At 39.5% G+C, this 72,089-nt stretch overlaps 1 protein-coding gene across 4 annotated transcripts; it reads left to right on the top strand.

Moving 5' to 3' along the window:
- Positions 1-14,507: 14,507 nt before the first annotated feature.
- On the top strand, positions 14,508-63,351 carry LOC111871281 (GTP-binding protein Di-Ras2). Of its 4 annotated transcripts, none has more exons than XM_023864273.2 (4): positions 14,508-14,762; positions 54,221-54,390; positions 58,058-58,312; positions 63,013-63,351. In XM_023864273.2, the coding sequence occupies exons 1-4, from the start codon at positions 14,753-14,755 to the stop codon at positions 63,226-63,228; spliced, it is 651 nt and encodes a 216-aa protein (XP_023720041.1). In that variant the 5' UTR covers positions 14,508-14,752; the 3' UTR covers positions 63,229-63,351. The 4 variants fall into 4 exon arrangements, with proteins under 4 accessions (XP_023720041.1, XP_023720060.1, XP_023720050.1 ...); XM_023864292.2 differs by lacking the exon at positions 14,508-14,762 and adding an exon at positions 14,788-15,438; XM_023864282.2 differs by lacking the exon at positions 14,508-14,762 and adding an exon at positions 30,728-31,639.
- The last annotated feature ends 8,738 nt before the right edge of the window (positions 63,352-72,089 follow it).

Below are 72,089 nucleotides of genomic sequence, written 5' to 3'. Positions count from 1 at the left end.
TATGTTGATCCCCCCAATAAGCTACCAACTTTTCGCAGGGCAAGTCCAGTGGTGTGGGCGCCACCTAAAGCCTCTGAACAGACTGTTTGGTCCCACTTTAGTCTGTTCCCTCCCTTCGACCTTCTATGCTTGGTTAGACCTGCCAGGAGTTTCAGCCCACGCATGCATCGCGCTCAGGATCACAGAGAAGCAGGTCCTCCCACAACATCGACGTAGATGATTAACTACGAGCTTGGCCATGTGCCGCGAACTGAACTGTTGTCAACCGCTACTCGCTTTTGTTTTACCGACACTGCATGAACTGAGCATACAGTGGAATCACATCATAAGCGCAGTTAACCTATGCGAATTCAACCATAAGCGTTCTCCAAGAAATTAATAAATAGACGTTTCAGTAGCGTGGGCGTTTCTTCTACGACTCGCTCTCCGTCACCGAAACCTCTCCACGCGTGTCCTGGGTTTGCNCGTATTTACGCATGTATAGGCCGCACATTTTTTGCCAAAAATTCAAGAGGAAAACTGGGGTGCGGCTTATATTCGAAATATTCGAAATCACACTTCATTTTAAAAAAATTATATTCATAATTAGTAATACAGGGTGTTCTACTCCTGAAATAATATTCCATGAAAATTATTTTTTCTATAATTTCTGTCTGAAAATTGTGCTGCGGCCTATACACGCATGCGGCCTATACATGCGTAAATGCGGTATATATATTCTTTATGTAATTGAAACAAAATTGCTATGCATATTACTTGGATATGTACTCATTATTATTTACGTTACCATGCGGTAGCATAATTGGTTGAGGCACTATGCTGCAAACCACAAAGCCGTGGGTTCGATTCCCGATGAGGTCACTGGATTTTTCAGTTGATCTAATCCTTCCAGCGGCATTATGGCCCTGGGGTCGACTCAGCCTCTAACTGAAATGAGTACTAGAAATCTTCCCGGGGTTAAAAGGTGGCCGGTGAGTACGGTTGATAACCTTACCGCCATCTGTGAGCCGATTGTCTAGAAATTGTAGGAGCCTCGACATCTCACAACCCTATGGGCCTCCACAGTCTCCTACACGTACAGATTGAATTTTTTTACTTTTTCATAGAGAAACATATTTTATGGGTGATATTTTATATGAAAGATATATTAATGCAAGAGGATGCTTAAATACAATATTGGAAATAGTAGTCTTACCAAAGGCATATTTAACTTAGACCTGATGATGGCAGTTTGTGGCTGAAACATGTCGTGAAGAGGAGTGATTAGTAATAGTTGCATTGTTGACGGAATAATATTGTATGTGAAAGATTTAAGGGGTTTTGAAGGGTAATTCTGACTATACACGATTTGGAGGTTACGTTCCTTCCTTAGAACGTGACGCCCGCATAAGTTGCTGTCCCACCCTACACGATCTGTAGCTGCTCGCTAAACTTCTTGAATGAAATTCCATACCAAAAGGCCAACTTAACAGCTCTTAAAGCTTTTCTCGGAGACAGCCTCACAACTACCCACATATACCTGTAGGATCACATTAGGATATCAGATTCCAGACTAATTGTTTGCTGGAAATATAATTTCAATTACCTCCCCTCTTACCAGGAATTTGCATCCGACTTCCGTTCGAAAAATTATGGTTGACATTGTGAGAGGCGTCATGGAGACTGAGACTTGGTGCCACATGCTCCCATAGGATTAACTTACGAAGACACGCTGAAACTCTTATTAATTTCGGAATGAAGCCTTTCCTGGAACTTTATTTCAGTAGGCGATTTTCATCCAATTCTCTTTTACTGAGAAGATCAACTAGTTGCTTACTGTAAATGACTGCCTGCAGTGCGGACGTCTTGCACTCTTTCCGTTAGGGTCTGGCAGCCTACTATCAGCAGCCCCAAAGGTATCCCTGTAACAGGCCGTGGAGGCCCATAGGGCTGTGAGATGTTGAGGTTCCCACATTTTTTAGACAATCGGCTCATAGATGGCGGTAAGGTTGTCAGCGTCACCCGCCGGCCGCTTTTTTCTTTTTCCTTGGCACTACAGCCCCAGTGGGCCTAGGCCTACCTCCATGAACTCCGTTCACTTCGGTTTTTCTAGATCTTACACATACGGTAGGACTCCTTGGGCGGGTGATCAGCTCGTCGCAAGGACTCTGCCTGTAGACAAACACAGAAAAACGCACACAAGCATCCATGCCTTGAGTGGGATTCGAACCCACGATCCCGGCTTCCGAGCGAGCGCAGACAGTGCATGCCTTAGACCGCTCAGCTACCGTGACCGGCCGGCCGCCCTTTACCCCCAAGAATATTCCTGATAATCATTTCTGTTTGTGGCTGAGTCGACCCCAGGGCCATAATGAGGCTGGAAGAATTAGGTAAATTGACAAAATCCAAATCATCGGTAGTCCTTCCGGTGACCTTCCGGCTTGTAGCATAGTGCCTCAATCAACTACGCTACCGCGTGTCAAATTAACATGAGATTTCTTAATATTTTACTCTTTAAGCACAATCATCCAGATAAGAAATTATAGAGGTGTGACTGTATTCTGGCTGCTCTCGCTTTGCACTCCCTTATCACTAACAGGCTCGACACAAAATGCGACTAGATATATGGAATTAGTTAGCAATTACGTAAATTCACGTACAGAATTCAAATTCAGAATTACAATCAATCATATATATATATAACAGCCCACACGCTATGAATGGCCGGCAAGTCACCGCCTGTGCATCTATGTTTCCGCAAAGCTTCATCGCTCAAAACACATTCAACTTGTATTTGCACAAAGGTCAACCTCAATAATCCGAACTAATTAAAGCACTCTTTTGTTCAGACTGTACAGTCGTTCGGATTACTGGATTTCAGGTAAAAGATTAGAATGTTTAGGAAAATTATTTATTCAGAATTTACAGGTACGTTTCGAACGTAAACCAGAACTAGAACCCGCGGACGTTCGAAACACGCCGGCCTCGGGACAAGCATTCACTTGTTTATACACGTACCTCTCAACACGTAACTCACCTTCAGCTAGTACCTAGGTACAGATATAGTGGTTCTATATATCCACTCCTCCATACGCCTACATGGCGTAGTGGTTAATTAGTTAAGCACAGGAACAAATTTATCTTTTACATTTTTCACCATGCAGAGAGGCAGGTCCTTTAATACATGACATCATGTTTCACAAGAATTTATTCTTGCCAGAAGGAAGTCAAATAAGTTCATTAAATCTGTAATTATTGCAGGCGCCGGTTCTTTTAGTGTGGTGTTCTAAGTCAGTTAGGATATACATTGGTTCGGATTACCGACGCTGAACTGTATTTGCTTGAAACTAGACAATTGATAACTATATATTTTAAAATTCGATTTTGTATGTAACCATATCATAACTTCGTACGTATGTGCATATCGAAATATTACTTGCGCTCGAAAGTATTTTCACCAGTCGGACCATTTATTGTGTTACGCAACAGAGCTTTCATTCTGTTTACATTTCTGTGACTAACACATAGTGTGTTGGCAACCTAAAGCAATGCCATATCCCAGAGGGTTCGTAAAGCTTTCGACTGTCTTCCTGTGTATAAGAGAGGTCAGATGGAGCAAGGAAATGAAACACAATATTGGTACATGAACACACCCATAAAATACTTGCGTTTCTTTCCTTCGAAGAAATTCTCCAGTTTTAGTACATTTCACTAAAGTGAACCACATTTATATAGGCGAGAACACTCCCCGGAGGCTATTATTATTTTTATTATTATTGCTAGTGGTGTGGGACTAAGTCCCTTGTAATGCGGCCACTTCTGGCCTATTGTACCAGATCCAGATGATAGGTGAGGGTGATTGTGGAGGAGTTGGTGGAATGAAGATTGGCAGGGGCAACCGAAATACTCGGAGAAAACCTGCCCCAGCGCCACTTCGTCGACCACAAATCCCACTTGACCAGAACCGGGATCGAACCCGGGCCGCTGCGGTGGAAAGCCAGCGACTAACCGCTTGAGCTATGGCGCAGCCCACCCGGAGGTTAAGCCATTCTATATGAAACTAAGAGTCTTTTCCGTACAACTTTTCACTGGCTATGACTGGTAAACTTATGGTTACATGCCTTGTATATTAAGAAGCACAGTCACAGTGTTATGAAAATAGGTCACAATACTGAGTATAAAGCTTCTGTGTACTTGTATAAACCCAGCTTGCGACCTCTGCATCAAAAGTAAATACAGCTCTCTTACTGTTTCCGCTTTCAGGTCACATCTTAAGCATCTTAAGTTTCGTTGATGCGTCGTCTGCAGAGATCGCAATACGTCATTCTGATATCACGCACTTTCCTTTACTCGCCCGTGTCATCCGGTCTCTCTTCTTATCATCGGCGGAAGGAACAGTTACAAGCGATGTCAGCACACTTGCAAGATGATTGCCTGTGGTCTTCCTTTCTCCGTAAGCTTGTCGTGGCCGCTGGTCTAAACTTCGCAATAAAACAAGCAGCGTAATGCTCTATGGATGTTACACAGATGTAATCTAACTTACGTCTGAATTAAGCGGCCTCCGTAGTCTAGAAGTAACGTTCCCACCTCATGACTCGTGGTACGCGGGTTCAAGTACCCGGCGGAGGTCGTCGAATTTTTAAGGGCGGAAAAATTCAGGGAACAAGTCCTCCGGGAGGGACTTTAAGCTGTGTGTCCCGTGTCGTATCTGTACGGCACGTAAAATAACCTCATGTCCCCAAAGGGGATCACTGAGCCAAATTCCAGGAGGTTTCCCGCCCAACAATAGTCTCTAAAGCCTCTGATAGATGGGGGAAGCATTATAGACACCGCTAAGCAAGTGGCCGAACTAGCTTGCTCGGCGGGACTGATGGTACGCACCATTTATCGGTAGGATATAGAGACTGGTAGAATATCATAGAGGAAAGCACAATAGATCAAACTGGTCGCGGTGCATGGGGAAACCCACCCTCTCTAACTAACTAACTAACTAACTATGTCTGAAGTAGATACGCAAAGCAGGTGTGTAGGCGAAATGAGCATTAAGCTGATACAACAACCGTTGCAATTTTGTTAACCACTGGTACGAATAATCAAATGAGTCGGGCGATATACAGGGTTACTATAAAAGAAATAGACACGTTCAATGTTTTACAGAAACCACGGTATTATTGTTATATCCAAAATACTTACACGTTTTTTAGTGTATGTCTTTACGTTTGTATGACTGAGTTACAAATGTGCTCTATGTGAGCCTTTTGTCACACTGCAGATATCAATACGGGAGTCTACTTCGTTGCAAATACACCGGAACAGGTCCTCGTCAGCATTCGCAACAGCTGTTGTCATGCGTTGCTTTAGATCGTTTATACTTACACGAAGTGGATTGGCCGGTCAACAGACCAGAACATGGCAGTGACACGTTGGCCACCAGGAAGTCAGGATCTAGCGCCTTGTGATATTTTCTTATGTGTATGTATCAAAGACAGAGTTTTTGTTCCTCCACTTCCTGTAAGTGTAAAGGATCTAAAGCAACGCATCACAACAGCCGTTGCGATCGCTGACGAGGACCTGCTTCGGTGGGTTTGGAACGAATTGGACTATCGTATTGATATCTGCCGTGTGACAAAAGTCTCACACATAGAACATTTGTAACTTAGTGATACAGAACTAAAGACATATACTGAAGAACCAGGTAAGTATTTTGGCTATATCAACAGTACTTTGGTTTCTATAAAACGTTGAAAGTGTATATTTCTTTTATAGTAACTCTGTATAGTGTCTTCTGCATAACATAATTGCTTACGGAAATTATATTTGCATCGAGGCAAAATTTACCTTCATTTTGGTTAGAGTTCCCCGTTATTTATTCATGGGGATACCACTCGAAAATTCTAACTGGTGTACCATATTAAATATTAATTGTGGTCTTCAGTACATCCACTTGCGAACACCGCATCAGCCTCTACGACGACTAACTTCTCAAAACCGAATTAACTTCAGTAGTCTTAATAGAGAGAACAAGCTACTTCTGTGGATGGTATGTAGGGACAGATGAATCTGAACACTTCATCAGTCCAGGATCAACCTGATAGCTCCCCGTAGCTTGATTTTCTCGCTGGGGTTATGTCCTCCCTTACATTCGAATCCTGGACTGCGCCGGCTGTCCCATCCCCTATCAGTAATCCTGTGGAGAGCTCACCTGCAGCTGACGTTCAGGGGTATAATTTCCACCCTCCAGCGTTCTGGTCGCTAGTCATTCCGGTAAGCGTAGTTTTCCGTGGTCGGGATCAAATCAATAGAATTACAATTAACCTTGTTACAGAGACACGATTCGTGATGAGACAGCGACTCGTTTATATTATTATCCACAAATGGGTTAGACTCGCACTCATATGAAATATTAACAGCATGGGTGTGGGTGTCGCCACAGTGTGTAGTCGACAGACGTGGGTTAGAACACGAGAGCTCACTGGAAATGCGTAATTTGGTCATTACGTTAGGTATAGGGGATTTCTGTATTAGCCAGTTCAATGGCTTCATGACTCCCACGGCCTATGTCTCTCTCTGCCTTTTGCTGAATAGCTCTACCTGCCTCAACAAATTTGTAAGGTTGCATTTAATTTCCGTATATTCACACCTCACTTCCCTCAGAGCAGTAGGCGCCATTCGTCATACCATGTCCTCAAATTTGTTCAGACGAATCTCTTGTCCTCATAATTATTCACTATAATCTTTGACCTGATTTTGAACATCATGAACTACCTGGACTTCTTTATTAACTACATTCGAATATCCTCCTATTTGTTTCTTCCACGAATTTCTTCTCCATGAAATTCGTAAGAAAAGAGGTCATATAGGTTCAAATATCCTGATTTACTTGTCGGGTTCAGATTTCTCAGATTGAATACAATAGTTCAGGATTTTAAACTGTCCGTCTCTTCGCTACGCCAAAGTTCTGAAGCCGTTCTTTATCTTATTGATTTGTTACTGAGTCTTCTCTCTAATCCTTCTGAAACCTGCCGCAATTTTGCTATTATTTCTTGCTTCGTGCCCGATTCTTTCCTACACTCCTTAACTTTTTGTTCTAACTTAGCTACTTCGCCGTTCTGCTTTCAATTTCATGTATTAATTCAGAGATTTACTTCTTGTTCTATTTACTGTTATCTTCAGTTTCCTTAATGGACTTCAGAAATATCGCCAACATACATTACGTCGAAGTAGTTCCATATTAAGAAAGCAGTCTTCTGGGATGTGACACCGTGGAGATGTGGTGTTAACCGACGTTTCGGAGGAACGTATCGCCTCCATCTTAAGGGTAGAAGGAAAAATAAGAAATCCGCGAGCGAAGAGACCGTGCGACCTGCTTGTACCGGTTCGCACGGTCTCTTCGCTCGCGGATTTCTTATTTTTCCTTACACCCTGAAAATGGAGGCGATACGTTCCTCCGAAACGTCGGTTAACACCGCATCTCCACGGTGCCACATCCCAGAAGACTGCTTTCTTCATAGTCACCGCCGTGAAAACCTCAAATCTTACATAGTTCCATATACTTGCACGCAACGATGTCTGCCCTATCATCTAATCATCCTTACTGCTGCGTTTTGTCGGCGAGACTTCAGTTTGATGTACAATTGAGTCCCCTCTGCATGTCTTCCATAATTCATTCTATATGTTCATCGCCTGGAAGACGCTGCACTGCAGTTATCACAGAACCTTCCTTTCTTGAGCCGCAACTATCCACGGTATCATAAACAGTTGTGATGAGTTGATTCAGCGGCGTATCAAGGCTATTATGTCGCGCTACTGCCTCCGTAATCCACCATAATGAATCCTATAAGCTTGGTCCTGTGGCTCCGTCCGTCTTACTCCTCACTCCGCATTGATATAGTCCTTGATTCATGCGTTGGCCTTATTTTCTTGCTGGAGCTCCATGTTGATGAAAGCCGTTTTATAGACTGTCTGTCCGCCCGCCTTCGCTCACCATCAGCGCCACCGCATTCCACTCAGACCTGTCCATATGCATCAGCGGAGAGCAACTGGCTTCCTCCGGGACTCCATGCAGGTGGAGAAGACGCAGGAGGGTGTTTCAAGGCGGCGAGGAATAAAAGGAAGTTCACACGGTTTGAATGCACCTGCATAATTCATACCGACCGCCCTTTATCTCCAGGAAGACTCCTGGTACTCATTTCTGTTAGAAACTGAGTCGACCCTAGGGCCATAATGCGGCTGGAAGGATTAGGTCAATTGAGAAAATCCACCTCATCGGTACTCGAACCCGCGACCTTCCGACTTGTAGCATGGTGCATCAACCAACTACGCTACCGCGTGCCCCCAGCACATCGCCGTCAGTTTCGAATATTCAATCGAAATTTTTAACCTGACATTTTTTTTATTTTTGTTTAAACACTGTTCGAAGAAGATATATTAAAAAAAAGCAAGCAGTAAGTTCCACTTTTTCTATTTTCCTGTCAAAGTCGGCCACTAATCTGTTTCAAATAGCACAGGAAGCCTCGACAATAACTTTTCTCGTCCCTGTAGAATGACTTCATTGAATGTTGTGTCGGAAACCTTTGTCGATTAACGCCTTCTATCAGATACTGCAGGAAGTCTGTTCTCTCACAGAGAAAGCAAATAACGGCAAAACCCACAAAACTAATGTAGTATATACATGCATATGTAAAAATGATGGCCTTAAGTTCTACATAATAACAATAGTAATAATAATGACAGAATAGAAAACCTTAACTATATATATATATATATATATATATACACGAATTATCTATGTCGTGTGAAGAAATCGCTTACATGCTGATACAGTGACGTGTTTCCGACTATTTAGTACGTGTTGATATTGATGTCTAGATCTGTGAACAATTGATGTACAATTGTAACCATGTCCATTATAAAGAGGATACATCGAAGTGTAGTCCGTTGAAAGTCAACCGACGCTTCGAAGGATTAGATGGCCTCCATCTTCAGGGTCGAATAATAAGCCGAACAAGAAACCATTGTGAAAACAGAGCAACGATATTACTCTTCATGACCCCCCGATGTAAACCTCAAATCGTACATGTTCATAATAGCCCAGAACATATTAATTGCGCCTTTCGAAAGAGTTTTTTCTTAATTGCCATGCAGTGCCCAAACTGCCATGAACCTAAACAATTTTTATTTCAGATTCTTTCTGTACTGCTCGTAAGTATCTAATAATTCCCTGATGAAGGAACCCGAAGATAAATATAAAGCCCACTACCGGACACGATCCTCAACCAGTCCCGTCTACAGCCATGCATCAGAACCTACTTCCCTAGCAAACGCAATATTATCCTTCCATCTCTTTCTATATTTTCCAAGTGACTATTATCCCCATTAGAATTCTATACGCAACCCTTGTCTCGCGCTCTGTCTGCCTCCTGCGGGACCGCTTGCCCATTTATGGACAGCGCAGAGACAAATCCTCAAAATCTGTAACCTGTGACTTATTCCTGGCTTGTTCTGTTGTTAAACGCCATAAGAAAATAAGAGAATAAAAGTTGCAACTAGCAGCAATGTTCATCAGAACTTAATTCGTTGCTGCTTGGAAAAAAAGAACCTAAGGAATTCGATAACAATTTGTTCGTACACAAGGGAACACATCAGCACATATCTGGCAGAGTTTACCGTCGTTGCAACGTAGGCCTATGCAACAAAAAGAGGACTGGATTAAGGTGAATACGACGGGTGGGGAATGATAAAGAATGGAGCTGAATTTTAGGCAGAAAACTAGAAAGAAACACGATACTTGAGAGACCTAGGCGTAGATGAAATAACAACATTAAACTGTATCATTTAGAAATATTTTGTCCACTGGATTCATTTTCGTCAGGACAAGACCTAGAGGACCCATTCTGTGGACACGCCAATGAACCTTAATGTTAGATTAAAGACAGGGAGCGTCCTAACCAGCTGAGCGACTACTAGTTTCTTAAGGACTCTGTTCCGTGGCGTCTATTGCAGAATAGTAATTCTGTCTGCTGTTGTGAAATAAATATATCTCTAACTACAATTTGTACTGAGACCAAGAATGGCGGAACTATACGTCTACTTCTCAAGACGTCTTCATGGTGCAGTGTGTAACTACGTAATTAAATACAACGATAAATGTACTTTGTCTTTACCTCTAACGCCAATTTGATTACAGACAAAAACTGGATATTAGATCCATAACCGTTAGCGGATCATTGGATGAGAGACGCTGCTCCACAGTATTTTGATGACAGTGTCAGGTTTGATTCTTTTAAAATGGAAGATTAACTGAAAGTTCAGAAACATATTCCATTGTTGTGAGCATGTTTCAAGTTGCACTCGTGTTGCACTGCATCTTGCCAACAGTAGGAGAATTACGAGTATATTATAGCGAAACATTTTGTCAGCAAGATACCCTCCATCTCTGCAGAATTATAAACATGTCGTGACGACAATATGGCTGTATACTATTTGCATCTCGTGCCAAGAAGCGCCTCAGTAACAAATGTTTTCGGCCATAAAATGCACTAATAATATGCGTTGATCTTGCGACAGTTTAGATAGTCCTACAGTAATGCTTGTGCGTGGGCCAAGAGTGTAATGTGTCTGAACACTGCAGAGGAAGGCGTGATGAAGGTATGAAAGCTGTCCGACATTGTAGCAGGAGTTGTTATCCTGCTGCAGTCTCGGTAGAAATAGCACAGGTTTCACTGAGGAACAAGATACCTACACGGACGAACCACTTGTTTATATTTGTAACATGAAAATTATGTTGAAGAGTACTGCCTCCTGGGGTATAACTTCAGAGAAAAGTGATGCTTTCATCTTCAGAGCAGAAGAAAATACGGAGCGTGGAAAACATTATGAGGATACAAGAAGATCGGAGCTTGAGCGAACTAATGGAAGCGTAGAGACCGAAAAACGGTTATGAGGCCCTTAAACTGGCCATGAATAGAGATGCTGGGAGAAAAATGGCTCTGAGTGAACCATGATAGGAAATAAAGGACCTTAAATGGCCTATTTTAAGGTCAGAGTGGATGGGAGTAGAGACAAAGTACTAATAGGGTTGACGTTACCTGTGTAACTATATTTTATTTACTGAAACGCAAACAGAGGACTTCTTAAACTCGATTTCTGTGAGGATTATAACATAGAACTATATGGTATCGCCAACATATAGGGGACACGAAGGCCGCAATGCAGAGCGCATGAAGAAAGGGTGGAAGACTGAACATTTCTAAAGAAACCGCCAAGTTCCATGGAAGAAAAATGTGAGGAAACACAAACAGTGTTGAATATCGAAGTGGTGACCTAATACGTATTTGTAAGGAAAGAGGAAATATAGCTCTTGCGGAAATTATTTTTCTTTCCTTCTAATGGAATTTGAGTGACTTCATTCGAGCAGAAAAATATAAATATTTTTCTGATAATGAAAACACAACTCAATAGAATAGAACTTAATAAAGCGCAGGGGGGGGGGGCACATATAAATTTTGTGGCTGAAGAATTCCAACAGAAAGCAATTTCGCCTTAAAAACCTCATGAAAGAAAAGATTTTCCTGCCATGCCGTAGCTCAGGTGATTAGACCCTGGCATCTACCATGGAGAATCGAATTAATTTTCAGGCAACTTCAAGAGATTCGTCGTGGACGAAATGACAAAGAAGTGGGTTTCTTTTCACAGACATTCTCCTATTTCCCCTCATAAAGAATTATTCCATCATTACATCATGTTCATCTATATCCTTGAGAAGCGTAATAGCCCTCATCATGCAGGACATTATCACACCCTCATGTCTGAAGTTGGTGGCACCATCTCTGGCCCGGCACTGGGTGATTCAGAGTAGAGAAATCAGATTAAGTTAGAGTATAGAATTTTGAGACATTCTAGGTCATGCTGTCTCTGGATCGGAGCGTGGATGGCTGAATGTAGGTGTATTTATTCATCAAAGTAAAAACAGAAAAAAATACATGATTAGAAGAAGAAGATACGAGAAAATGAACTCAGACGTCAGATTTTTCTTCGCTTCTAATTAAATCTGAATTAATTCATTCTATCTAACTCAATTGGGCAGAGTCTTTCTTGGCAGCTACCAGCCGCGTAGTCACTTAAACGATTTTCTGCCTTTCATAAAGCATAAGGACTCATCTCAACCCAGTTCACATCCAGCCCTGCATTTCAATGCTTTCCTCACATCTACGCCTTGGCTTCTGACTTGTTTATTTCCTTATGGGATTTCCCATATGACATTTACGTATTTATCACCTATCCTACGTCTGCTCATTTAAATCTCCATGTATTTATCACCCTAATAATAGTTGCTACCGGTAACGGTAGCCGAGCGGTCTAAGGCATTTACTGTCTTCGCTCGCTTAGAAACAGGGATCGTGGGTTCGAATCCCTCTCAGGGCATGGATGTTTAGTTTGTGTGTGTGCGTTTTTCTGTGTTTGTGTACAGGTAGAGGCCTTGCGACGAGCTGATCACCCGCCCAAGGAGTCCTACCGAATGTGTAAGATCTAGAAAAACCGAAGTGAACGGAGAAGTTCATGGAGGTAGGCATAGGCTCACTGGGGCTGTAGTGCCAAGGAAAAAAAAAATACGGTACCGTTAACAGTGGCTGCCTTGTCTAAGGCACATATTATTTTTGACTAATTTAACACTAGGCTCGTGGATTCTAACCCTCCTCGAGATGTGGAAGTATGTCTATGCTTCTTCAGTATCTGTACTGTCTTGTGGAAATGAAGGCCTTACGATGGACCGATCTCTCCCGTCTAAGAAGTCCTACCAAATATGTTAAAAGACTAATAGTTTCAGAATTGGAACAAGCCAGAGAGAGTAATCCACAAAGTTATAGACCATGAAGGATATTTATTCAAGAGGACAAATTATGAAGCTCCTCATTATGTAATTTTTTTCAAACTAAAACTGAACCCCAACTGCAACTAAGAGATTCTGAAAAGGATGGTACTGATCATTCCGCGAATTTAATACGCTGTTAATTTATTTGTAAAACTAATGTTACATATAATTTCCAAATATTCGAACTTCGCTACTCTTCCCAAGGATTAGTTAGCCATCTTTAGCTTATCGTTTTTTTTTTTTGCATTCTTACGACTACATATCAACTGTATATACTCGAATTCTTCTCCCCATTTGCTTCTGGACCACTCTCGGCGGCAGATCTTACAGTAAAGCGTCGCTGAGTATATTTTCGTGTACAGAGTAAAATTTCATTTAGAGAACATAATTTTTTTTTTAAGTTTTCTGTTTCATAGGAATAGACAGCTAAATATACATAGTATATCGGCTTGTACTGCGATATATCGTGCGCTAAAAATGTGTCTGTAATATTATTTTCTAACCTAATCATTACAGCACGAAGTTTGTAGTTTAGGCACAACTCTCTGATACTGACAACATGAAACAGCCCATGTTTTGCACAGTGACATAGGGATACGTGATTACGTATTAACTATATTTCTATGTTTCACTGGTCTTTCTATGTGGATAGGCAAAATTAATGACAACCAGTCATTATGAATTATTCCTGGAACAAATTTATTTCTACATACAATAACCGCATGTATTATTTAAGATGGCTTTAAGTTAAATAATCGTATAACCTTCAAAGTCATAATTAAATAAGATGTTCTTAGTCCACGAGTTATCACAGTTTGTGACACGGCGATTACCTAAAATAATAATTTAACTTTATGTGACCCTCGTCCCTATTCTGCAGGTCAGCGAAAAGTGCAGTTCTGCACGATATTGCAGGTCCCTGTCGTCCTCTGCCATACCGGCAGGAACTTAACTAGCGTGACACATGTCTCCGCACCTACACAGGCTATAAAATGTTACTGTGAGTTACGAACATATTCGCGAAATAACTTTCTTGCTGCTGTTACGTTTTCTCGAAAATGTTGGCGAAAATGACGATATAATATTTAAGCATCCTGTTGCACTCTATATGATATATGATATAAACTCCGTCCTAAGTATACGTGAGTGTATACGCCTGATGATGGCCGTTTGCGGCCGAAAAAGTAGTGTAGAAGAAAGCAAGACAAAAGGCCTACACTAAATTGTTGCACTTAGGACGGAGTTTATATCATATATCGAAAATGACGTTATTGCAAATAATTCTTGATAATTCGGCGATCTCCCTAGGGATGTCGCAATCCACAGATTAATAAAACGTGCCTTAAGCGTTATAAATTATTAATCAATGACCTGCCAAAGAATTACAGTCTATTACCACGAACATATTAATAAGGTAGTTTAGGCTTATATCGAGTTCATCCATGTCAAGGAAAATAAGATCCTGGCCGCGTTACGAAGCGTATAGAATAGATCCGCAGTGCTGTGGATATCTGCCATTCCGTACGGTATCGTACGATTTCGCGCATCTCGCTGGCTTCACTATGATCGACCGGGCTCCAGCTCTGCTATGCGGTTCAGTGGGACTTTGCTGGCTCCTACATGCAGGTCAGTTCGCAGTGAGAGATGGTTGCAGAAAGGCGCCACCGGTGATTGGTTAGCTGGATTTGCCAAACTGTCATGGCGTCTGACGAAGACGACCAGATAGTCTGCTGTCACATAAACTCGGAGTAAACCATCTGTAGGTCTCGTGTCGAGCCGGGAAACAATGCACACAATTCGTATGTTGTGATCTACATCTCAAATTAGCGGAAAGTGATATTTCTAAATATTAACAACGAAACTTTTCAATATTAATATTAAGACAGTGCAAATCTAGATCAAATGGATCAAGGTATTTATAAAAAATCCTTCGTGTATTATTCTATTGTTATATGTAAGTTACATTTGGTGTTGTGACGTTTTTAACTCATATATGGATGGATGTTATTTTCGTATATCTGTAACGTTACATCCATTTGCAACAAGTATGCTATACAACACTGTACAAAAACATTTTCCTGTCTGTGGATGTATCACCACGATCTGCTGAGGACACTAACTGCACTTGCATTCATTCCTTCATCCATTCTGCTTCTTCCTTTAACTCTTAATCTCGTTCACAGTTTTATAATTCGATCACTGGAACTATAAACATGTACACATGAAGATAATTTGGAACATTGAACACTAATAAAATATGCCATAATTCCCCACTCCAATCGCTGTAAAAACGTTGCGTGGAATTATAAATGTACAGCAGCAGAAGAAAATCTTCACACAGCCAATGCGACACTGCATTCAGTTGATCCTAACACAGAGCCAGTGCGACACTGCAAATGACACTTTTGTCATTGGCACTGATAATGGTGTGACAGAATGACACTCAACCCTCGTCGGGTCAGTGTAAATCAATCCCCGGAAACCTGAGCAGAATCAAGTTACACAGATGTTGATGGAGAACCGCGACAGAGCCCTGGACACATGTGCACACCACAACTAAGACATAGCACAAAGTGCAAACTAAACTGGTAATTTTTTAAACTTATATAGATGAATATATTATTAATATGTTTTAATAAGGTAGCAAACCACAGTACAAACATGTCGTCCGGAGAGGTGATCGTCTTGCCACACAAATACTGAGTGCATATCGAAAGTATCAGGTTCGATTACCGATCTGGATGGCAGGTTTAACTGTCCAGTCAAACTAACAATTGAAACTTAGCATAACCATTAAAGTAATCCGCATAAACTTGTAATATAATATACGTATATAAGAGTATTTAAAAATTTACTCCAAAATGTTTACTATCGAAAGTAAAATATATATCTTTCATATTCAGTCTTTCTCCTTTTGATACTGTAGTTAAATAGCACTTCTTCCATTGAAAGACTTCTTTCTTGGTATATACAATAATTTTCTAGTAATGATATATGTTAAAAATCATTTCACCTTGAAATGAAGTTAGTTGTACAAAACTAGTTTATAAAATCGTTGAACAAATTGACACTTTGTAGTATCTCATCCGTTAATGATTAATCAATAAGCCGAAAAGAATTTCTTCCTTGGAAAATAATTAGTTGCATTTCTTCCGGCAACCTAAATAAGTTATTATTAATTTATGATTAAATGACTTGCAAGTTTAGGTAAGCATGAATGAATATTTCAGATTTCAAAGAGTAATATTTTCCGCGAGTTAACGCCATGTTGCATGGCAGAAGTTTACCGAAATGTCGGAGGTAACGTCAGTAAACTTCTACCAGATTGCGTACCCCAGAAAACAGAACTCCTCATGCTCTCCTCATGATGAGAACCTCAGTCTCTCAACGTGTTTCTGTGAAACTTTCAATCCACCAATAATGCTCCGCGAACAGCATATAAATACTGCAATAAATATCTTGGTGTAATTATTTTCTATACTAAAGTAATTCATTCTTTCTCTTCAGCCTCACTACTTAATTATATTCGGGTTCCAAATGTCTATAACTGATATGTCCGTTTCTTTACAGGCTTCGAAATATCATATCCTTTCGGAATGTAATTTAATATTTGTACCTTCTTGGAATGTGATGAGCCCAGTTTAGTCTTACTTCTTTTTATACAGTTAAGGAGTGTTTCATTTTTCTCTTATGTGTTCGTCCCACTGTTTATCCAGTAATCACATCAGGTCTGCATGTATCAAGAAACGAATTCCGGAAACTACTATATTGATCCGTATGGGATTTTATGCAGCACTAATGTAGCTATAAGATTGTATAAGTGCTTATAGATAAAATATGATAAAAACTGCGACATGAAATTATACGAGAAAGTATATCTTCATGTCACTATATATAATCGAAGTATGGGTTGGAATTTTTTCCCACAGACTGAACGTACAATCGTGCCTCACAGATCCGAAGTAATGTGTTGTGCAGGTAGCTGATGCACAATTCCAGGGGTCAGGAATTACCGAGAAACTCCCTTAATCTATTGTTTCTCGAATGCCGGGCCCTGGCATCAATTATACCTGGCCCTCTTCTTACAGAAAAGAAATTACGGGGCCGCGGTCTGACAAAAGCTGAAAAACACTGCCTTAATCAACTCATATCATTTCAGATATTCTGCACAAATATTCTTTACACAGAAGGTTATTTGAATAATTTGACTTCTTTAAGAACCTGACGATTCAAATGTTCCATTTTGGGGGAGGGGATTATGCATGGCCTCTCCTTTCCTTCACTTCTTGTCATTATGGCTTCTGCCAAATGAAGTGTTGGTTACATAGCGCTAAATGTGATGATTGTGCATAATGAAGTGTAAAAGGTGTGAGACGAAGTAGTAAATTTAAGGCGCTGTCCCAGAATTTCGCAGGAGGGATTAAGAAGGCATGAAAAATCCTCAGTCAAACAGTAAGTGTTCTGGCCGGCATTCGAAACGGTTGTCTCCCGAATACAAATAAAAGTGGCTATCCCTTAAACCAAGTTGTTCAATAAGAAAGAGGGAAAATTAATCTGCAGCAACACTTATTTGCATAAGTACTGAAAATCTCGGAAAAATTTACGCGAGAAAATAACGAGTGAAATAATTATCCCATAATCTCCCCATGTTGAATGGGTCTCCTTTCACCAAGCCTTCCGAATATTTCTCTCTACTGGGGCTTATTGCCTTCAACACGCATTGTCATATTCAATTCATCTGTAAACATTTTCCTGTCTGCTGTGTAGAACACACGTACATAAGTACATTATTACGTCATATGCGTCTTTTAAGGGACAAATTAATTTTGCACTAATTTCGCTGACATGCGTCGATCGCTCGGTCGGTATAGTTAGCTTGCGGGCTAAAGTCACTGAGTTTTTTTTTTTATTATTATTTCTGTAATAGGAGCTGTTAAAGTCCCTCGATAACATATGGTCCAATCATGTTATTATCTAATACACCACACCACACTTAAAATGAATATCAGTGTTAAAAATTACATTTTGCTATATCATTTGGATTTTCCTGTGCCCTAGAGCGCGAATTCTTTGTTCTGGTACTACCATCCCAGGTATCGGGAACTGAATATCACGCAGAATGTGCAGCTGCTGTAGCCATTAATAAAAATTTGCACGGTTGCCATGATTTCCTTGTAAGAATTACTGTACTCCTTTGGTGTGATATGGACAGAAACCTACATGGTGCAAAATTATCTATAACTATCTCTGTGCTATACCAGTCGCCCAGAAATTCTGCGTGTAGTTGTATGTGGGCTCCGCTGTTCTGATGCCAGAACATTATCTCGTCAACGGCTTCGTTGTTCACTGTCTGCTCTCGCGCGTGTGAAGGAACCAGTCTCCCTCAAAGCTCTGTGTGCGTTCTCTGTGAATTTCTGCGAAGTTGATATTGTTTCCGGTATTCCACCATAGTAGCCCTATAATTTAAATTTCAGGAACCGTTTACGAAAGAAAGTGGGCTTATTTTTCATTTGTCAGCGTGCTAGGCAATTGAACTGCGACTGCTCCGCAACACAGCCACACTTGCCTAGACAGTGTACAAGCAGGAACTCGTTCAAGTTACAGTACTTCCGGCTCGCTCCACTAGCACCTAACTCGATGACTGTCGAATCGATCTCTAGTTTATTGGTTATTCCTTGCTCCAAATGGCTGCAGAACACGCTCCTCAAGTTTGGCCAGTTCAGACTGGCCTCTTTAACACACACACACACACACAAAAATCGCATTTCGTCCAGGCAACTTATTTTTGGGTTGTATAAAAGTCTCAGTATAAACAGCGATATATTTCCCTAAATTCGACTGATATTTCTAGTGGAGATGCAGTGTGTTTTCTGTGTGGTAAGGGCAAACATTTTAAATATTATTAAGATGAAAGTCATGCTTTAGATTTTCAAATATCCATCATATAAAAATGCTTGAATAGAAGCTGCAAATTATAATTAGTGTCGCTGTATTTACAATTAGGAGAAAACCTATACAATTTATTTCTGTTCCAGTAAAGTAGGATTTATATTTGACACATACCGGATCAGTATCAAATAACGAAATATACATACCGACAGTCAGAAAGGCAACAAAATCTCGCCAATGTGCATTCATTTTTATTCACTTTACATAAAGACGGAATAAAATTGTACGACACCATATCTCATTTATGAATGTAGTATCCTATTAGCTGCAGAGGTTATATGTCGCCGAATGATATGAATATATGATTATAAATAGTAAGTAAAGATTTGGAAGGAGACGATGTTGCCGATATTGAGGTGCTACTGCAACACTCGTGTGAAGAGGCATGGTGAAAAGTATCAGCATAGACATTAATATGGCTGGTACTGAAACCAGAAAGCTGTCGAATACATATTTTGACATGAGAGCTCGAAGCTAGAATTCTGGAAAGAGAAGAACGCCCATTATGAGGTTACGACACGGTTAACACGCGACGGCGCAATTAAGCTCAACGGTCAGTAACCATCACGCAGTCGCAGCAAAATTTACACACGCAACCATAGAAGAGCTGTTGGAGACGGTGTTTTCTGTGGGGTCCGCCGAAAGGCTATATAACGGGAATCGAAATGGAGCTTCGAGGAGTAATACAAATCTTGTAGTAAGCCCAAGATGGGTGCTTCATTCCAAACTGCCCGACTGAACGTCGGTCGTAATATAAGACCCAGACTGACACTCAGCTTTGAGTTCAAAAGGTGAAGACACACTTGGAGCAAGGTTAGCCGTAAGGCAGTCGCCGACAAGTCAGGACGTGAACCCGGAATCAGGGGAACCTACTGGGTTGGGAACTGTTACCAGGCAAGGACTGGCGAAGAAGCAGCAGACTGAGAAGCCTTAGTGCGTGCCGTAGCGAATAGCAGAGTGTGCGAATTAGAGACAGCGCTATAATTAAATATAGTTACGAATTTCAAGACTCAAATAATTCCAATTACGAATCCAAACTCTGTGTCTAGTCACTTAAACCCGTGAAACTACTGTACATATCCATCAGGACAGACTTCTTGATGTCTGTTGAGTACACATCTGGAATATTATCATCATACAAAATTCTTTGGCATAAAGATATATGCCTGATCTCTGTTTTGTATTTTACTATTCAGACAGCCAAAATCAATGCAAAGAGAAATGAGAGATATGACTTCCGGAGATAAGGATCTCTGTCTAAGACTTTTAAACTTTTTACTCAAATTTTCACCCAAAGGGTGGCTCCAAAATCTCCATAAGAACTTGCCTTGCTACTTTGGCGTCCAGTTCGTATTATGTTCAATTTGCCTTTCGTAAAATTGGTGATGAATTTGTATGATTCTTGCGAAATATGGAGTCCTGACAGCAGTGGTTATAGAGATTTCTATCATCTTTGATAGTCCGTAGAAAGTCAACTGACGTTCGGAGGAATATGTCGCCTCCATATTCAGAATCTAAGAATAAACCAAGAACGAAATCAGCAATGAATGAAGCAAATAGCAAGAAAGTCAGTTGATTTACAAATGACTATGCGGTGTTATATCCCAGAAAATTCAAATCTTTTTATGAGCAATTTCTGTCCGATATTAATTGGGTTCAAGCCTGTTCCTTCCTTACAGCTCTGATTTGAATTGTGTCCATATTCCTGTGTCTTTGTCACGTTTCACAACGAAGTGCAAGTTTTTGTAGTCTCTCTCACAACACATTCAAATCCAGCCAATTAATCAAATTTAATCATTACATTTACGAATCAATATTTACAGCCTTAGATTTTAATTTTATCTTACTGGTCTGTAACTCGATATTTAATTAAATTTTCATATCTGTTGCTTGAATGTTATTAATATGTTTTTGCTCAAAATAAATTACACTTTCATATAAAAATATGGAGAATGACACAATTTTGTCTTTCCTATTAAATTCCCTCATATCCGTTCATCTCTTTGTCTGGCGCATGAAGCGGATAAAGGATCGATAAACTGGTTTTGATTAAATATCATATTGCAGAAGTTTCAAGGAGTTACCCAGCCATTTGAGGGTTCTTTTAGATCTGATATTTTAACAGGCACTTTACACAAAAATGGATATGCTTTCTTCAAGCATATCGAGAGTAACTCGTTATTAATTATGGGAGTGTAATATATTTCGAACAAATTTGTAAAGAAAAACGAAACACCAAATCATAGCCGGTATGCGTTCTCCGTAAGAATAGAATATTTGAGATACTTAACGGCAGAAGATCAGCGTCCCAGAACAGTTACGCTACTGGTGTGGTTCTAACCTTGTATATTCAGCACTGCAGAATCTTCTTTCGAAATCACGAGACAATTACCGAGGTCCCATTTTATTTATTTTTCGCCAAATTTCGACCCTGAAGTGTTTTTTGTGTGTTTGTGTAAGAAGTGTAAAGACACATCTAAAACGCGTTTATTGTTGTTTTCGCTTCTAATCGACAGTTATAGGCTGTTTACAGGAAAATGTCAAGAGGACAATCGAGACACTAACAAAGGAAACTAACCAGAATGAACTTTGAGTATATTCCTCATTTGTTTCCACTTTGAATCTTCTGTTTATAGAAGTATTCACGCTTTGAAACAGACAAACATCGCTGTTTACAGCGTAAAAAGAAAAGCTGTAACCATCGAAGTAGTTATGTGCTAGATTTGTTTTATAATTGAATATAAGATAATTGTTTTCAGCAAATTTAATATTTTCCTCCTAAAGCCAGAATTATACTTTTATTTCTCTTCATGGCATTTTCATATCGGTATAACGGAAAAGAAACAGTGACATACAACCTGATATTGGTTTTCTTTAAGATATTTTTGCAACGTAGTTCATGTTCAGAGATGTGTCTTACATTTGCGTTTAGTAGACTGGTTCAAAGCAATCCTAACATCTTAACCTTTTCATCCCTTAAATTACAATTGTGCTGATCGGAATATTTAAGGAGAATATTACGATAATGTTACTGATGCTGATAAAGCAGGTTAAGGAAGAGATATAAGAAAATTAGAGGAGGGAGATTTTATAAAAGTAGCTAAAAAGAAGAGAAACAGAAGAGGAAGAAGGAGTAAATGGAGGGGTAGGTAAAGGAGAACAAGAACAATAAAAAAGTAAGAAGGAAGAGAACAGGAAGAAGAGAAGACGAAGAGGAAGGAAGAATGGGCAATAAATTAATAAGGTTTAAGGACGACTGGAAGAACAATGAAGATAGCGAAAAAAAGAGCAATAAGAAATGAAGGCGAAGAATACATGGATAAAGGAACAGAGAGAAAAATGGAAAGTAAGAAAAATCGATGACGAGCAATAGTTTCTGTGCCGTCTCCTTTCCTGCGTTGTTCACAAAATCATAAACCTCATGGATATTAAATACTGGTTAATACGTTTGTCCTGAAACGGTTAAAACAAAGTAATCAGTAACAATAAAAGATGCCAAGAAACTTGCAATTTAAGACGTGAGTTACTGGTGTGGAAACGCTTCAATTAATCCAGATTTCCGGCTACGTTGGAGCCTGTGAGTTGGAACGCCGCCAGCATGAAGCCCAAGCCAACTCTTGAAATGGGATCGTGTTAATTTCCCTCACATCATGTAATTCAATTTTCCGACCAAATTTTTGCCACTGACATTAATTACGTCGTCTTACATCACGGATTTATGATACGGAAAATCTCTAACCTTCTTGTATACTGAGGGTATGTTTCATCAAAAGTAAATCGGTAGTCTCTGAGGAAATGAGCCGAGATAGTTGGCACTATACGGACTAAACTACGGACTCGACGGCCAAGAATTGATTCCCGACATGGTCAGAAATTTTTTCTAGGACGACGTGTCCAGAACAGGTATCCGAGATTCCTTCCACGAGGGTAAAGATGCCAGGGGTGAGGCTAACCACTCATCCTGTTCCGTTGTCCTGTCACCAGGATAAAGCTAACAAACTAAACAAACACAGTGGTTTTAGTCCGCAAGCGAACTATACCGACAGAGAGACCGCCGCTTGTCGACGAAGTTAGTGCAAACTTTAGCGGATAGATTGTGTCGCGTGGCCAACGCAACGAATCCCCACGACGACTAATTTCGGTTTTCTAGACCGGAGCCGCTATTTCCTTGAAATAACTCCGGATATGTAGCCAGGAACTCTGACCACTAGACCACAGAGGTGGTCGGAATACTGATATCATTAATATTATTAGTAGTGATGGAGTGGCCAATCAGGTGGCAGTGAAAGACTTACTTATGCTTCAGTCGGCATCGCGAACACATTAAGACAGAAAAATTGAACAAACAAAAACTAAGATAAAGAGAAATACACAGAGGACTAAGAACTGCATAACACGAAAACATCAAGACTACAAATATTATTAAAAATTTAAGTAGAAGATTATAAAATGCTATTGAAGGAAACTGCGCCAATTGCATATATGTCGAGAAGTTTACCCACCAATTCGGCAGCATAGGCGCACCGAGCAGAAGCACTGCGTTTATTACAGGGACAAACACCAACCTTTGAGGCGTCCCTAACACTGCGAGGAGGAACAAGAAAACTGACATCTTCCAAGAGGCAAGTGAAGGGTTTAAGTTCACGATAGACACGAAGAAATGGTATCTTCTTTCACGTAAAGAACGTAGACTTAATTTTTCTAAGGGGAAAGTATAACTGTTAAGAATACGAGGGGAAAACAATAGAAACAGACGGAAACAAACTTCTACTGGATGCTTTCAAGCTTATTAGCTTCAGTGGACGTGATAGCTTTCCAAACTACTGAGTTACATTCAAACTTGGACCTGACTAACGTAAAGTATAGCACATACTCGTATAAACAATCCAAGGGAAAAAAATCTTAAGGTTGTGGAGCGAATGAAGCCTAATAATAATAATAATAATAATAAATCACCATGCCATACAGGATGCGTGGGGAATGGAGGTATAACTCCAAGTGTTACGAACTTTCGCACTGGATAAAACAAGGGGTGAGGTAAGCGCCCTGGCCACTTAAACCCCAGGGGATCATCCCCGTCACATAGTAGGTTGGCCTCAGAGCCAAGCTGAATATGGGGGCACCGTAAAGCTCTTGCCGCTGTCAGGAATCGATACGCGCTCGTCTTGCCTGTAGCAGATTTCCACAGTGATTGAGCTGCTGGAGGTCACTAATCACAACAGTCTGCTAGTCGTGGACTAAACAAGAGGTTAATTACTTCAACATGAGTAAGTGACTTAAAAAGACTAAATAGTTCAATCTTCTGGGATATACTGCCATGTTGTCCGTTGAAAGTCAACCGACGTTTCGGAGCCATATTTTGCATGTATCTTCAAGATTGAATAGTAAGCCAAGCATAAAACCAGTATGAAACAGAAGAGTTATACCGCCAGACTTCTTGCCGCCTACTTCTGTTGTTCTCTTACTTGGCTTTCTCTTCGATCTTGAATATGGAGGCGATAGGTTCCTCCGAAACATTGAGGTTTCTCAGAACATGAGGTTACAACCTAGAGCACCATACTATTCATAGTCACCGGAGGGGAAGACCTCAAATTCAGCAAAATTAGGTTAGGCTATGATGCCTTGTTTTAACACAATTCTAGCCTTGCTCTCCTACAGGTATCTTATTGGTCCAGCCGTTACCGACGAATCATTTCTTAGAAATTATTATATTCCAAACAAAAAATGAAGAGATTGTGTTGAATGCAATCCAAAATCTCTGCGTATTTAGGCTGTATCGAGCTTCGACAAGCTGCATCTAGAATTTCTCAGCGTTAGAATGGCGTGTGAAGAAACACCGGAAACAGCCTGTCACTTGCCATGAAAACGACTGGCACCCGTGAACTTCACGCAAGTCAATGGAAGGGATTGGAAGTGAATATGTTAATTTGGATTCATTCTTTTTGGCTTCCGTAAGTCAATGGAAGGGATTGGAAGTGAATATGTTAATTTGGATTCATTCTTTTTGGCTTCCGTAAGTCAATGGAAGGGATTGGAAGTGAATATATTAATTTGGATTCATTCTTTTTGGCTTCCGTAAGTCAATGGAAGGGATTGGAAGTGAATATATTAATTTGGATTCATTCTTTTTGGCTTCCGTAAGTCAATGGAAGGGATTGGAAGTGAATATATTAATTTGGATTCATTATTTTTGGCTTCCGTAAGTCAATGGAAGGGATTGGAAATCAATATGTTAATTTGGATTCATCCTTTTTGGCTCCCGTACGTCACAAACGCGCGCACTCCTAAGGACATAATTTCATTATTACCCTCTAATGCATCACATGACCACTGATAGAATTAACTTCGACGCCTATTTCGATTTCAGTGTTGGAGTCGATTTTTTTTGTACTGAATGGTTTCGTCTCTCTCATTCCGTTTGGAACATCACATGTCCTATGAAACGTACCCATCATGATATTAAACAGTAGTTAGTACAAATAGAACCACAGAAGGGAACAACCGCTATCTAATAGCAAGAAGACATGGCATCCTATACAGAACACAATGCAACATACAAGTAAGTAGAAGAAATCAAAATTAGACGCAATAACAAATACAACAAAAAAGGCATTAAAATATTTACTTTCATTACAGAATAAATTTACCACCGTCACTGACGACATCACAAATGGAAAATAGAACATCAAAAGAGAATATGCCATTATTTACTATTTATATAGATTGGTATAAGTATAGACCTTCGTGGTATTGCCTACGTCACAGAACGAAAAGGGTTTAACTAAAAAGTAGCTACTTTGATCTGCTATAAATAATAGTTGTAACAGTAAAGGCGTCTGTTCGCTGGGCCATGTCTTTTTACGTTCACATCTGAATGATCGTGATCAATAAGGCCATAAGTTCAATTTTCTTTTATAAGGAGCAAGTCTGAGAAGTTCTCTAATATTTATTTTCAAAGCTGAGGTGCAGAAGAAAGATTCTGATAGCTCCACTGGGTCCGATGCTCAACTTATTGATAGTTGGATGATGAAACAGAATAACAAGTTTGACTTCGAATTTCAGTGGACAATAAGAAGACTGAAGAGCGTCAAGAGAACAATAAAGGCGCGACAGGATGTAAGATATTAAGTCGCTCTTTCGGAACGGAAGATGAATTCAGTCTTGATCAACCTTCTGTCTGCATTTACTCCTATTAACTTTCAAAATCTTTGAGCAGGGGCATGTCTCTAAGCTGTTCCCTTGTCACAAGAGCATGGCAGGGCCTCAGGTGCGGATTGAGGTTGTCTGCAAAGGCGCTGAGGTAGGGCCTGAGCTCCGCATGCTCAGAATCTGATCATAATGTCGAGTATTGAATAAACCCGAAATTCAGGCTTGAAGAAGGTGTTTTAAATTGTCGTTGTTCATGAAAATTACAATATCTGATGACAAAGAGACTATTGTTGAGAGATCAACCTACCTACAGAATTAGCACTATCTGCAACCAGCTCGTGCAGATTATTATCGGCGCACTGTGCTGCCATAATCTCATGCAGCACCACTACTATTTTTCTGTATATAGAGTTAAGCTGAAAATAAATCTTCCTTCAGCTATGGGTTTGGGCGGAGGACTAACACAGCTTTACCGCAAAAGTTTCAGTGCAAACACGTTGCACTTACTGTGTCCTCCACAATTCACCTTGACTACTTTACCTGAAGAACGGAACCAATTATTGATCATTAGACCATTGTAGATTTCTGACCATACAATCCAGGACATATATATTTTACGTAACTGTCAGGTTCCCTAGTGACTGAGGGTGTTTGAGAACAGGGTGTAGAGGAGAATATTTGGATCGAATAGAGATGAAGTGACAGGAAGTTGGAGAAAACTGCATAATGAGGAGCTTCATAACTTGTACGCTTCTCCAAGTATAATTAGAATGATCAAGTCAAGGAGGATGAGGTGTGCAGGGCATGTAGCACGAATGCGTATAGGATATTGGTGGGAAAGCCAGAAGGAAATAAACCACTGGGAAACCAAGGCGTAGGTGGGTGGACAATATTAAAATGGATCTTAGAGAGATAGAATGGAATGGTATGGATTGGATTGATCTGGCTCAGGATAGGGACCAGTGGAGGGCTCTTGTGATCACTGTAATGAACCTTCGGGTTCCATAAAATGCTGGTAAATTCTTGAGTAGCTGCACAATTGGCGGCTCCTCCAGAAGGGCTCAGCTCCATGAGTAAGTAAGTAAGTAAGTAAGTGTACCTCTTACTTTCCGTTCAGGCGCTAGCAAGGGTAACATACGTACGATGGAAAGCCAGATGGTTTAGGTTAGATGTTGCGTAATAAATGATCATATTCCGTCAAAATGTGATGACTAGACACTAAATAAAGATGAATATATTATTTGTGTTTTATTCCCTCTTTATAGTTTTATCTGCTATGAATTCTGACAGTAATAATGAAAACAAAGTTATACCAGGAGAAGAACGAGTATTTCTGCTAGTCTCACTGTATAGAAAACAAAGAAACATAGTTCCATGCAGGACTCCAACCCACGGCCTAAGTGTTCTAGTGGTTCAAAATCTTACCCGCATTAACAACAGGAATATGGAATTCATAATTTTCCGTAGAAAGTACAATTTATATTCAGGCTGTAGTTAGCCTTATACGTTATCCAGTCAATCCCGTCTCGACGCTTGAACGCACGATCTGCGGCATATGGCACCGTCTGATGTAATTCAGACGCAGCTGTGACTTCCCTTGACGTCACAACTAACGTCATGCTGACAGAACGTTTTGTTGCTGGATCGAGAAGAAGGGTTGAACTCAAGTGGTCGTAATTAGACGTGTTAAAAGTATGACTTGATTGTTCCGGGTGTAAGATACAGTGGCAATGACGTCACGACAAGCCCAGCACATCAAATCTGGCTCGAGAAATTCAGAGAATAGCACATCTGGACGTGACAAATCTGAAGGCAGCTAGTAAATTTGCCGAAACCGTCTCTTTGTCACCGGACTCAGCTGACTAATTAACTAACTTACTTACTAATTATATGAAATAGAGTTCTCTTTTATAAAAGCTGCTAAGTTACTAAAAAATTCTTCCGCCTTCTATGAAATCCAAAGGGTCACTATCATCAGATATTGATCACTATATTGAGCTCCATGAATCCATTCCATTCTCTCAAAACTACGTACTTCCTGTAAGATCCAATTAAATATTATCTTCCCAACTGCATCTAGGTTCGAAATCTAATTTCTTCAGAAGAAAAGTTCTATCTTCTGGGACATAACTTTGTGTAGTCTGTTCAAAGTCAAAGACCTTTCGGAGTAACTTATCGCTTCCATCTTCAGGGACAAGCCTGGAGTTCTGCTTTTCTTTCCACCTGCTCTCACACTTGTTTCTTGTTCGGTTTATTCTTCGACCCTAAAGATGAAGGCGACATGTTACTCCGAAACGTCGGTTGACTTTGAACTGACTACAATGTATTATATCCTAGAATATATACCCCTTTATAACTACCTCTGTGGGAATATCAAATTCTCATCTTACCTATGCGTGCTACATTTGATCACCTCAGTAACAATCGAGTTGGTGATGCATAGAATAATAAGCTCATCGTTATTCTATCCTCCTGTTACTTTCCCTTTTGGATTAAGCATTATACAATGCACCTTACATAATGCAGGTAGGGGCAAACGGACATACGGCAATGTTAACAGCACAAACCGTGTTACCCTGTTATCGGGAACATTTCTTTTGCCAGCACGTCCCACTACTGTTTTGCAGGTTTGCCAGTTGTTACCTCGCTATAGGCAGGAACTCAGGGCGGATTAAACGCATGGGGGCGCGGGAGAAGGGGTGATGACCTTGGCCGAACAAATGAAATGTCCCGGACTAGAACAAAATAAGGAAAGTGGACTGAAAAGTGAAGAAAGCAGTCTTCTGGGATTTGGCACAGTGTATATGTGGTGTTAACCGACGTTTCGGAGGAACGTATCGCCTCCATCTTCAGGGTAGAAGAAAAAATATAAGAAATCTGCAAGCTAAGAGACCGTGAGAACCGGTAAAGTTCCTCCGAAACGTCGGTTAACACCACATATACACGGTGCCAGATCCCAGAAGACTGCTTTCTTCATAGTCACCGCCGTGAAAGCCTCAAATCTTACACGGACTGAAAAGTGTTCAGATTCTTTCACTAACCGCTGTCAAATCTATTATTAGCGAAATTAAAGACACTCTATTGTTATTCAGTATCAGAAGTTTATTCAGGGAAAATCCATACAACTTTCTGAAGTGTGTATAGTTTAATTGTTACCGTAACACACGCCGGAGCATTTTTTGAGTCGTCACCAGTAAAGTATTTTTACCACACGTTCGTGTTCATTACAACGCAACGGATTTTATGGATTAACTAAATCTCTAATGGATCGGTTGTCAGAATATTTTAAATTTTATTATTCTCCTATACATTTTTATTGCTTAAAAATTTATAAAATTTAGTGCCACATTTTATGAAGCTATAGTTTCATGAAGTTTTATATTAATATTTTTCAGCTGCCCGTAGCCAGTCGCCATGCCGACTGCGCTATCCAGGCTCCCCTCTGTAAGTTATGCAGATGAGAATATGTAACTGAATGGGATCACCGTGACAGTGACTGCCTGATAATTAATTAAAGATAGAGCCATTCTTTTTCATGCATTTACGATTTTCGTTTAATCACGCTTGTTTTATGGCTCTAATTAATTAGACTTGAAAGGATTCTGACTATTGTGTATGCTGTACAAAACTATTAGGCTTATTTTGGACTCTATCCATTGTCTGGTATATATAAGTCAAAAAACCACAACGTTTCGGAGACTGGATCTGTTTCCGTCCTCAGGTGGATGGGGCAGGATGGACCTACTAAGTTGGGCCCGTTAGAAAGAGCTAATCTCAATCACTGGATTTTGGTTGAGATTAGCTCTTTCTAACGGACCCAAATAAGTAGGTCTGTCCTGCCCCATCCACGGAAACAGATCCATTCTCTGTAACATTGTGGATTTTTGTCTTATATATACCAGATGATGGATAGAGTCTAAAATAAGCCTAATAGTTCTGTCCAATTAATTAATTCATTTAGTTATGGTTTATTTAACACCGCTGCCAGTATCTCAGACTGCGTATTGCAGAATATTATGATTATTCAATAAATACTAAATTCGAAACGATGTGGAAGGAAAAACCCGTTGTTTTATATTTCCTCCATATAATATGCAGAGATAGCGCAGTCGGTATTGCGACTGTCTACTGGCTGGACGATCGAGGGGTCAGAGTTCGAGTCCCGGTAAGGCCAAGAAATTTATTTTCTCCGCGTCGTCCAGACAGGATCTGGGGCCCTCCCATGGTCCTACCCAGTGGGTAGTGGGGTCTTTTCCTCGCTGGTAAAGCGGCCGGTGAGTAAAGCTGACCACTCACTTCCAACTACTGACGGGTATAGAAAAACTTAGATCTCTACATCCACTCTCCCCATACGTCTTCATGGCGTACTGCTTAATTAGTTGAGCACAGGGATAAATTTACGTTTTCGCTCTATATACAGATTTAGAGCCTGAAGCTAAAATGAGTATTCTGGTGTTGAACTTAGAACAGGATGTATCACCCTTCCCCCCACCCTTCCTCGTCCGTCCGTTCTCTCTCATTCACTAAATGTCATGCGTGGGCGCTTAGTACTTAGCTGATTTTGCGTTGGATGTCAATGACGTTGGTAACCCTGGTTTTTCATCTTTCTCACTCCTTCATCGAGAGGCATGTAGGGGGGGGGTCTTTCTCACCCCTTGCTGTTCTTCCCAGTTTTTCCTCTGGCGTATATTCGAGCCTGGGCGCGAGGGAGAGGGAGTATGTGTGTGTAGGGAAGGGGGAGGTAGCGACGTCGAAGACGACAACCAGCGTGTATGACGTCACACTCCGGTCGTCCGTAGGGCGGTCCGTATGCTCGACCTGTGTAGTTCACTTGGCTGTGGTTGTTGCGTTCAGTCACATCGAGTTTTTGAAGTAGTTTGATACACAAATAGCTACGCCCGGCGCAGTGTCCCCACGTTACTATACCCACGCCGTCTGCATCACCATTCAGTCCTCAGCCACCGTTCAAGTACTTCCTTTTTCGCCTCCGCAAGCAATAAAGGAAGAACTGTAAAATAAAACGAAGACAAGAACAATACGTAGTTGTCAGAAACGCGAGATATTTAGTAAAGGTGCGTCATTTTTGTGCTCGCATTTACTTATCACGCTGTGATAGTGGCTACACAGTGTACGAATTATATAGGAGCTGTGAATTAGGAATATATATCTGTAGATTACTTTAAAAGTTTTGCTGCCTTTGTATTACAGTCGATTGTTATCGTTTCGCAGTATCGAATCTCAAATAAAACATAATCGCCCAATAGTATTTGTTCTTTTTTCTAATTCTGTATTCAATTAAGAAGAGTTTGCATATCATTTACATACAAGCGATATTTTCTAAATACATCATCCAGTTTCGCATCATTGTAGTACGAATATATAATTGAAGAAAATTACACTTTTCAGAGGATGATTTACCTGTTTAATAATCTAAACACTGATTCATATTTTGCCTGAAACTAATTTAATAGAAGCGACTTCGAAGTGATATATGAGTGTTGTGCTTCCTTTGCTTTCAACATAGTGCGTTTCTTAAAGCAAGTGCTGTGAATCTCTTTCTGTTTCGTCAACGAAGATTTGCTCTCATATTTAGAAAATTTCTGGCCGCTGCACACCAAATAGAACTTACAGTTTAAACGAAGGTTCTGTCATCGACGATGGAAATTTCATGAACAACCTCGTGCTTTATTGGTGAGTTTTACATAGACTGTTGTATAATTTAATTAAATATGTGTATTTCATAATTTAAAGAATGCTTTTATATTAATAAAATGTATCTGTCTCAATTTCAAAGACCAAACGGTTAATACTTCTTGGGGATATAATCATTGTTTATTTTAAGAATCATATGAAACTCACAAATACTGTGAGTTTTCTTTAATATTAAAGCACATGGTCCATATAGTAACCACTGTACATTAAAGGGTGAAACAAGTATGTGTCCCACATGGTTTAGTCGTGAAGGTTTTTCCCATATTCCAGTAATCGCGTACTTGCAGCTGAATATTATTATTATTATTATTATTATTTCTTCCAAGTACTTACCTGTAATTTGTATTTGACTTTTAATAAGTTTGTCTATAATGTAATTCATTCATCTGCACTGTGCTGTGTCTGTAATTGGCCTTGCGGCTGTTGACTCGGCACATTAATAATAAAGAATTGAATTGAATTATTATATTACCATAGTCATTATTGTTGTCATAATTACTGATATAATAGTAAGAAAGTAATTTAGAGATGTAATATTATTTAATATTGTGGATCATAATGTCATAACAATGTAAGACGATTTGAGCATCGCCTCTTAATATTCCTGAAGGCACTGAGGAAAGGCACGAAAAATACCACTGAGGACAGCCGACATCCGAATCTGTGAGCTCACGAACACGAGGAAAAATTACCCACAATTAACATCATTGTTTCATTTATGAGTTTTTAGTTGTGCCAAATTCCTCTCCTCATCGCAGACTATTGGTACCGGTAATAGTACTTACTTACTTGCATACTCATAGAGCTGAGCCCTTCTGGAGGAGCCGCCAATTCTGCAGCTACTCAAGAATTTCCCAGCATTTTATGGAACCCGAAGGTTCATTTCCGTGTACACAAGAGCCCTCCACTGGTCCCTATCCTGAGCCAGAGCAGTCCAATCAATACCATCCCATCATATCTCTCTAAGATCTATTTTAAAATATTGTCCACCCACCTACGCCTTACTCTTCCCAGTGGTTTCTTTCCTTCTGGCTTTCCCACCAATATCCTATACGCATTCCTCGTCTCCCCCATTCGTTCTACATGACCTTCTCACCTCATCCTCCTTGACTTAATCATTCTAATTATACTTGGAGAAGAGTAAGTTATGAAGCTCCTCATTGTGCAGTTTTCTCCAACCTTCTGTCACTTCATCTCTCTTCGGCCCAAATATACCCCTCAACACCCTGTTCTCAAACACCCTCAGTCTATGCTCCTCCCTTAATGTCAGAGACCAAGTTTCACATCCATACAGAACCACCGGCAAAATTACAGTTTTGTATATTCTAATTTTTATGTGTTTGGACAGCAGACGAGGAGACAAAAGCAAGCATTACCAGAGTTCAATCTCCTGAATCAAGTTTCGATCTGTTATCGTTGTTCTCAATAACAGATCGAAACCTGAGAGCAAAATAAGTTAATTTATGTGGTTAACACTAAATGTATTATTGTCTGTAAAAAGAATCCCTGTGAAGTGAGAGACTTCGACTCACATACGTTGTTCCTTCTAATTCTGGTGATAACTGCACAAGTTTCCACGTGTTCTGGCGTTTTGAAAACATTGTTTCAATTATATGGGGTCATATTGTTTCAAATGAAACTGGAATAAAGCATCAAGTGGTAAGCAGCTAAGGTTTCCGAAGAAATTGGTTGTTGTATTTTGGCAAACGGACAGAGCAAAGCCTCTTACTCAGGACAGCCGGTATTTGCAGCGTGATTTGAAATATCCCGAATACAAGCCCAGAATGTTACGGCTACATCAAACTGATCGATCACTCAGAATAAAGTTATTATATGCAAGTTCAGACATTACTAATTCATACTTCTGAGATGCTATTATACTGTCACGTGTCCGGGATTACGTGACTAATATTAACGGGTTCTGGATTGGATGATTATGTTTATTGATACTTATAATATTTACACCGTTAGGGACTTCAGTCAATTATAGCACTATTGCTATTCTACACACTTTTAGTTCACCGGTACACACGCACTAGGATTCTCAGTCTTCACTAGTCGTATCCTGGCAACGGATTTAACACAGTCTCACTGTAGCTTCAATAACACGTGAAATCCTCTTGGCACCGTCTAATTCCTTTCTTGTCATTTCTGTAGCTACTAATTCCGATGCTCGACTTGACTACTCCCGACTACTGTTGTATAATCAGCTGTACCCCGTCTACTACTACTACTACTACTACTACTACTACTACTACTACTACTACTACTACTCTTGTCAAAGTCAAAGTCACATTCCGACTGACGGTCAGTCAGTCAGTAAGTCTTGGTGTCGAGCCCCATTTGGGGCTCATGACCAGATATTCATTACTGTTTGACAGTTACGGTCTTGTTTTTGTGGGGCGGGTTTGTCGTTTGTACATGTTGCTGACCATTGCCAGCGCAATGTTTCTCGGGTCCGAGTCCCTTGCGACTCGCAACCATATTTTGCTGTCTCAGATTTGAGACTTCCCATTTCGTCGCCTCCTACGACTCGCAAGGTCACGGTGGAGGTGTTCGACCCCGCCTCCAGACGGGTATGATACTAATTCTGTCTTGCCGAACATTTCTTGTAACTAATTTGCATGGACCTTACGGAAAAGACAACCCGTATTGTTGACGAAGCCTGTTTACTGCGCCATTGCCCAGCATAGGCGATCTATTGTTGCGGGAATGTTTACCGGCCCGTTCCATAGTAATGGATACACACGTTACAATATTAACAGTTGTTCCTTACGGCTAATGGTTAGTAAATTTACGTAACAAAATTATTTCATTCTATTTTAATTTTGAAAGTGAACAATAGAAATAAATTTAGTAGTCCTAGTATAGGTTCATACTGTATTTTTTTTAAAATAAGTCCTGTCTTACGTTCAGTAGGAATCTTGTAGCCAGTGTTGGTTTCCATGCTCAATATGCATGTCATTATTTGCGCATAAGCAATAAAAGGATGAGCCAATCGTGAAGACTGTCCGTATATACTCGAGAATTAGACCACTTTTCCACTCCAGTCGCTCAGCTCTTATGATGACCTCATTTTCTGTCTAACGATTAAGCAGACAGCAACACAAAAGCGCAAGTGTCAGAGTAATCTTCTGCGACCTCGAACTTGTTCCAAATCAAGCTCGTAAACATTTGTAAACCAAAGTTTCGTAATATTTTTAGGGATCAGCTGATATCGATAAATCAATAGGATATATCGTATCAATATGAATTTAGCATATCGATATATCGCATTATTTCGTGGTAGCATAAAATTTATCTTAATTGTTTTAAATTACTGAAGTACTCGAAGACCGTCCAGTACAGAAAAGTACAGATACTCATATGTTTCTCTTAATTAGCAGGAAGACGAGAATACATGAGTACCCAACATAAATATGCAGCGCAAGTAAAGGCAATAAGCCTGCACACACCTCAGGACCGGTTTCTATTGTTTCGGCCGTTAAAAAAGGGTTATAAAATTAATATATTGTCTCGTGAATGCGTGACTATAGACGGGGTTTAGATTAGAGACTCGATTTATTGACTACTTATACACGCGTAATTACAAAAGTGATTACAGCGCCATCGCTAATCTGCACACTTTGCAGTTCCCTGTTACACACATTCTAATGTTCTCAGTCTGTCAGAACCTCCACTAGTGTTTCTTAGTAACCGCTTCTAAGTGTGGAAATTCTTCAGCTTTCGCACTCACGTTGTTGCCAGCTTCCTAATACTCCATAACTGAACTTTTCAAAGTAAAAGTCAAAGTTACTTTACGACTGCCGGTTTACTAACAAGTCATTCGTCTTACTGCCAAGCCCCTTGAGACTAAAGACTAGACTTTTTTTTTCAGCTGAACCATTGCTGTCACAGACCGTATATAACATCTTCTCTGACGAGGAGATTAGTTTCCTCTATTTGTCCTGCTTAAAACATCTTTGCACAGACCGCGTAGAAAACTCAATTTCCAACATTTCCTCTATTTTTGCGTGTAGATTCTTTGCCGCAGGAACATTTTTTTTCGCGGTCGTTGCCTAGTAACGGGTCAACACACTATGTGTAAGTGTGGCATTGTTAATAAATATAATGGCAGCAGGCTATAAGTAAGAATTACTTTATAAGGTGTTTAGCAATTCCAAAAATTGGTTTAAAGACATTGTACAATTTCGACAGAAATCAGCATTTCCTGTTTGGTCTCCTAATGCTCATGCCGTTAGTCTCCTGAAGATTCCGTCTATGCACTTCCATTTAGGCTTATGTCCGGCATAAATCAGGGACACCAAATCAATATCTTAATAGCCGTTATAGTGAAACCGTCATTTTGCATATTGAGGCCCATTCGAAGTGTCACTATTTTTATGAGTGGAATATTCGTAATCACCGGGCACCGCCTTCTGATACACAAACTCTTGAATACCTAATATGAATAAAATTAGTCCAACCGTTTACACGCTGGAGAGCCGCACGCGCACACACACACACACACACACACACATACACATATATGAATGCAGTCATACGAACATACAGACGGAATACCAAGACAAATTATTTGTATTGGGGGGGAATCAAGGAGTAAAACCGCCAGAATCTCGAGTTCGACTTTTTCACAGTCAAAACAACTTTCCGCCATCAATTTGTTTCTCCGTATATGCCAGGTGTACGAGTATGCGGTAGTGAATGGCCCTAAGCCGATGAAACGTTTCCATAAGCCCATAGATATAAAAAGTACTAAAAAAGTAAAGCTATCGCTGTACCAGGCCGTGAAGGCCCGTAGGGTTGTGAGACGTTGAGGGTCCCGTACTTTTTTTACTTTTTTTAAGAGAGCAAGAATATTATAGAATATTTTGTTCGTGTGTTACTTTTTCTTTTCTTTGGCACTACAGCCCCAGTGGGCCTAGGCCTACCTCCATGAACTTCTCCGTTCACTTCGGTTTTTCTAGATCTTACACATTCGGTAGGACTCCTTGGGCGGGTGATCAGCTGGTCGCAAGGCCTCTACCTGTACACAAACAGAAAAACGTACACACAAATTATACAGCCATGCTCTGAGTGGGATTCGGACCCACGATCCCGGTTTCCAAGCGAGCGAAAACAGTACATACAGTACATCCCTTAGACCGCTCGGCTACAGTGACCGGCCGTGTGTTACTTTGCTTAACGAATATTTCTCAGTTGCGTATACAACGTAAAGTTCAGTTGCGGAATTATTGTGGCAAGTGAATTCGAAAAGAACTGGAACACTGCTATGCCAGCATTCTGCTGAAAAATGTGGAGGAAACCAATGTCTTTCTGAAGATATGTGACAATGACTGATTAACTGATCGATTGTTTATGCCTCGTAATGGTGGACATTGTGTTGCCTGTAGTGTACTTCATACACACTGCGTTTCGGGAGTTACGTTCTGCTTTCGTTTTGAGGCCATTCAACACTACAGGGAATACTCATATAAAAATAGACTAGTAATTATATTTTACGAGTGATATGCCATGTTGTATTGGTCTGGTTTGACATCGTTTCGGACAAATCAGCAATCTCCATTTTCAAAGCAAACCAGCATAGCACAACACGGCGCTGTACCTCGAGACCAGAAGGTAACAAACTACAACGTAAGCCCGAAGACTTTTGTTGTAATCGGCTTCTTATATCATACAGTTTCCTGACCGAGCATGGATCCAGGTCACTGTTTGCATTGGAGAACCCTCGATTCTGTAGCACTCTGTGAATTTGTCGCGGATTCTCTGGCATCAGAAACAGTTTCCCGTTGCCTGGTACCGATAACGCCTGCCGGACGCTTTCTGATTACCTGCTTTGCGGAGATGTCGGAGAAGTAGTATACGACTTAAGGAGTTCTAGTAGCAAATTGTTGCGTTTGAGAAACTGGCCGCTGAACCAGTGAATCTTATCTTTATGACGAAGCCTACTCAGCCTTCCCTTCTCGTTCTCAACCTGCGTCCTCAATATCGCTCTTTCCGCGATGCATAACCTCGTGCTAAGGAGCCCTGAGTTCTCCTGCTTTCTTCGTTTAATTTTACTTCCTTCTTTCTAACTTAATTTACACTCTTCTTGTTTTCTTACTTCTACCGTCTTTTTTCTCTCTCTCGTCACTTTGTTATTTGTTTCTTCATCTCCTTCTATTCCTTCTATCTATCAATTTTCCCCCTTTCAGTTTCTTAGTCAGCGTTTCTTTTTTCTTTCCTTTACACATTCTCTGTTTCTCCGTTCCTTCACTTTCCTTTCATCCTTTGTTTCTTCCTTCTGCACTATTTCTCAGTTTTAGTTTTTCTTTCTTTGCCCTCCTATTTCTTATTCTTTGCCTTCCTTCCTCCGTTTCATTCTTCCTTTCTTCCTTCGCTCTCCCTCGTCCTTCTACACATCTTCCGAATCCTTTTTTTAGCATTGCATATTGCAATACGGAATGCTGCAAGCTAATTCAAATTATGAGTGAATGGAAGTACTACAATGCTTACTGTAACGGCGCCATTATAGCAGGACAAATCGAAAGTTTTGTGATTATACATATGAAAATAGCTAAGTCACGCCATAACACAACATTTCCATCATCATAGTAGGCAATATAAAAGGCTGGGATATGTTTATTATGTGAGTGGATTACCATAGCAACACGTTTTCAAACATTAACATGTAGCAACCAATTTATTTACGTCGTAATGATTAGGTAGACTCTTCTAGAAATTCAATGCATGGCAGCTCACGACAAGGGAACTACCTTCTTTTATCGTTTAGGTCTAAGTTCTCTATTTTGCAAGTTATGATAACATTTATATGGATATTTAAGAAATACATTTAACATATATTGAATGCGAATTCGTTATAAAAATTTGTAATGTCTCCTCGAAACGGGAATATAGAATATGGCTGTTCCCTTCCAAATGCTTCAGTATATTGAACAGAGAGCAAGTAAAACACAAATTAATGATCGCCGAATTCATTTTTCATACGTAATTTTCAGAGTGCAAAATACCACTACTTTGAATTTGGGACATATTAGGTACCATCAATATGTTTCTATTTAAAAAGGGACCGCTCATGCATAAAATATTCCGGCATTTCCATATTTGTTTCCAGACAGAATATCACTTGTCACGTTCGAATTGCATCGTTAGTCCAAAAGCTCAAAAAGCTGCGGTCGCTATGCTGTTCACTTTTTACTAAAAGAAAACTGCTCTCATAAATGGTAGACAAGTTTCCCAGATCTTCAATCATCACACAATATATTTATATGCTCCCGCCTCATAATTTTGCAAGATCTAGACAATAGCAAGAAACCTGAAGAAAAGAGAAAGGTTTCATCTTTTACTATGAAGTTCAGCCACACGCATCTCATGTGAGTGTGAGGCCACAGCTTACCTAAGATATCGCCACCTGGGTCAATTCTTCATGGAACCAAGTGACTTTTATGGCGCCCCCGTAAACAAAGTCCTACATTTCATTCGAAGTGTAGGATTAATAAGGGGTTAATCCAAAGAGGAAGCGCAATAGATCATTGAAGGTCGCAGTGCGAGGGCCAGTTTTATGGCTGATCCCTCATACTCGTACTCAGACTATGAAGTTCATGCCAAGAGTCAGAATTCCGTCACCAGGTCAAAATTTATTAAGGACAAACAAACAAACACATATGTAAGTTTTGAGGTTTTCACGGCGATGACTATGAAGAAAGTCGTCTTCTGGGTTTAGGCGCGTGTATTCTTCGTTTTGGCCGACGTTTCGGAGGAACGTATCGCCTCCATCTACAGAGCAGTTGAAGGGCTTGGAATGCAGAGAGCAGTAGCTGTAGTGATAGGAAGTGAAAGGCGCAGCGCCTACACGGCGCCTAAACCCAGAAGACGACTTTCTTCAAACAAACACATACTCATACGTACCATAAAAGCGTATTTTATTAAAGAAATTATGATAGATTTGATGTTGTCACAGCGGTAACTATAAAGGGAAGGACCCTGTGCATAATATTTGGGGGGGAATGGCAGTTGATATCTGTCGAAATGCAGAGCGTTACAGCCTAGAAGATTTTCGAAAATGCTTAAAGTTTTCTGTCCTCGAAAATGAGTATGACCCATTATGTGCTTGGCTGCTGGATGCGGGAGAAATAAGGTTAGGAACAAGAATGAGTCATTTTGAGGGTACATTGCACCATTCATTTGTAATAATTCACTAGTCAGTAATTTTTATTATAATAAAAAAATTAAGAAATTAATTAAATACAAGCCGAGTCTATGCACGGTATTGTGTTGAATTATTTTTACATTTTCCCCAGTCTGTGTAGATTTACGAGGTTCAGGCTTATAGGTTTTCCCTCGACAAGACTTCACCGGTTCAGTCCTGAAATGGATAAGAAAGCTGGTCATGTTACGTTGAGTTCAAGTAAAATATTTATTGCACGGTACTTGCGTAATTATTCTGAAAAATTCATCACTCACGTGTTACATAATGACGTCTGAGAGGATCGTTTGATTTATTAACACTTTAAGGGTAATGCAAATATACATTCCGTGTTTCTTAATATTAAATAACTCTATATCTTGCCCTCAGATTGCATTTGCATGTTCATTATGATTCTCACAATAAAGAGCAGTTACTTCTAAGTGCATTAATTGATTTCTGTTTGTAATGGACAAGTAACCTGTTTTCTGCGCATTACGAGCGAATTCTTATGCAGTATTTTAATGAACATCATACTTCAAAGCGTGAAATGTCCCACTTGAGGCAGCCATTTTGTATATAAACAAATAAGTATCTCCATGTATCTCCATGGAGCCGAGTCCTTCATGAGAATCTAGTAATTATTCTGCTGGTCAAGAAATTTCCCGCCTTCTATGACGCGGGAAAATACATTACCATGTCCGCAAGAACCCCAGACTAGTCCCTCTTCTGAACCACCTGAATTCAGTCCATAATATTATATTATATTTCTAAAAAAAATTGTATTAAAATATTATTAATAAAGCAGGACACCACAAAGTAGCGTGTTGTGAGATATATCAGGTTCGAGAACAACTGAGTAGAGAAGGTTCATACAAATGGTTTAATTCGTTATGATCTCGTGCTTCCTGGATTTATGTTAACTGATCTTGAAGAAAGCTAGCCGACAGCAGCCGGGAAGTATTCAAATCTATCAATTCATATGAACAGGAACAATTTTCTTTCAAAAATCAATAAAACGCAAATAAACTATATCTAATAAACTTCAAAATATAGTAATAAATAATTCGAATAAATAAGGAGATTTCCTCATTTAGAAACAACAATAATAATTCATTTTTAATGCACAGATTACACTCCTAATTCTAGAATCCGCAACAATGAAACAGGATGGTAGCCTTATTCTTCAACCACCACCGTCGCCGTCGCCGTCGTCGTCGTCGTCATCATCATCATCATCATCATCATCATCATCCTCACCACCACCATCATCATCATATGTGGCAAAACAGCCATTTGTTTAGCCTTCCTTAGAAGTCTGACAGATTCGCCTTTTCCTGTCTATGTTTTTTCAGCTTTTCTCCCCCAGGTCAAGTTGTTGTGAATTAAACCATCCGTTTTCCTGTCTTTGGATTTTGCAACAATATTTTTTTACAGAGCAAGATCGTCAGCCTTGCGTCCAATCCCCAACCTGAAGGACCAGGTCTCTGATTTATATCTTCTAGCGACATGGTGGCATAGTAAAGTCCGTGTAGGTAAACATTTGTCTGATAAATTTCCTATCCAGAATGGTTTAAAACAAAGAGACGCTTTATCGTCACTCCTTTTCAACACTGCTTTAGAATATGCCATTAGGAAGGTCCAGGGAAACCAGGTGGGACTGAAATTAAACGGGACACATCAGCTGTTGGCCTATGCCGATGATGTGAATCTACTAGGTGATAATGTAGATACCATAAAGAAAAAACACACAAACTTTAATTGACGCAAGTAAAGAGGTTGGTCAAGAAGAAAACGCTGAGAACACGAAGTATATGTTGCTGTCTCGTCACCAAAATTCAGAGCAAAATAATGATATAAAGAGAGGAAACAGATGTTTTGAAAACGTGGAGCAATTCAGATATTTGGGAACAAGGATAACGGATCGAAACCTGATTCAGGAGGAAGTTAAGAGGAGATTGAACTCTGGTAATACTTGCTACCATTCAGTCCAGAACCTTTTGTCTTCTCGTCTGCTGTCTAAAAACATAACAAATAGAATAGACAAAATTATAATTTTGCCTGTGGTTCTGTATGGGTGTGAAACTTGGTCTCTGACATTAAGGGAGGAACATAGAATGAGGGTGTTTGAGAACAGGGTGTTGAGGAGAATATTTGGACCGAAGAGAGATGAAGTCACAGGAAGTTAGAGAAAACTGCATAATGAGAAGCTTCATAGCTTGTACTATTCTCCAAGTATAATTAGAATGATTAAGTCAAGGAGGATGGGGTGGGTAGGTCATGTAGAACGAATGGGGGAGACGAGGAATGCGTATAGGATATTGGTGGGAAAGCCAGAATGAAAGAGACCACTGGGAAGGCCAAGGCGTAGGTGGGTGGACAATATTAAAATGTATCTTAGAGAGATAGGATGGGATGGTATTGATTGGATTGATCTGGCTCAGGATAGGGACCAGTGGAGGGCTCTTGTGAACACGGAAATGAACCTTCGGGTTCCATAAAATGCTGGAAAATTCTTGAGTAGCTGCAGAATTGGCGGCTCCTCCAGAAGGGCTCAGCTCCATAAGTATGTAGTTAGTAAGTAAGTAAGCAAGCGACAGGGTGGCTTATTTATCATGAGATCATGATCATGTGCTTCTCATGAGTTACATGTGTGGTTACTGAATTTTTAAAATGGATCCATTTTTTACATTTATGAGTAACACTATGATCTAAATTTTAATTTTATGTTTCAGTTTTGTGTGGGATATATCTGGAGTAATGTATGCAAAAAGTTAAATCTCTTAAATTAAAAATCTAGTGGTAAAATGAAATTAGATAAAAATATAATTCTAATTTTTAAATATTTGAAATGGAGAGGTGGTGTGTTTGGGGTTTTCGTTATTATATAGCGTAGATGGGCTTCGTGTTTTATAATGTTTTATTAGCAAGCGAAAATCTGGAAATTAAATATTATGATGATGATAGATCGAAACATGTAGAGGGATGAAAATAAAATAAAGCGAATATTAAACCTTTTAATATCAATTTATAATCAATTCTTCTGTTTACAGCCTGTAAACATACCTTTGTTACATGATACACAACAGCATGCAGAAAATACTGACAATGAAACGAAACTGTCTTCTCGTTTTTGACCTACTACGTAACTTACATCCATGCAACGTGTTAACTCTATAAAATTCGTTGCTACGATAACTCAAAATTGCGTGATGTCAAAGCTTTCACCTACTGTTACAAGTCAAAATCAAAGTTATATTACGACCGACGGTCAGTCGACCAGGTATCAAGCTCCATCTAAGGCTCAAGACTAGATTTTGTTACTGTCAGACAGTTGCGAGTTTGTTGATGTGAGAGGGTCTCTCTGACGAGAGGACGGGTCTGTCATTTACAATTACTGCTGCCCCTCGTCAGCGCAGTCATTCTTCGGTCCTAGTCCTGCTGAGCTCATGACATTATTTGACTGTCTCAGATTCGAGACTTCCCCAGCTTGAAGGACAAGGTTCCTGTATTTATATCCCCAGGAACAGGTCGACCCAGTTATAGTCCCAGGCACTGGGTTCCCTTTTTATGGCCTCCTGCTACTCGCATAGATATGGCGGAGGTATTCGAACCCGACTCCACACGGGCATAGTGTTACAAAACATTATAGCAGGAGAAAATATGTTTTTATAATTTGGTAAGTAGGTACCTAAGATAAATTGTGTGACTTTTCAGTGGTTTGTAATTGAAAAAACAGTTACACAGGGTGATCGATAGATGGCATAGCGTCTGTGAGTGATTTCACATGCTCGTCGATAGCAGGGATAGTAGCTCCTATATACAATAAGAGGCCGAATATGGAAGTGCACTATAATCGCATAGTTATAAAGTGTTATAGAAAAATGCTGCACTGCGTCAGGTTTTTTTCGAGATTCTTCCTCCCCCCCCCCATTCACTCAAGGTTTCTATTCTCCTTCACGTCATCACTAACACTTCGCTACCAGTCATTAAGTAACCTGCCAATCGACGCCCTGTGAAAGGTTTTTCTTCTTAAGCTAAACTTCATTATCTCCAGTTTGCCTCCAAGGAGTGGAAGAGGCATCTCGGGTCAGTCCTTTGTAAAAAAAAAAAAAAATTGTGCGCTTAAGCTAGAAAAAAGGGTGATGAATGAGTGGGGGAGGGATATTCTAATGTAGAATGCAGAACTACTTCGAGGGACTGGACTGAAATAATGAGATGAAAATCACATGTGAGAGATTTAAACTTTGGAAAAAGTACAAGAAAGGCAAGAAATAAAAGGAATAGTTATACAGGGTGGGGCGCAGAAACTTCCTTTTTGCGAAGACGCATTGTGATGGGAAGGGAGGTCGCAGAAAAGTGGGGATAGGCTCGGCGAACGCAGCAGTCGCGGAAGTTTCTGCGCCCCACCCTATAGTACGAAGAGTTCTATCTTCTAGGATGTAACGCCATGCAATCTGTGGAAAGTCTGCCGACGTTTCGGAGGAACGTATCGCCTCCATCTCCGAAACGTCGGTTAACACCACATATACACGGTACCAAATCCCAGAAGACTGCTTTCTTCATAGTCACCGCCGTGAAAGCCTCAAATCTTACAGAGAAATAACTAATTTTCAGCTTGAGTATCTGCGTGCTGCTTCAAATTAATAGCAACTTAGTTACTGTATTATTATTTTCTGTTGTGTTTAATGCTTTTCAGAAAAAAAACATACGCCTTAAGGTACATTACAGCAGTAACAATAGAGACTGAAACAATTTAAATGACTCGTGATTCATTGCTAAAAGGGGAAATTTTATTTACAAAGGTTGCCAGTAGGTAACGTTCCTTTCAGGAAAGAAATATTGGACTCTACAGTTGTACTGACAGTTCGGAGGAAGAGTTCATTGTCTTTGGAATTATTTACTGCATTATAATATCTGAGAAATTTAATGATACCGTGGCGGTGAGTTGAAGATTACCATCTCCTGGGATAGGACGCAATGTAGTCTGATCAGCGTTCCAAAGGAACCAGCTTCCTTCGTCTCTAAGGCTTGTACCGTATTTATTTAAACAGGAAATAGAGGCAGCAGGTTCCCCCCAAACATTATTACCAACCTACCAAACTACACTGAGTCACGAAAAGAGCAATTATCGTTATAATATTTGACTGGGACCCATAATATAAAGCGAGTTTGGTCGTCAGAATGCCATGTGTAGTTTGCATAAACAGCCTGTCTATGTTATGTAGCATCGCATGATGCGATGATCGGTGAATAATGCATTGGATTGGATGTAGAGAGAAGCGATTGTGGTGGATCCTGACATTTGTCTGGAGAGACTGATTGAAAATCATGAAAAACCTCGGTCAGACAGACGGTGGCACAGTGTCATAAGATAGTTAGCTGTAGATGAGTCAACGAAAGAACGAACACAGAATTCCCCCTACTCATGTGCCTAATGACTACATTGATGGATGTGCTTTCCATCTTTCTACCACTTGTCCTCTTCTAAAGACCATACAGTATAGGTAGACTGGTGTATCATGTGGTCGACTATAATACCCACTATCAATGTCGATTCTTTCGTTGACACGACTTTAGCTAGCAAGTTAAAAAGCAAACAAAATTAAAAGAACCGACTTGGGAAGGCACTGAAAGACTTTTATCAGAAGTTAAATCCGGAGTTCTCACGCCACATACTTGTATAAAATAAGGATAAATTGTCCTTGTGGTTAATTGAGCACCACACTGTGGGGACGTATGGGGTTTGAGGTACAGCTTTATGCATTCTAACTTCAGAACTCGACGGAAATGAGTACTCAGCTCCACTTCCTCTATGCTTTACCCTCGGTACTCATTGGATAGGAGACTGCGTATGCCCTAGAAGGAGTCTAGACGCTGAGAAGAGAGATATCTCTGGCCATGTTCGAAATAGAACCCCCATACCTCCGTAGCCTAGCCCGGAAAGCAAACTCCTGAGATGACCGAGCGAAATATTGCTTTGTGTTAATTTTTTAATCGTTATAATGGCTTGTGATGTGCATATCGGTCGTCCACTCCGTAGCTGACTCAGCTAACCGGTCTCCGAACGCCTAAGGTTAAAGAAATATTCACATTTTAGGCCACCACCTGGTGACAGAGAGAGCTTACGTGCCGCCCACACAAGTCCTCTTTTCCGATAGAGTTCAAGTTCATCCACTGGCAGTGACACAGACCGCAGGAAGAAGGTTTCTCTTTTCTGCGTGTTTTTGAAAGGCTATAAAGGCATGATAACCAATAGCTGCATTCAGTTTTAGAATCAGGAATGAAACCACAGACTGGCAAAAAGGTTCTCTATTCTTATTTGGTGTTCTACATATGTCTGAGCAATGAAGACGACGCATTGTATTCAGCAGTTTATGGTAATACGTTTATTACAACCATATCATTAATTGCATTAATTGCACAGACATTTAAGGCAAATCGGGCCGTGCGATAGCTGAAGCGGTTAGTCGTAAACTTCCCACCGTGGCGGACTCGGTTCAATTTCAGGTTGGGTCTTGTGGGATTTGTGGTAGACAAAGTGACGTTGGTGTGGGTTTTCTCCCCTGCCAATTCCAATTTCACCAACTGTTGCACACACATTAACAATATTCGCGGAAGATACTCACAGCCTCGTTAAATGATAAACTAAAAACTGAGGTCAAACAAACTACGAGTATTAACAAGACGTTATTTACTCTTTGGTGCAATGGAAGACCCTAGATATTTGAACCGCCTGTTTCAATGTTTAAGAACTAAATATTTTACTCCCAGCTTACATGTGGCATTCGTTTGTTTCTTAGAGTGGACTGTCATTATAAGAATATTTTGATTCTATTGTAGTATCAAGAGTAATTTATACCAAAGGAGACTGGAATTTTAAAACGTATTCTAATTTCAGAATGTAAATTCCCGTCTCGATGTAAACATACGAGGATAATTTTGATCTATCGACCTTCGTTCCTTAATGTATTAAATGTATCTCCCACACTACTCCCTAGTTAGTTATTTAGAGAGGGTGGGTTTCCCCATGCACCGCGACCAGTTTGATCTATTGTGCTTCCCTCTATGATATTCTACCAGTCTCTTTACCCTACCGATAAATGGTGCTTACCATCAGTCCCGCCGAGCAAGCGAGTTCGGCCACTTGCTTAGCGGTGTCTATAATGCTTCCCCCATCTATCAGAGGCCTTAGAGGCTATTGTTGGGCGGGAAACGTCCTGGAATTTGGCTCAGTGATCCCCTTTGGGGACATGAGGTTCTTTTACGTGCCGTAAAGTTAAGACACGGGACACACAGCTTCCAGAGGACTTGTTCCCTGAATTTTTCCGCCCTTAAAAATTCTACGACCTCCGCCGGGTTTGAACCCGCGTACCACGAGTCATGAGGTGGGAACGTTACCTCTAGACTACGGAGGCCGCTTACACTACTCCCTAAGACAGGAACATATGGTAGATTGAGAATGTCTGAAAACTGGGTGCTGAGAAGAGAGCCAAGATGACGTAACAGGAGGCCGGAGAAAATCGTGTAATGAGGAGAATCATACTTTGTCCTTTCCACCAAATACGAGTATTATTAGGACAATACTATCGGAGGCGATGTAGTGGGAGTGTAGCACGCAAAAGGACGCTGTGAATTCCACTAAATGTTTTAGTCATAGAGAACTTATGTGTAGGTGGGAGAGTGAAATGCATGAAACAGTTTTATCTTAAAGCCTTAATGAAGGAGTCTATGTATGGAAGATCTAGATCAAGAAATAATATCACATTGGGTGGGAGTTCGTGGACTGGATTCATCTGATTCAGAGTGTACTCCACTGGCGGGCTCTTGTAGGCATGGTAATAAATCTTCGGGTTCAATACAAGGTGCGGAGTTTGTTTACTAGCTGAGCAACCATTGGCTTCTGAAGGACTCTGTTACATGGAGCTAGTTACTTAATTAGCTACGACATTTCGTACATATTCTCATTTTTAGGTATTGTATCGCCTGGGATCCGGTCACAGTGGCCGCGCGGTCTAAGGCATGAACTCTTGAACGCTGGGATCGTGGTTTCGAATCCCACTCGAGGCATAGACGTCTGTATTGTGTGCGTCTATTCTGTGTTTGTGTATACCTAGAGGCCTTGCGATGGGCTGATCCTCCGTCCAAGGAATTCTACCGACTGAAATCGGAAAACGGTCAAGGCCCAAGAAAGGACTGTAGAGCAATAATAATAATAATAATAAGCTCGATGCGAGCCAATAATTCAACTCGGCGTTTCAATGCTTTCATGCTTCCCGACCAAATGACGTCAGGGGAAAACCATTTGGACAGAAATTCTAGCGAGCCATGACTAAATACTGCGGACTAAATAACAGCATCACGCACTTTGAACAACAAGACGAGAAACACGCAACATTGTGCATGTCAGAAAAGCGGTCTACTACGGCAATCAGTTACATAGACCCAGCAATGCAGGTTCTGGTCCTTGATATTAATAATTCGTAAGCTAAAATCTTTACTTAAATACTTAGCTTAATTCCCTGTGATCTGAATGTAAGTGAAGGCAATGTATAAAAAGTGAAATTTTGCATAGTGGATGTTTATTTGCAGAACACTGTTATGTAAGTAAAGCTTTGATCGTGGCTTACACAAATCCAACAAATAAATGGGCGAATTGAAGTGCAAATGGTAATATATATATACACATATAATACAAGACGGTTATATCTATGAAGGTGTATTGTTTAGCTATGCATATACTGCGTCATTCTCAGGCCGTAGTATGTTTCACAAAGTTACAAAGTTGCATTTCTGCGTAAGCGGCTGTGACATCCGAAAGATCAAAATATAACTTGATTCACTTTGTTAATGCAGGCGAAAGGAGGGGAAAATATAAATGTAGGACGGGGTAAAAAGGTAAAACTATCTCTGTAACATGCCACGAAGGCCCATAGGATTGTGAGGCGTCGAGGCTTCCATATTTTTTAGACAGTCGGCTCACAGATGGCGGTGGGATTGTCAGCTTTACGCGCCGGCCACTCTTTACCGCCCAGGATGATTGCTGGTACTCATTTCTGTTAGAGGCTGAGCCGACCTCAAGGCCATAGCGCGGCCACCTGCTCATGCTGGTTTCTCGCTGGCGGATTTCTTATACCCTGTAGATGGAGGCGATACGTTCCCGCGAAACGTTGGTTAACACAATATATACACGGCGTCACATCCCAGAAGACGATATTTTTCAACAAGGAGTAGAATTTATGAAGTGGCATTTGCGCAAGTTTTCTTCTAATACTTATCTATCCCCTGCCAATTGCCATTCCACCAACTGCTCCATATTCATCAATTATTCCATCATCCAATTCTACATATTCTCTATACTGACAGAGTCGTTAAATAACCAACTTAAAACGTTTATTGCATATTATTGGACTATTTTTATGCCCTTAAGAACTAACTTCATGAGTTATCAGCGATTTGCCGGGGCTGAGGTGAAAGACAAAGCCTAGAGTATTTTTATACCAGGGACATGACAATTTGCTACCCGGTTAAAGCCCTCGCACACCTCGGAAGGCAGTGTTAGTTGAGTGTGAAGCAATGGTGGAATGCTGATTTGCGACGGAAACTGTAGGAAACACATAAAGGAATATGTTTCAGTGTCACTTCATCTACCAAATAACGCACATGGCGTTACAAGGAACTGGCCCTGTGGCTCCGCGCCAAGCTGTGGCACCTTGTGACGTCACTGCCCGGCTTATCGTGATAGAATAGGATTCAGAATTAGGAACTTTCCAGGAAAGCGCACGTCATATTTTAATACAGCACATTTTCCTCTGTATATATATATTGTGACGTCATGGCCTGGACTTCAATTGATCGGCAAGCAAGTGGATGGCTGTGATTACGTCACTGGCGCATGTCGCATGCGTACAGAAGTACGGAACAGGGTCGACCTTCGCAGGTCAACGGCCAACCAAGAATACTACTTCAACTCACTTTTCTGCATTGAAATCAAAGTTATACCAGAGACGCAAGAAAAATCTCTGAGCCCGAGAATGCTAAAGTCAGCTCCCACTGCAGAGTTTCGCTGTAGAGGCGCCGAGTGGCCATCTTGCAGCTCCTCTTCAGTTACTCGCGTATTTATACCATTCTGAGTGTCGTAATTATTTCGAGGAAAATTCCTCACTTTCTTTGCCAAGTATTATTTTCTTCCCTTTCATTTCTTCCTTTATTCGTGTATTTACGTATTTATTTATTTCCTTTAACCACAGGATTCATTAAAAGAAATCTGATAATAAATATGGGGCAGTGGTTGCAACTACAGTATATTGTGGAAGGAAGGAAGGGTGACGTACTGTAACAAAGACCTCTGCATTCCCTCTCCCCTCCACACACATATACATACATGCACGCACCCTGAGATCCTTATCTCAGCGGACTCGACTAAACCCACAGCACAATCTGCCGAGAAGGGCCAGCTCTAAAAGTAGGGTAAATGTAAGGGAAAGCTGTCCCTGTAACTGGCCATGAAGGCCCATAGGGTTGTGAGACATCGAGGTTCCCACACTTTCTAGACGTTCTAGACCAGGCATGTCAAACTCAACTTGTACAGAGGGCCACCTCAGCCCTATAAATAATAGTCCAGGGCCGCACTTCAAAATAGAAATATACATTAGATTTTGATAGAAGGAAATTTAATTCTATTTATTATTTAGGAATAATTTCAATATAATTACCTAAAGTCAATATCTTACAGTTTTAAAAAGCAAGAGAATGCCATTTTTGACAAGTATCAAACAGCTTTTCAGTATGTAAAAAGAGAGATTACACAAGAAATTATGTTAGAAATAGCAAAACATTGAATTTCCTGCAGCCAGCTAATTTATGTCTGCGTGAGACTTCTTGTCTTCTGATCTGTTGGAAAATTGTCTTTACAAAAAAAATATTTCTACTAAAATTTTAATATTCATTTTAATATCAATTAGCTCTAAAAGTTGAGGGGCCGCACTTTGTGGCTATGAGGGCCTCATGTTTGACATAGCTGTTCTAGACAATCGCCTCACCGATGGCGGTGAGGTTGTCAGCCTTACGCTGAGTCGACAACAGGAAATTAGTGGGGCTGGAAGGATTAGGTCAATTGAAAAAATCCACCTCATCGGGATTCGATCCCGCGACCTTTCGGCTTGTAGTATAGTGCCTCAACCAACTACGCTACCGCGTCCCCATGCACGATTGCCACATATTTGGGGAAAAAATATTTCAGAATTGCATTTGCTCTGCAAAAACCTGAGCTACAAATACACACTGAATGAGTAAACGGCAGTGTCCTCGATCAAGAGCTAATGGTTGTAAATAGCTTATAGGTCTATTATACATTTCAGTTTATATGTTACATCTGCTGCATATCACAGTCTAAAAAAAACAAATTAGCGATGTGTAGATATGAACATTTAAGCAGATCAGTCTAGATATATCATTACACTCGTGAGGACTGACTGCACAATATTTCACACTCGATTAACACAAGGCGCATCAGAGTACCTAATTTCCCGTGAAATCGATTTATGTGTATGTACAAACTGCATGTTTACGCGCTGCTTGCAATAAGTGCCTCAAATGAACGCATAGTGAGTTGTATCAGTCTGTCTGTCCACAAGTTTTATTTCCAAAAAATTAGCCTACTTTCATTCTTTCAAAATAAGAAAAAGTAGGCTAACAAGAAATTCTGGGAAGAACACATCGGTAGGCCTGCAATTATACAGGCTGAACGTCGCATTTCCCTCAGTTATGCTTACAAATATAAATTTATACTACATGTTAAAGGTTGCATTTTCAATTACGTCTACGCTCATAAAATTGTACGACAGGTTAAAAGCTACGTTTCCAATTACGCTCATAGATACGAGTACATACTACACGTAATTGTAAGGTGTGCAAAGTTACATCCAATTGGTATTGCTATTATAAAGCTATTGAGATAGTAATATCTTTCTCATACCTGTTTTCATAGTAACTAAATGCAAATTTGGAGCATGTCCTCTAACTATACTGCAACAGAATGCAAAAGTTTCCGATGTCAGAATGGTAACCAGCTCTAGATGTCGTTTGCAGAAGCCAATAGTCACTCAGACCGCCAAGAAGTTCCGCCATTTGTGGAATATGAAGATATCGTGTTCACAAAAGCCCGTCACAATATCTTCATTGTTTGACTTAACGGTTATTTATTAAGCTTTTTACTCTGTTACATGATCCACTTTCTCATGGTTGGGCCAAAGGGAACGCTGTTATAACAGAGAATTTTGAGATTTGAATAGAAATGTGTTCCTTTCAACGGACTGCTCCTGCACGGCATCAGATGGACGGATACAAATTTGAAAACCCCTCAGGTCTATTATCTCAGACAGGATTCTACTTCATCTGAATACAAAAGTTGCTCGCCAAATCATAACTTGTATCTACAACATGAATTATCGTTTCATATGAGATCATATCTTGTAAGCATAGGCAGCGTTACGAACTACTGCTTGATAATACGATTAGTTAAGTGGGATCATACGAAACCACGTGTTTCATCGATAAGCTCAGATACACCAATATATAAGCAGTGCAAACCCCCACCACCTCCACGGCCTACTTACTGTCTGGTACAGAATTCGAGCGACTGGTTGGTTTCCTGCCAGCTCAATAAACAGTATCCAGTGTTCCTTGATACTTGATTTAATCACCCTTACAACATTTAATGAAGCGCCGGGGTAGCTCAATCCCTACAGCGAGTAGCCTAAGGGGCTCTACAACCGAGGAATCGGGGTTTGATTTCCGGCAGGAAATTTCCACAGCGTCCAGACAGGCTCTGGGAGCCATCCAACTTTCTATACAATGGATAATATGGGGTATTTTCCGGGAGAAAATCGGCCAGGTCCTGAAGCTCACCATTAAACTTCATCTAATGCCTATGTCAAGAAAGTGTGGAGCTATACCTCGATCCCAAAATTATCTTCATGCTTAATTAGAGACAGGTACAACTTTACTTTTACTTTACCTTTATAATGTTTGGTGAATATTACAAATTACGTAGTTCCACGTTATATAATTTTCTCTTTGCTGCCATCACTCTTTCTCAGGTCCATAATACAGTGATAATTCTCAGCTCAACAACGGCAAGTATTCACTGAAACTGCATGTCAACAAAAGTTGGTATGTGTACCAGTTCATACTGGTTAGAAAATCCTTAAGTAGAAGTGTAGGATTTCTTGTTCAGCCAACTACCAACACTTCAAGAAACAATTTAAACTACACAATTTGTTAGTCATTTCCTTTTGTTTAATGTACTGAATTCCAGCATGTACTCTCCTGACTTCTTGGTGCTGTTACTTCCTGAAAATAAATATCACCTTTCAATAATTAACGTTAAAATATATTAATATAAACTTGCACTCTTCTTCACATACTATCAGGTTACAAAATCAAGCAGCCTAAGACAGTCAGGACAGGCACCATGCAAAGGAAAGTGGAAAATGCTACACAATTTTAATAACAAAACCTGAAGGGAAGAGACTGGGTGGACTTTCTTTGCAGCTGTGTAACTATTATCCTCTTAATAAGGGCCCATCTCTATAGAGATAGCGAGAGAAATAGTATTTAAGGGTGTGGACTGAATCCAGCGGGCTAAGGACAGAGACAAGTGGTGGGCTCTCGTGAATGTGGTACTGAACCTATGGGTTCCCTAAAAATCAGGGAATTTCTTGACAGAATGACTGCTGGTTCCGAAGGGATGACTTTGCTCAATGGACATAATGAGTGGGTTACTTCAGTCAGATACGAAAACTAGCATTTAAAAAGCTTTAGTTGAAAGGATCCATTGCACGTTATCTTAGTCCAGATGTAATCAGAAGATTCCTCTCAAATATAAAAACGATTTTGAAAGCATATCATGCACGCTTAACAAGCACGTTCTGAAGGAGGAATTAAAAATATCATGTTAACATTATATTTATTTCCAAAATATCAGTACCTGTCCACCAGACTACATTTCAGAATACAGTACTGCCATGATAATTCCAGATCTCACACAATATACGTATGTTCCACAAAACAATAGCCAAAATTTAGGAGATTCTCAGATAGATAATTCTATGTGAGAAGTGCACTACCATTATATGTCTGAGTCTCTTCTGTTACAAAGCTTCAAGCATTTTAGTGTTTCACATTTAAGTTCTTACCAACAATTTTCAACCTGGATGAATCATGGCAGACAGTTAAGAGTACAACCCCATTACCTCTTAATACCAGATTGACTCATAAATACCTCCACCTGTATAACAATAAATGAATTCAAAGTACATCAATTTGATAGCATCTGTAACTTGTTATTCAGACTGTACTGTTTTATGTTGCAGTCGCTGTAAGTGCTACTAGCTGCAGTGTGAGAATGCCGGAACAGTCCAACGACTATCGCGTTGTGGTGTTTGGAGCAGGTGGTGTAGGGAAGAGCTCCTTGGTGCTTCGGTTTGTGAAGGGGACATTTCGAGAATCATACATCCCCACCATTGAAGACACATACCGCCAAGTAATCATTCATTCTTTACAATAACGATATTCTACTTCAGGATGTTCAGTCATATATATTTATACACCATCATACACCACCAATATTTCTATAAAATTATTATAAATTAAGTACAGTCTACTTACTTCTAACCTTATGTTTCAACCTTTCTGTTTATCTCAAGGCTATGTAAAAATAAGTATGCTGTCGGCTTACTATCTATATGTGTATACGCACATATTCAGGGCAAATTAGACTTTGCAGTTGAACTTAAAATTCATCAGCTTATACACATATAAAAATTATAAAATCACATGTATGAAATTGTAAAGTATTCAGTCACTCAGGACATTGTTCTAGCTTTGGTTCACACTTCTCATGGTATATTATTTTGAGCTTTATTCCCTGATTCATATTCATGTACTTTATGTAACATAACTTATTGTTACATAGTATATTTGGTTGTAAATATTGTATACATTAATGTTTCAGTATCTTATTATCTTACTGCAGCTTTGGTGATGTGTACTTTTATTGCAAAACATCGTCCAGTATTCCTGTTGTTGTTAACTTAGTTAGTTAGTTAGTTATTGGAGAGGGTGGGTTTCCCCATGCACTTAGACCTGTATTGGTCCACTGTGCTTCCCTCTATATCCTACCCGTACTGGTGCTTACCATCAGTCCCGCCCAGCCAGCGAGACCGGCTCTACTAGCTGAGAGGTATCTATAATGCTTTCCCCATCTACCAGAGGTATTAGAGACTGCTGTTGGGCGGGAAACGTCTGTAATTTGGCTCAGTGACCTCCTTTGGAGATATGAGGTTCTTTCACGTGCCGTAAAGCTATGACACGGGACCCACGGCTTAAAGTCCCTCCCGGAGGACTTGTTCCCTGAATTTTTCCGCCCTTAAAAATTCGACGACCCCCGCCGGGTATTTGAACCCGCCTACTACAAGTCGTGTGGTGGGAACGTTACCTCTAGACTACGGAGGCCGCTTTTGTTGTTAACTTGTGTTCATTTAAGAATCTAGCTGTTTCAGATTTTATTTATAGGGTATACTACTTTTGTTTGTAAGGGATGGATATGTTCTTTGAGGTTTTATATTTACTGGTGTCATAAGGCATTACAAAACAGTACACAGTGGATAGTTCTAATAGATTGAATTACGTTCAAATGACTATTTGTCAGATTATTAAACTAAGAGGAAGAGAATTTGCAGAAACAATATCACATACAAACAGAAACTTTCACTTCCCATATGTGGCGATGTAGAATGCCCACATGTACATGAGTAGTAAATACAATTCAATGTGTGTATAATTAATTACTAAATCACGAAACTCCTTGGCACAGTAGCATCTTTATTTTAAATTTATAGTCGCCTTCTATTATGGGTACTTCTCCAATTTTATAGGAGTACAGAGCAATGAGCAATTCTGAGATTTACAATATTAATGTTTATACAGAATTGCACTAACCACACAAATAGGTTGGAGATGAATTTGACTCTTGTAAGTTAGAGGCTTACTGAAAAATAGGCAAATGTAAAGGTAAAGTTACCCCTGTACTTAATTAAGCACAATAAAATTGAGGTCATTTGTCAGCTTCATGTCCTGACCTCTTTACCATCTGGAAAAGAGGCTGGATGGCCTCCAGAGGTGGCAAGGACCCTGTGAAGAAGAAATAATTCTTTGTTCCTGTTTATAATTGAACCGCAATCCCCTGATCATCTGACCATAGACTAGCCACTACACTGACTGAGTTCCTGGCTTCATAAAGCTGAAAGATAAACAGAAAATGCATATACTGTTACTATTCTAATAACAATCACAGATGTCACTACCTCCATGTTCTCAAATTTGATAAATAGATAGATAGTTTTTCATAATTAAAAAATCTTTCTTTTGGCATCCTGTATTTGGCACTTTCACCTCAAATTCGTTATTATTCATATCTTAATTCTTTTCGTTTTCATGACTGTTCTCATATTTAGAGCTACATTCTGGCATTATTTCACAAGTTATTTTCCACATATTTCCATCCTGTAAATCAGGAACTGCTTCATCAAATTTAGAAGGATTACAATAATTCACAATGCAAGACCTCTGTGAATGATCCCAGTCATTCCATCAATTATGTTGCACATGGTAGCAATGTTGAATAACAGATGTGATAACAGGGACTGCTATGCAACTTAGTAAATGTCTGCAACCTTTGACCTGATACCCACCCACTAAAAAGTAAGTAAAGGTATCCCTGTAACAAGCCGTGGAGACCCGTAAGGTTGTGAGATATTGAGGTTCCCACACTTTCTAGACCAAGGGTCTCCAAACTACGGCCCACAATGTGATTTTATCCAGCCCGTGAAAGAATTGTGCAGAAATGCGCCAATTGAACTAATTTTCCAATGAGTACTGGTAAATGTGATTCCGAGCTTATTGACCTGACATATTATACTGCAGTTCGATGGCTTAGCTGTGGAAAAGTTCTTTCGCGCTTCTTTCAGCTCAGGAATGAAACTGATATATTTCTTACCGAGAAAAACCATCACGAACCACTTTTATCAGATACCAAGTGGCTTTGGAAATTAGCAGTTTTGCTGATCTGGTGAACCATATGAACCATTTGAATTTAAAATTGCAGGGTGAAAATAACTTAGTCTGTGATTTATTTGCACTTATCAAGGCATTCAGAGCAAAGTTGATACTTCTGGAAAGGCAAGTGAAAAATTTTAACTTTGTTCATGTGCTATACTGTGCAGAGTTGCATAAAAAGGGTGAAGCAGAATTTCCTTCCTCGTTTGCAAATTTAGTCATTTTAGATTTGAAAGAACAATTTCGGAAGCGATTTGCTGATTTGGATTCCAGTGCTCAGGAAATTAGATTGTTTCAAAATCCGTTTGACTGTGATGCTGCAGATGTCCCAAGTCAAATTCAAATGGAAATTATTGAACTTCAGGAAAATTATCATATTAAAGACAAATACAAGGAAGGGAATTTGATTGAGTTTTATAAATTTCTGAACTCTGAGCAATTTCCAAATTTAAAGAAATTTGCTTGTAAATTTATCTTCATTTTTGGGACGACACATCTGTGTGAACAAACTTTTTTCCCAGATGAAGTACATCAAGTCGAAATACAGGGAAAATTTATCACGATGAACATTTAAAGTCGCTACTTGTGATTAGCATTTCAAAATTTGAACCTCAATTTAATCAGATTTTAAGAATGCAAAAAGAGTTCCATCATTCACATGAATTGTTTTATTATAATTTGTGATTAAAATATGTGCATTTGCTACTACTGTCTGTTGTCATTAATATACGATAATTTATTCTCATGTACTTTGTATTTAGTTTATGAAATTCTGTGCTTTCAATAAAACTCATATACCTAGAGTTATTAATTTCTCGTTTTATCCGGCCCGTTGAAAGTGCTGAATTACCTAATGTGGCCCACGGTTCGAAAAGGTTGGAGATCCCTGTTCTAGACGATCAGCTCACAGTTGGTGGTAAGGTTGTCAGCCCTATGTGCAGGCCGTCCATTCCCCACAAGAACATTCCAAGAATATTCCTGGTACTCATTTCTGTTAGAGGCTGAAGGATTAGGTAAATTGAAAAAGAAATCCAATGACCTCATTGGGATTCGATTGAAAAAGCTCAATAAAGGAGGCATTGTGCTATCCACAGGTGATCAGCTGTAACAAGAACATCTGCACACTGCAAATCACAGACACCACAGGGTCACACCAGTTTCCTGCCATGCAGAGGTTGTCCATATCCAAGGGTCATGCTTTCATACTCGTGTACTCTGTCACGTCTCGCCAGAGTCTGGAAGAACTGAGGCCAATCTGGGATGTCATACGGGAGATGAAGGGAGCTGATCTTGCCACCATTCCTGTCATGCTTGTTGGCAATAAGTGTGATGAAACAGAAAACAGAGAGGTCAGTTACTTTAGATCAAGATCATGTATATTTAATTGCAATAAAAGAAAATATATATTTGTGACCATTACACAATAATAATTTTAGAGAATATTTAGTTTCTATTACATTATTTAAAAACATATTTTCAATGCACATATGTTCACCTACCATATGGTAATTCTCCCGGCTGCCACTTGAAGCACTATCCATCATCATCATCATCATCATCATCATCATCATCCCTTATCCACGTGCCATTGCAGTAGAGGTCAACTGTGTTTGTGTGTTACAGTACATGTACCCAAAATCTTTCATCCATCAATCTGCTATGTCAGCTATGATGATTCCTATGCAAGAACTAAAATGAAAACATGCTGTTTTGATTTTGTGTCGGGTTTCTGTAATAGTTCTCCCCATGCAACTGGCAGATTAGTGTAACCAGTAAACCTTATCCCCTTATATGCCAGATGATGGAGAGTTTAGTGTAATTGGAAACTGATTATGGAAGAAATTCTGAGACAGTGTTTTAAGAACTTGCAGGCATTCAAATTCCACATGTGCACAAATTCTACACAATGAAAACATTAGTTCATATGATTTTTCACTTAAGTTCAACTTGCCTCTTTATTCATGCAGGGTTAAAGACAGAAGTACCAAGTGCTGTTATTACAACTCATGGAAAAACATTGATCACTTCAGAATCCTGAGTTGGAGCTAAATTTAATTTATCCTTATTCCCCATTTCTTGAGATTTAAAGATTTTATTATTGTAAAAATTCTAGTCTATGACAGTTAGTAAACAGTGTCACAACCCAGAAGACCATGCTATACACTTCTTTCTTGCTTCCCAATTACTGAGCTAGACCAGTGCATGACATATATGCCATGCTAATTAATTAAGTTGAGTTAGTCTGTTTCTAATATTTATATCTCTATTGTGTAGTATTATATGTATGAAGAAGTGTATATATATATATATATGTATATATACCTTTTTTTTTTTCCTTGGCACTACAGCCGCAGTGGGCCTAGGCCTACCGCCATGAACTTCTCTGTTCACTTCGGTTTTTCTAGATCTTACACATTCGGTAGGACTCCTTGGGTAGGTGATCAGTTCATCGCAAGGCCTCTACCTGTACACGAACACAGAAAAATGCACACAAACATCCATGCCCTGAGTGAGATTCGAACCCACGATCCCGGTTTCCAAGCGAGTGAAGACAGTACCACTCGGCTACCGTGACTTGCCATAATATATATATATATATTGTAACGTGTTTGCAATCCAGAAGAGTCACTGCTATGGTAACGCTAGAATAGACCGTTACAGAGGAGACAACAATTGCTCCATTGTAGTTCTAACAGGAGTCTCCATGGTTATAACAGAGGGTTCGTTGCCTAACAGCGGCCAAGGTTATAAAATCCCAGCTTCGACGAGAAGTCAGTCTTCATCGAGCCAGCTAAGAAGCCAGTCGTGATCGAGCCATCTTGGGAGCCAGTCTTGGGATAACCGCCAGAAGAGATAGTCCAGCATCGCCGAGTTATTGTAAGCAGTGATTGTGACACTGCAGACGGGAATGATTGTAAAGTGTGTAAGACGAGCGAAGGAATAAACTCGCTATGCCAAACGACGGCGTGAACTTATTTGTAGCGTGACAGACAAGCAAACACGCTACATTGGTGTCAGAAGTGGGATTAGAACTTACACATGTGATCAACGAGATTCGAACTCAAAACACGCTACATTGGTGTCAGAAGTGTTACGAACTTAAACACGCCAGTAACAGATTGTTGTGCATCTAGTATTTCACTGCTACAACATGGACATGGAAAAGATGATGGAAATGTTGGCAAGAATTGACGCCAACGTGAAATCTAACCAAATAAAGGCGGAAGCCAGACACAAAGAGCTGATGGCCGATTGGAAAGCCTGGGGGGAAGAGAGGAGAACTTCCCACAAGAAAATAGTGCCCGAAACGGATGAAGAGCCGACCTCCGTAGAAACGAAACCTGAGGCGGCAGAGCATCGAGGAGTCCCCGTAGAAGACGCCCTGAGAATACCGGTCGGAGAACCGAAGAAAAGGCGTAGAGACCAGAAACTGGCCGCGGAGCGCCGCCGCCAGAAAGCAAAGAATTCAACGCGGGCAACTGGCGAACCCCAGAAGGAATTGGCCATCACAAGCAGGAAGACATCCCGTCGCGCGACAGTGGCACGACGTTGGAGAAACGACTCCAAGGAGGAAGCTTCCAAGGGAACCTTCGGATGCCAGCGGAAGAAGTTGGCCGCCGCCAGCAGGAAGATGTCCCGCCGTGTGACAGTGGCATGGCGCAAGAGTAACATCTTCAGGAGATCGACGACCCAAGGGAATTGTGAACCGTGGCACGAATTGGCTGCGATAGGATTATCACCAGTCGTGCAGGTGCGACACGGCGCAAGGAAAAATTAGGAAAGAAATACTCAATCGGGGTTAATGCTGAACGATGGTGGAAGTACCCTGCATGCAGCACCGGCATAAAGGACAGATGTCTGAAACAGGGACTACGGGTCAGCAAACAAGTGGAGGACCCCACTACGAACGCCATCGGAGGGCGTAGACTAGGACAGCTACCACGCCTGGGAGGGAGAAATACCTGTAAGACGGCCTTCTACGAGATTGTCGTCAGGAAGATCGCGAAGCAGGTAGCCGGATCTTCCGTCGGATTACGAGGAAACAAGGAATGGACATTTTGGAGGGGTAGGCCCCCTCCAAAACGGAAAAAGGGAAACGGCCCTTATGGGAGGAACCGGTAATAGAAGTACCGGCCTCCCCAACAAGAATGATTGGAGAACGAATGAATGTCAAACAAGGCAACCGACAAACTCTGGACCTTGTGGGTGCTCGGGACGAGCACAACTGAAGAGAGGGGCGGATGCGGTAAGAGGAACAGCGCAACAAGACTCGCGAAGGACACCAAGGCCGAATGCAGAAGTTGCTAGCAAAACACCGCGTAATCAAAACCGAGGGAGAACCTTGAGGCTGTTCGGGGACGAACAACCTTCAGAAGGGAGCAATGTATGTAGCGTGTTTGGTTGTCTGTCACGCTACAAATAAGTTCACGCCGTCGTTTGGCATAGCGAGTTTATTCCTTCGCTCGTCTTACAAACTTTACAATCATTCCCGTCTGCAGTGTCACAATCACTGCTTACAATAACTCGGCGATGCTGGACTATCTCTTCTGGCGGTTATCCCAAGACTGGCTCCCAAGATGGCTCGATCACGACTGGCTTCTTAGCTGGCTCGATGAAGACTGACTTCTCGTCGAAGCTGGGCTTTTATAACCTTGGCCGCTGTTAGGCAACGAACCCTCTGTTATAACCATGGAGACTCCTGTTAGAACTACAATGGAGCAATTGTTGTCTCCTCTGTAACGGTCTATTCTAGCGTTTCCATAGCAGTGACTCTTCTGGATTGCAAACACGTTACAAGATATATATATATATGTGTATATGTGTGTGTGTGTGTGAATGACATATCCCATGTCAGTAGTTTGAGTAAAAAGGGCGAATAAAAGTGAATTGAACTGAATTGTCTAGCACTTAAAATGAAGGACTAGTTAAATTATGTTCAAGGTTCCCTTGCAGTAAATTTTAATAATTCTCCTCAGTCTCCTCTAAGCGACTATCACATACTCACCATTCCTCCTCAAAGTGTATTTCAAAATTATAATTCTGTCAGCCACACTTTTCATTCACAACATCCCAAGAGCTTGCGATTTCTGAACTACACATATTTACATCACAATTATACTGTTATAGAAATCGATATTTATTCTCCGAAGTTTAACAATAATTCAGTCACATATTGTGTCCAGTAGCGTAGTAGGTTGAGGCACTACGCTACAAGCCAGAAGGTCATGGGTTCGAGTCCCGATGAGGTGGATTTTTTTCAATTGACCTAATCCTTCCAGCTTCACTATGGCCCTGGGGTTGACTCAGCCTCTAACAGAAATGAGTACCAGGAATACTCTTGGGGGTTAAGGGCGGCCGGCATGTAGGGCTGACAACTTTACTGCCATGTATGAGCCGACTGTCTAGAAAATGTGGGAACCTCAACATCTCACAACCCTATGGGCCTCCATGGCCTGTTACAGGGATACCTTTACTTTACTGTGTCCACTACCCATCCAAGACTAAGTAGATAAAAGCACAATCAAAATTATGTATGGTAAATCATTATAAGAATCATGCAGTTAATGTAGCTATAAAAAGAAGCAAGCATTTACCTAAAGAGATGTTGTACATGCCATGTAAAAGTAGCACTTAGTTTTTTAAAAATAATACTAGTTAGAAAAACAAATGTGATTAAATCTATGTTGAATAATAAGATAGGTAATTACATGCAAAGTTATGAGTATTTAATTTAAAAATCATATTCACTATATCATGCTTCTGTTGATGTCGCTATACAATTAATGTTAGATGGAAAATACAATTCTTGTCACATCTGTCCACCTTTCTTGGAATACATATTCATTCATTCATTTATTCATTGTTTCCTATTCATTCTAATCTTTACACAATTGTTTCAATCTTTGCTTCTACTGGAACAAAGCAGTTAGAGTAGGAATTTAATGAATAATGATGGAAGATATTACACAGTGAATAGTTCAAATGAACAGAACAAGGAAGTCCAAAATATTCAGTAATCCCAACTGATCTCATATCGTTTATTCACAAGGTGGCAACAACAGAGGGTGAGGCTGAGGCATCACGCTGGGGATGCAACTTCATGGAAACTTCAGCCAAAACAAACCACAATGTGAAGGAACTATTCCAGGAACTGCTCAATATGGAAAAGAACAGGAACATTTCACTTCAGCTGGACTCGAAAAAAAGCAGTCGTCAGAAACTGCCTGGCTCGAACAAGATTAAAGAAAAGTGCAGTGTCATGTGAATTAAGAGCTCAACTTGCAATATATGTTATGTTACTTCATTGGCAGCTTGTTGATGAATAACGCAGATGTGATTCTGTTTTGTACAAAATATTTGAGAGATTAAAAGTGACCAGATGCACACAGTACTGAATAGTGTCAGTTTTTGTAAGTTATGCTATGACTACATCACATAACAGCCATATTTTAAGACTGCTGGCAATACATGGGTGGTTTCCTGGCTCAAAACAACTGAAATGAATGTTACACATCTACGTATAGCTTCCAAATCTGTAGTGCAGCCAAGAATCAAGAGGGAAACTGCATGGAACTGAAGCACTTTAACTACATCAACCAAGCAGATACGAATTCATGTTCTGTGTGGGAAATTGGGTAAAATATTGGGATTTGTTATAGTTGTAAATGACAAAATACCCTTTCTTATCCTTTAATCCTCAAATGTGTAGTTTTTAAATAGCACATAAGAGCAGTGGCATGCCAATTGTGGTTACAGTTAACTAAGTACTCACAACTGAAATAGCAGTTTACAAAATAGCATAGTTAATTCTTTGCAAAAAATGTATTAAATAAATCCGTGTTGAGAGTTAGGGACCTAAACTGGGGCTCCTTTTACAATATTACAAAAACACAATCTTAGAGTAAAATCAACATAAGAGATCCAGTTGTGGCATTAATGAAGCCATGATGAGAAAGGTAACATGGAGAAATTAAAGTCCTCTGCAAGATGCATTCTTCATACTAATGGGAAATAAATAATTTTGTCATTAGAGTTTCTTTTGCAACGGAATGTCAGAGAAAAAGCAAGACATATTTTCTTAAGGTTCAGTGGATATTACAGAATCTTAATTTAACTTCACCATAGTAAGCTTTCAAAAACATTACTGTCCACTCAGGATTAGCTTCTGGGGTTCATTCATCATCTAATATTCTAAGAAAACACAATGTTTTGCACACAACACCCTCTAAACCGTTGTCATGACAACATTTCTGGCTTTCATGGCAGTTCAGCATTTAAGTCTGTCTTGCTTCTGAGTGCTGGGACAATACAAATGTAGATTGTATTGTGAGGGTTTAGGGGATCTTTGCTGTCTCCATCTTCAACTTATCCAAATGGCTCCTGCTGATAGTGATGTTCACTGATCAGCAGGAATTCTTCCATTTTATTCATTTTATGATAGCCAGTGGAAAGTGAGACAGAAAGATAGACCTCTAAAGGGCAGATCTCTTTTTGCGGGGACTGAATGAGTGGGTTTCCTGGACTTGTGCAGAATTTGTATGGGTGATGTAAGCTGGAGGAAATGTGAGTAGGAAAAAGAGAAAGAGGAGAATGGAAAAGATAAAGTCAGAAAGAGGGGCCTTTTCTTTCTCTGTAGTCCTAGAAAGGGCAGGATCAAATCGAATGATATGGAACAGAAGCATTGGGCACTGAAACAGAACCAACAGATTGAGTACAGTCAAGGCACACACTGTTTCCAATTGCTAACATTCAATAAATCAAACAGAGCAGATCTCTTGAATCAGTAGGCCCACAGTATAAGTATCAGCACAGATTGTTATGTAGTTAATTAAGTTGTTGATAGAGAGACAGCAAAGATCTCTAAAACAACAGCAATAGAACTTGCATGCTTAGAGTGCCATCAGCAATGATCCAGACTCTCCTGACAAATTATTTTCATAAACAAATGCAAGAGACTGAAGAATATTCTTGCCACTTTTTCACATCCTGCATCTAATGTGTACTTTGGCTTTAACCACATCATACATTGAAGCTGTCCAAATGTTTCGGCACATGACAGTCAACATTTTTACAACCCCCCCCCTGGAGGACACTGCAATTTACACCAGAATATTGCAACTGTTTCAACATAGGATGCAGCTAATTCCCAGAAATCTAAGTTATACATTAAACACCAATGACTCGATTACTGTTCTGTGCACTGCTGACTGAAAGTCGATCACAGCTGTAAAGCTGTGCAACTGGGACAAGCTAGTGTGACTCAAAATGGTACAATGTGATTTTACTTCATACATTGCCTCTCAAAGCTAGTTATATTTACATTAACGGATTACTAAACACTTCAGTAAATATAAGCTGAAGCAGATAAACTTTTATTCTGGAGCATTTGTCAGACAATATTACCATATCCACAGTGTCAGTATTTATTTTCACCTCTGAGCTAAATCTCCCCATTTAATAATATTACAAGAGGAGGGCTCCAATGTAAAGGATATTTTGGTAGTTACTTCATAGCCTTAGTATCCAGATCAAATCTAATGTGATTATTTATTAAACACTTATGGTTATAATATGCTACAACACTGTAAATATATAATCTCTGCATAATACATGTATAAAATAAGGAACTTATTCATGAACAATGATGTAGAACTGTTTCTACAGGTAATTAAAATTTGCTATTTTTATTGCTTGTTTTGCTACACTGTTTTTCTTTTTCTACTATGCATATGTAGTAGGGAGTGGGGAGTCTCACACGTATTTCACAGTCTCTTTGTTGAAGGAAGGTTGTGCTGTACTTCTGTGTCCTTTATGCCAATGTCACTAACCAAAATGCATGCCACTGCTATCCCAAACTTGAACTGAATTTCATAAGATAAGAAAGAGATCTGAAATTATACATTGCTAAAGGTGAATATGCAATTCTGTGAGGACCACTGTATAAATGGGAGTAGAGTATTAAATACATAATCACTTTTCTAATAAATTTCTATTAACAACTGTGGGTTCAGACACTGCTTTTCAATAGAGAAGGCATGTAAACTTCCTGTTCAGTGTGACATGGCTGACCCAGATCAGCAGTTCACAAGCAACAATTTCCATGGCCACATTCACGAACAAAAATGTTTCCATGCCACACAGTTTTAAACAATATTTTAGATGTAGATGCCCCAAAATGCATAAACAAATTCAATTACTTGATACGTATAAACAAATTTAGTTATATGTACAAAAATATTATATAAAAAACTGGAACAAAATGCATTAAATTTAGCTACTTCTAAATTTGTATTTTCTTATAATTTATAATCATAAAATCTTGATTTACTTGCATTCATGAAAACAACTGGTGGCAGTATTTCAGAATGACTGTGACCACATTTGTCTACCATGGAATCACTTGATGATCACTTATCTAAGTGTACTGTTCTGTTCACTGAAAGTTAAAACTGATTTCCATTTTTTGTCCCCAGAAAATACTGAAATTTGTATTATACAGAGAGGAGGAGGCAGATTTGAATTTTTCAGTGTACAACCGAACAACTTTCAGTAAAGGAAAGTCAAGGGCTGCTAAAAACAGACAGCTTATCACACAAAACTGACATGTCTGATACCCAAATTCTTGCTTCTCCAGGATGAGGCATCACTTAATTTCAGAACACTTTAAAGTAACAACATACCCAGCTTTAGGAACAAAGAGTATCCATTTCAGTTGTGAAAAAGAACATATGTATAAAGTAAATGAAAGACTGGACAGAATTAATACAGCATTACTTGAAATTCATAAACATTTTTGTATAAAATGCAAAGAAATTAAAAAATAATTAACCGTGTTCATGCCACAACGATATGTTTGTTGTAACAATATTAATTTTAGTTATTAAGATGTATACTTAACTGATATAGTCAACTTACTGAATATTGTAATGACAAAGACTGGCTGTGTTTGGATGTGCACATGAATGAATGAATGAATGAATGACTGAATTTACATGAATATGTGTCTGAGTAGACAGCATTTAAATAGGAGTAAGTAAAGAGATTATTTATGCTTTTTACATTCACATCATAATCTCATTTTCATTATAGTCATCAAATATAAGTTTAAGAAACAGTAAATATGAAGTTGAATTCTGTCTAGCAGTGAAAGGTTCTATGGTATATAAAAATAATAATTCATAAAGTGTGCAATAATTTTCTGAGGTCTCCTGCAGAATACAACTATTAAACTTGTAATTTACACATTATGCTTACATTTTAACAACTGGAGGGGATCTCAGGTTTTAGGTTTGGAAACTGATGGCACTGCTAATAACAGTAGTTTGTTTTTGAAGAACAGTTAATGTGTTTCTACTCCTATATTACCATTATACAAAATTTCTCTTAACTGTAGAATTTTATCTCATAATCTATGATACATTTCATGTACCTAATTCTTCTATTATACTTCTTAAATAGCTGTATTCACCTTACTCTGGTGTAACTAGAATCATATGTTGAAATATTAAGATATCATCATGATGTAATTCAAGTATAAAATCTTGGATATGCCCCAGTAATGAAATCTAATTTTGAATTGACTAAATGGAAGTTTAGGGCTTTAAATGCCATATTTTAAGAATGTAAAGTAAATAAAAAAAACACAATGGCACACTGTTTAGCAAGGATTTAAATTCATGTAACGTGAATCAGACAACGAATTTGTTACAAAACCAGGTATCAAATTAAATTATAGCTTTACACACAACTAAACAGATGAACATATACTTAAAAATATTAGAATTAATTATTGTAACGAGAATGTTAACAATACATATTTTGAAGAGCTGTACCATGGAAACTGTTACTTACAGTAAGACTGATATCCATCAACTACGAATCGATTTTCAAATAAATAAATAAATAATAATATTTACAATTGTGTAGATATATTAAACTTGCCACACAGAAATAAATTTTGAGGTAATTTTGCACAATATTCATGATGTAGTAGAGGTATCAGTTCTTTAAGTAGCAATTTTTCCTTCAAGAACCTATTTTTCCATGAGAATGCAGCTTCTAGTTTAGGATCAAATTTTCATACACATTTAATTATTCCAAAGAAACTTTATTGTGTAAATATACTATTATGTAAATAATGTATGATATTGATATCACATTCCAGACCAATTCTTGTGGATCTGAAGAACAGGGGTGCAGTATTTTCATCTAAGAAATACTTACAGACTCTACAAAAGTGTAATCCTGAGTGCAGAATCTCTTCAAATTTGGATTTGAAAATTATAATCTGGATATGAATTTTATATTCATTCATTTCATCCTAATTAATATATTTTGTTTTGATGCATTATGCAAAAATTTCCTACTTTGTAATATTATTCACCTCTAAGAGCCCTACCTTTCTTCTAATGGTAACAAATACTGTTACATGTTCTCAAATCACTGTCAATATCTGCCCTTCATTTCTGCTATTCCAATGAACAGCACTCTTTAAACATCATCAGCATGGCAGAGCTCATTTTCAAGTCTCTTTAAATGCAACTGCAAAAAAACTCTGCAAGAAGCCCTGAATTTCTTTTTATATAAAAATCTGTTAATGTTAACTTTGAACCATTTGAAAGTCTGTACTGTTCTAAAACTATTGTACCAATTATAATAATTCAGATCTTTTGTTCTTCATCGTTCTCCTCATAAGATTTCGTTACTACATTCCCTATTCCAAAGTAAAGTGCAGTAATGGTCCTTCCATCTATTCTTACGACTCCCCAAGCCTTTTTGTCCTTGGGGTCTATATTCCATTTCTGTTCTAGGTGGGCAATATGCTTGCATCCGTTGCACATATTGATCATACTATATTCCCCAAGTTGATGTTGAATATTCTAATTCTAGAAACTCTCTCCTTTACTATTCAAACCAATGGGCCTTAGGCAACACATCTTTTCTATAAAAATGTTTGCTTGTATTCTCCCGCTTTCTTTTAGCCTCAAGTACTAAACATACAATGCACTGACAGATGTGCAGTGTCAAATTTCTGAAAAGTCTGCCAGTGTGCACATAAGGGATAAAAAAGCACTGCTCAGAGAAATGTCATTTGTGCCATTTCAGTACATTATTTCTCTGCTTTATTCAGAGTCCAGCTATTTGTTGCCATAGAATACAGCATGTTTACTAACCAGCTAATTTCAATTTTAGTTTTTATATTGGACTGTGGCGATATACAGTATATTAGAAAATCATCATATTGCAGCAAAAACTAAGGCCTTTATCTAAAAATAACAAAACCAATCTGAATTATGCCAATTTTACTATTCTAAAACTTAATCAAACATTATCATCCTAAAACTTTTACACAATATGTTCATGGTTAAATATAATACAGAAAGTAATGTGACTTAGACTCATTCAAAAAGAAACTATTAGAAGCAAAACGTTAAACTTTTCTGAACTCAATGACTGACAAGTCACTTTAAAGCTCACAAGGGACATAGTAACAGTTTCCAGAGAAACCATTGCAGAAGTACAGAATAGTAGGAACTTCTTCATGTCACGTACCCATACATTACAAATCTTGATAAAAATTAGCTCAAATAGGCTAAATTATGTAATTTTGAAATCAGAAAACATGCTAGAAACATAAATGAATTAGAATTTTCACAGCAGCAGTACATAATGATGTCTCCTTAAGCCATTAGCCCTGTCAATGTAGAGGTGGCGTCTGACATTTCAGTCTCTGAAATGCTGGGCACTAATTCCACATTGACATGGTTGACCTCCAGAAAAAACTTCATTGCATGCTGGAAACATATTTCTGTTTCTATCTTCCCACTATAAATCTGAGTACATTCACCAATTATATATAATTAAATGACCCCATCAATTAGAGTCCTCTTCAGAAGTTAGAGCTTCTCAGTTAGTCAAAAAATGAGCCATATTTTATGGAACCCAAAGATTCATTTCCAAGTTGACAGTAGCCTGCCATAGGACCATACCCCACGGTAGATTAATCATCCATATCCTCAGAATCTATTTATGTAAACTCCAGTTTAATATAATCAACTCATCTTTACACAGCTTTCCTAACTGATCTCTTCTTCCATTCAGGTTTTCCAATATAAATTTTGTACAAATTTTTCATTGCTCCCATGTGTGCTACATGCTCCATCCATCTCATTCTGGATTTGATCTGTCCAGTAATGTATTTGGTGAAGAGTAAAATTTATGAAAATCCTAATTATATAATTCTCTCCATCCTACTATTACTTACTTTTCCATACATCCAAATATTGTCATCCTCACTTTGTTCTGAAACATCCTCAATCTGCATTCTTTGGATGACAGACCAAGTATTGGGTGCATAACTAACTACATGGAGCTGAGCCCTTCTTGAGAAGCTGCCAATTATGTAGTTACTCAAGAACTTCCCAGCATTTAATGGAACCTGAAGGTTCATTAACAAGTTCACAAGAGCCCTTCCACTGGTCCCTATCCTCAACCAGTTCAATCCAGTCCATACAACCCAATCCAACCTAAAGTCCAGTTTAATATTTTCCACCCACCTATATCTTATATTCCTAGTGGTCTTATTTCTTCAGGCCTTCCCACCAATATCCTATATGCATTCCTCTTCTCCCAATTCATGCTACATACCCCTGCTCATCCTACCTTCTTGACTTCTTCATTCTAATTATACTTAATTATACCGGAATTACTTTCTCTTCCTCTGCCCAATCAAAAGTACATGTTTTAAAGCGGCGGTGGCTATTAGGATGGAATTACAAACTACTGGCCCCTTCATTTAAATTACCTTTGCTATTCATCTGCACACCTTCATTCTGCCATCACTGAACCCCTGCTCCAGATTCAAAACAGACTGAATGTAATTCAGAATTGCCTGGAATTGTATAAAAATACTGTTGTGTTTATGGTGTCTTTTAAACCAGAAACACACCAGAAACATAACTGCATATGTAATATATCAAAAGTACGGGTTTATGATACAACCATAGGATTGTGATCACTGGTTACTTGTTACTTAATGTTATCAGATATTTGAATCTTGTAGACATATGCACATATTTCCCAAGAAAATAAGCATCCACATCAAACACTAAATAAATGCTTCAATATTTGCCTAGTGCAGAATGAATTATAATTACCCAAGGACAGAAGTCTGAATGCAGAGTTACTTGATGAATAAAATTATTCTACATAAATGGTGAGGCTTTTGTAATGGTGAATGTCTTGAATATGGTCTTCTGGGTTGGTTCAACATGCAGTCTTGTAGGTGAAAATCAACCATCTTAAGAATCAGAACAGGGAAAGGATGTAGTTAGGTTATATAGGCTGGGCCCAGACTGGGTTCTGTCACCCTTCCCCCTTCCTGTATATCTGAGTGATCACCGCCCTTGTATCCTTGTTACCCACCTGCAATGCTACATAGTGTTGCAACTCACAACAACCTAAAAACGCTTCTAGTTGGAAGACTAATTAATTTACAACCATCACATAATTGGAAATGGTGATATATTTCTAATTAACAACAGTGTTAGTTCCTGAGATCTCTCTTAATTTCAGAACTATAAAACGACATAGTACATAAACAAGAACATTCATAAATCTTATTCTGGCAATTATAAGGGTGTTAATACGTAAGAAACTGAGTGAAACAGCAATTACAGCTTGTAAAAGAGATATGGTACATTGCCCTTACTCCAGTATATGGAGTATTAGGTCAAAGATTATGTGGTGAAAAACAGCATATTCCACATGGGGTTGAGGGCAAGGAGTTCAGTAACTGAAGACAGATGTAAACCGAATGAGATTTGATGTTATCAGAACAGTGATTATGACGATTACTGTCTTCTGGCAGTATGGCCATCACGACTAACGTTTTAGAGGAACATGCTACTCCATCTTCAGGATAAAAGAGAAGAAGGTTGTTCCAATATGTTGCTGATAGTCTAGCAGACTACTCAATTTCCAGCTTCCATTCCCAACATAGTTAATTATAGCAGTAACTATCAGTACTTTCAGGCACATAGTCTAATAATATTCAAATGTTGGACCTTATTTGGTATAAAGGAGCAATCAAGGCAAAAAAATATCACTAAATGAATCAAACATGGG

This window comes from Cryptotermes secundus, unplaced genomic scaffold, assembly GCF_002891405.2.
Source record: "Cryptotermes secundus unplaced genomic scaffold, Csec_1.0 scaffold152, whole genome shotgun sequence".
Lineage (NCBI taxonomy): Eukaryota > Metazoa > Arthropoda > Insecta > Blattodea > Kalotermitidae > Cryptotermes > Cryptotermes secundus.
The sequence above is the reverse complement of the archived record's forward strand: the minus strand, read 5'-3'. Positions and strand labels throughout refer to the sequence as shown.

Excerpts from the sequence above, each read along its gene's own strand:
- LOC111871281 (XM_023864273.2), top strand. Across the intron at positions 54,391-58,057 it reads TTGAAGACACATACCGCCAA|GTGATCAGCTGTAACAAGAA; the intron begins GTAATCATTCAT and ends TGCTATCCACAG. Across the intron at positions 58,313-63,012 it reads ATGAAACAGAAAACAGAGAG|GTGGCAACAACAGAGGGTGA; the intron begins GTCAGTTACTTT and ends TTTATTCACAAG.